Below are 72,089 nucleotides of genomic sequence, written 5' to 3'. Positions count from 1 at the left end.
GTTCCCTTGAATGGCCAAGGCTTACAGGCCATGAATGTCTTATAGGAGCATCCTTTGTCCAAGGCTCCTGATTCGGGTTCTGGGGTCTCATTCTGACGACCCTGACTTGATTCGGCCTTGCTGGCCTCATGTGTCGCAATCGCCTGCGCGATTATTTCCGCGAGTTCCTCGGGTGTCATGGTAATTCCCTTGGCTTTAGTTGGAGGCATTCTCGCTTTAAAAGAGTGAAAATATCAGACTTAGCGCATGTACTCTGAGCACATAATGTTATCATTATTTACTAGACAGTGTGACCCGTGTTCCTAAGTGTGTGTATAGTTTCTTTTGAAAATATTTTCTTTGAAAAATATTTCATGCGATTCCCCAACGGTTATAGTCTAGGTTAAAACTTCTTTTCCTAGTTCGCTATAACCAGTGCTCTGATACCAATCTGTCACACCCGGCCCTGAGCGGCGGAAACAGCCGGGCGCGCGCGAGTGGGAATTGATACTTAAGCACGGGCCATTGCAAACATTCAAAGTAAGATTTTCATTGCGCATGAAAAGTTTAATACAAATACATTACATTGATTAAAAATTATAAAAACATCCAAGTATAAAAATTATTGAAGATTTCCACGCCATATCCCCATGCGCGGCGGGAACAACCACGCGCATCGAAGGGATAGAACTAAAATCTTCCAAAAAGCTAGTTTAGATGTTCAGCGTGAGGTGCTCTAAGTGTGACTCCATGCGCTACCTAGTTATCTCCTGAAAGACACGTAAAAACATTTGAATCAGTATAAACTGAGTGAGTTCACAAGTCTTAGTAACTTGATAAATCGTATTGCATCATAATCTTGATACAAATCATTCTGAAACATAATTCTGATAGCATCATTAAAACACATGCTTGGTAAGACATAGTTATATCAACATATTCTGATAAAATCGTTCCGCGGGTTACGCTGCGAACATTCTGGGAACTGTGCTCGTCTATGCAAAGTGGCGCTGCCACTACGAGCTAAAATAAGTAATACCGTCCCGCGGGTTACGCGCGAACGTTTCAGGAACATGTGCTCGTCCATGCAAAGTGGCGCTGCCACTACGAGCTAAAATAATAATACCGTCCCGCGGGTTACGCGGCGGACGTTGTGCCGGAAAACAAGGCGCTCGTCCATGCAAAGAGGCGCGACCCCTACGAGCAGGTTCAAACCCATAGTACTGCCCCATGACCATACTAGGCACTCGTCCATGCAAAGAGGTGCGACCCCTACGAGTGGGTGGATCAAACCAGCAGTCCCTACCCTTAGAGTTCCAATGGTAAAGTGATCACTTACTCGAGTTCTAGCGCACATACATCGAAAACCTTAGATAACCGTTTGCATTACTCATCATGAAACGTAACTTAAACACATAATCGCTTGCATAGCTTGTAAGTATACCATGATAAAACATTATTTAAGTACGTGTCCCTCGCCCCGAAAACAGTTTAAAAATAGTGAAAACAGTGAAAATAGGGGCTGTGAGACTCACCTGTGGTTCTTGTTAAGGGATTAATCGAGATTCGGGTTTTCTTGGTGTTGGCCTCGGAATCGAAGGTCTAGAATACGATTAAATAACAAGTATATATATTAAGATCAAGAAATAGGAGAATATAAGGGTTGGATAGTAGGTCTCAAGGTTATATTCTCGGCTTACCTAGTAACAGGATCGGAGCTGGAAACAACGGATGCTTGGGAGGGGATTAGTGCAAGTTTGTAGTTCTTTGAAGTGTGTTTTGGGTGATAATTTAGGTTACAAATTTATAGGCAAACTCAAGGGAACACAATCCCTTGCTTTAGGGGATTGAAATCTTTTCATATCTAGGTGTAATGATGATAAAGTATGGAAATTATTATTGTTTATTGTTTACTTAAAAGTGGAGGAGTGGACAAAAGATCTTGATTTGATTTGGACAGGACATGCAGGTCTGGGGTTGGTGAGAATAGGGTGGCTGACAGTTGACTTTTCATGTTACAGTGTGCTTTTTCAGGTACTTTTGTCAGTGTACAGTAAAAAAAAGTGGAAAATCTCTGAAACACGCTACTGTTTCCTTTTGGGCGGGAGTAATCTCCTTATGTCTGGAGAATAGACTAAGTGTTCTGTGCGCATCACTTTGTGCGCATAGCTTTCTGCGTGAAGGACATTTCTTTGCTGCGGGTAGGTGCGTAACCTTCTCGCAGTTGGGGATATTGAGTTTCATTTGTAGATTCTCCAGGTGGTCTTGGTATTTCAACATAGTGATCAGTCATGTTGAAGTCAATTCCATCTTGGAGCTTCAGACAAACTAGCTCTCAATGTTCCCGCCATGCGGGGAGGTTAGTTCCCTTCCGCACGCGCATAAACGATGTAGGATGCACCCGCCTTAGCATCATGCGGGATGGTCAACCCATAGACAACATAACATAAAGCCAAAACATTCACGCATGGCGCATATAACATATGCTCACGCTGGTTCTTAACATGGTGCGCTCGCGCAGGGCGCACATAACAAATGCACGCGCTGACTAACATGGCGCGCTCGCGCAGGGCGCACATAACAAATGCACGCGCTGACTAACATGGCGCGCTCGCGCAGGGCGCACATAACAAATGCACGCGCTGACTGACATGGCGCGCTCGCGCAGGGCGCACATAACAAATGCACGCGCTGACTGACATGGCGCGCATCATATTTACAATCACCTAATTATTAGGTTGATTACTTAGTTTAAGGGATTGGGAATTTACCGGGTGTCACAACAGCCGATTGTCCCGTTGATTCTCAGGAAGAGGTAGATTTTATTGCTAATCAAAACCGTTCCTTCAATTCAGGGTGGCGAAACAATAATTCTAACTCTAATTGGCGGGCAGGGAAACACCGGTTATCAGCAACGCCGGAATCTGTTCCAAGAACCTGCCCCCGAACCTGCTCCTGTATCAAATAGTACTTCTAAGATCGAGGAGATGTTAGCTAACCAATCTCAATTGTTAAATCATCTCTTACAAAATGAGGCCAACACCAAATCCACTGTTATGCAGCATGAGGCGTTTATGAAGGGACAACATGTCGCATTTCAGAATCTCAAGGCTATGTTTGGTGAGTTGTCCGCAAAGATTGATCAACGACCCTCGGGGAGTCTTCCAAGTAACATCGTCCCTAATCCCGGTCCCACCTATTCTAAACCATTTCAAAATGCTCAGGCCAAGGCAGTGACCACCCGAAGTGGGAGAGGTGTAGTTAGAGATATACCAAGTGAGGAGGAAGTTGATGAGGAGTTGGAGATGGAGACACCGCCTGATAAGGTGAACCAAAGGCAAGGCCCAGCAAGTACCTCACGGTCAGGCGGTGCATCAGTTGAGAAGGAGAAGCAGGTTGAGCAGGAACCGGTGCGCATCTATAAGCCAAAACCGCCATATCCCGGTCGTCTGGTGAAGAAGAATGATTCGGAGCAGTACTCTAGGTTTCTCGACATGCTTAAGAAGCTCCATGTGAACATTCCGTTTATCGAAGCTCTCGCGAACATGCCAAAACACGCCAAGTTTCTTAAAGATTTGCTCACTAATAGAAAGAAACTTGAGGAGCTTTCTACTGTTACTCTTAGTGTGGAGTGTTCTGCCGCCATAGAGAACAAGCTTCCTAGGAAGATGATAGATCCGGCAGCTTTACCATTCCTTGCTTGATTGGTAATCTTCATGTTAGCAATGCTTTGGCCGACCTCGGTGCAAGCATTAACCTCATGCCCTATTCAGTGTTTGCCAAACTTAACGTGGGAGAGCTGCTTCTCACCCGAATGAGTATCCAGCTGGCAGACCGATCTGTGAAGTTTTCAAGGGGCATTGTGGAGAACATGTTGGTGCAGGTGGACAAATTCATCTTTCCGGTCGACTTTGTCATTCTCGATATAGATGAGGACTCGAACGTTTCGCTCATCCTCGGTCGTCCTTTCTTAGCCACCGCACGCGCTCTCATTGATGTTGCCAATGGCAAATTGACTCTTCGAGTTCATGATGACACGGTCACATTCGACGTGCAGAAATCCATGAGGCATACTCAGCAGCAGGATGACACTCTCTACTTCATTGACACTTTCATGATGCATGTAGGCGACTATCTTACGAAGGTTTACCAGAGAGACACGTCCGACACCTAGATCATCAATGTGGAAAATCAGTCATTCGAGATGACAGAATTTGATTTTGAGTTGCAGGAGAAGGAGGAGCAGCAGTTACCTGAGGCAAGAGGACACGAGCCGATCATGAGTTCCCAAATCTTTTCTAATGTCCTTGTGGTTGAAGAGCGAGAATTTCCGATCGAAAAACCATCTGTTGAATCTTTAGAGCTAAAAGGCTTACCATCTCACCTCGAGTATGCGTTTTTAGGGGAGGGGTCTCAACTTCCCGTCATCATCTCTTCGAGTTTGGAGACGGAGGAGAAGGAGAAGTTGATGGCTATTCTGAAATCTCATAAGCATGCCATCGCATGGAAGCTTAAGGATATCAAAGGTATAAACCCGTCATTTTGCACGCATAAATTTTTTATGGAGGACGAGTTTAAACCTGTGGTTCAGACACAGAGGAGGCTTAACCTGAACATGCAGGAGGTTGTTAAGAAGGAGGTTATTAAGTTGCTAGATGCTAGTTTGATTTTTTCGATCTCCAGTTCCGCATGGGTTAGCCCAGTCCAGGTGGTCCCTAAAAAGGGCGGTAGGACAGTTATCACGAATGAAAAGAATGAGCTCATACCGACACGGAATTTAACAAGGTGGCGAGTTTGCATCGACTACCGCAGACTTAACGAAGCCACACGAAAGGACCACTTCCCGCTTCCATTCATCGACCAGATGCTTGAGCGTTTGTCAGGACAGCAGTTCTACTGTTTCCTTGATGGATTTTTTGGTTATTTCCAGATCCCCATCGCCCCGGGTGATCAGGAGAAGACCACATTTACATGTCCCTTTGGCACATTCGCGTACCAACGCATGCCATTCGGATTATGTAATGCTCCAGCCACATTTCAGCGGTGCATGGTGGCCATTTTTCATGAGTTAATCGAGGATTCCATGGAAGTCTTTATGGATGATTTTTCTGTCTTTGGAAATTCCTTCGATGATTGTTTGCGTAACTTAGTTCAAGTGCTCACTAGATGTGAAGAGACGAACCTCATGCTTAATTGGGAGAAATGTCATTTTATTGTTCGTGAGGGTATTGTTTTAGGTCATAAGATTTCTAGTGCGGGGATTGAGGTAGATTGAGCTAAGGTCGACACCATTTCCCAACTTCCACCACCCACTTCCGTGAAGTCTATTCGTAGTTTTTTCGGTCATGCGGGATTCTACCGCCGATTTATAAAAGATTTCTCGAAAATTTCCCGTCCGATGACCCAGCTTCTAGAGAAAGATAGGTCGTTTGATTTTAATGAGGAGTGTTTGAGGGCCTTTGAGTTGATTAAGTAGATGTTAGTGAGTGCTCCTATTCTCGTTGCTCCTGATTGGAATCTTCCGTTTGAGATAATGTGTGATGCGAGCGATTTTGCTGTTGGAGCCGTTTTAGGGCAGCGTCGAGAGAAACATTTTCATCCCATCTATTATGCTAGTAAAACCCTTAACGATGCTCAGGAAAATTACACCACGACAGAGAAGGAACTTCTTGCAGTTGTTTTCGCTTGCGATAAATTCCGTTCCTATCTCGTGCTTTCTAAGACTATCATTTTCTATGATCATGCGGCTCTATGTTACTTGTTCGCTAAGAAAAATGCGAAGCCTCGACTCCTTCGTTGGATCCTTTTGCTTCAGGAGTTTGATATAGAAATTAAAGATAAAAGAGGGGCTGAAAATGTCGCCGCCGACCTCTTGTCACGGCTAGAAAATTTTGACATCGACAAGAACCGGGAACAAGGGATTGGTGATGATTTCCAGGGTGAGACTTTATTGCATGTAAAGGCGAGTGATGAGGGGTTTCCATGGTTTGCTGATCTTGCTAATTATCTATCCTCTGGTGAGTTAGTGCCCGGACTGACATATCAGCAAAAGAAGAAGTTCTTTGCAGATATTAAGTTCTACATTTGGGAGGATCCGTACTTATTCCGTATTGGCTCGGATCAGGTGATTCGACGATGTGTTTTTGGTGATGAAGCTCATAGTATTCTTCGACATTGTCATGAGGGCCCGACTGGTGGCCATTTTGGTGCGACTTATACCGCCAAACGCGTGTTTGATGCGGGATTCTATTGGCCGACTATTTTTCGTAATTCGCATGAGTTTGTTCGTTCGTGTGACGCGTGTCAGAGAGTCGGTAACATCTCATCCCGAAATGAGATGCCCCAAAACCCCATCCAGGTGGTTGAGATCTTCGATATATGGGGCATTGATTTTATGGGTATGTTTCCTATGTCTAGAAGGAATAGATACATCCTTGTTGCTGTCTATTACGTGTCCAAATGGGTGGAGGCTCAAGCCTTACCTAGAAATGACGTGCGGGTTGTAGTGGGATTCCTTCGAAAACTCTTTGCTCGATTCGGTACTCCTAAGGCCCTGATCAGTGATCGGGGTACCCACTTTTGTAATGCTCAGATGGATAAGGTTTTGAAACGTTATGGGGTCACCCATCGACTTTCTACGGCCTACCATCCTCAGACTAGCGGTCAAGTGGAAAACACCGATCGTGGCATTAAGAGGATCTTAGAGAAAACAGTTGGGAACAGTCGCGGGGACTGGGCTGAAAAGCTAGATGATGCACTCTGGGTCTTTCGTACTGCATTCAAAACGCCTATCGGGACCACTCCCTTTCGGCTAGTTTATGGAAAGGCGTGTCATCTTCCTGTTGAGTTAGAGCACCGTGCATATTGGGATTTAAGAGCCGTAAATCTTGATTTATCTGCGGCGGGAAAGAGTCGTTTTCTTCAGATTCATGAGGTTGAGGAGCTGCGAAACGAGGCATATGAAAGAAGTTGGTGGTATAAGGAGCGGACAAAGGAACGTCATGACAAACATATTAAGGGGCCCATTCCCGGTTGAAGTTATTTCCGGGTAAATTGAAATTCCGATGGGCTGTTCTATTCGTTGTGAATGAGGCATTTCTGTATGGAGCAGTTAAGATAGAGGCTGATGATGGACATTCTTGGAAAGTGAATGGGCATAGACTGAAGCATTATGTTGGAGGTCCACTTGGTGATCGCGAAGAGGAGGCGATCTACCTTGATCCGCTTGGAGAGTAGAGAGGAGAGCACACTCGGGACGTTTCCCGAGTTGTATAGTTTGTATAAAACTTAGTTCCATTATTTTCTTTTATTTTTATTTTTATTCTTCTTTGTTTTATTTCTCTTTGAGTCTTTTAGTCCTTAGAGTCTGTTTGATGTCTGGTTTGGGTTGTTTTGAGTTTTATTTTGCAGGATTGGATTTTCTCGTTTGTACTCAATCTCCATTCGTACGAGGAGTTTCTGAGCCTATCATATTGTAGAGGACACCCAGAAGCTGCGACCGCGAATGAAATGTTATACGGTCTCCTTGGAACGAGACTTGTGAAGATACCTGCATTATTACCAGGGGAGTCTGTTCCAATTTATTGTTTTATTTGCTTACATGTTTTATATTCAGCTTTATTTTCTGTCTTTTTCTATTCCTACATTGGGGACAATGTAGATTTTAAGTGTGGGGATGGGAACTGACGTTTTCTTTTGGTTAAAAAAAAGTTTAAAAAAAATAAAAATAAAAAAACAGTTTCAAATTTTATTATAAAAAAAAGAGAAAAAAATAAAAAAATATAAAAATAAAAAAAATGGTTAAAAAAAAGTTCAAAAAAAAATGTCCCGAAATTTTAATGAAATTTTTTGCAAATAATGGAAAATTATAGAAAAATTTGAGATTGGTTTTTAAAACTACTATTATATATGAGATTAAATAAAAGATAACATACTAAACATGGGATGTGTCGGTAGGCCCAACTAGCTTAGATAGTCCTCTTTAGCAGATTAATATATCTAATAATTTGAAAAACGGTGAAACCGAATTTCGATACATAGGGAGGATTACCATAATCTAATTAGTACCATCAACGAGTCCTTGGCTTATGGTGATTTGTCAAACCAGCTTGCTTTGACTCTAGTTTTTCTAGCTCCCTTTGTCTGAGATGGGGTAGGTGTAGCTGTGGTCAATTGGGGGCTTGATAGGCTGGTGGCTGGGTTTAAGTGGACAACAATATCGGCAATCGCAGTTTTTGCGTTTATATGTGCTTAAAAGATAACCTATATGTTTTGAAAACTAGTCTTGAATTCTGATTCCATTGCAATATATATATTTTTCGGGGACGAAAAAGGTTTAAGTGTGGGGATATTTGATATGGGCTAAAATATATATAAAATACATAGATATTCCCTACACTTTTGAGTAGTTTTTGGGCTAGTTGTTATTAAATTATATCTAATTGGCTCATAATTGGATTTTAAAGATTAAATTTTTAAATGAGCTAAATTAAAGTATTTATGCTAAACTTGATACCACAATAGCATCAAAGTAATAGCTGGTGGAATAAATGGCCACATATTTTGTGGAGTTTCATGTTCACATGCTTATTAAAATATAAAATTTCACGTTAACCATGCTCTAATTACTTATGAGTTTTATTTCTTTACAAAGTGCAGGGGAGCTCGTTGAACTATCTCAAATGGACTTCAAATTTTACAAGACATATGGGCTGGGCCCACAAGAAGATCAAAAGAAATAAAGGATTTATGACCAGAAAATAAACTCGTGGGCTTTAATATTTGTTAGAGCTAAAAAAAAAATAAAACCCTAATATATATATATATATATATATACATGATTGATTTCTTTTGAGAACCACTTTGAGTTTTAAGAACTCGAAAGAACTCAACGTAACAATTTTTTTTTCGAATTTTTTTACACATGTGTAATACGTAAGTATAAGTGATGTACAAAAAATTACGGTATTTTTTTACACACCGAATCGACTTTTTACACATGTGTAACTAACGTTTAAATTTGTGTAATTTTCAAAAATACTTATTCTCTCTCCTGCTTCATTTTTTAATTAAATTTAATCTCAGCCACATATTTCATATCATTTAATTAAATGTGTGGTTCAAAATTGAGTTCTTAAAGTTCTTAAAACTGACCATGGTTCTCAAAATAACCCTCCCCTATATATATATATATATATATATATATATATATATATATATATATATATATATATATAGGGGTGAGTTATTGTACAATAATGACTTATAGTACATTACGTACGCGACACTGCTGGTCATCGATTTCAATTTCATGCAATGGCAGTTTGGTAAATAACCCAAACAGTAGTTCGCGATCAAATTCATCGATTTAAAGTCGATTCCGATCCAAATTCAGAACTCCTTAATCTATCTTATCCAATTTCTAAACTCTAATCACAACTTACAGTATGAAATCTCAAAAGTCAAAACCCAAAATTGAAAAGAACATCACTGAACATTAAAAATTTTCAAATTGATTAAAAATTGATGATTTAATCAATCGAATTGATGTGTAAGAGGCTTTAGAATCATCAATCGATTATGAAAATACATATTAACACACTTAATTGAGCTCTGATTAGGGCTTCATGTTTAAACGTTCTGGTCAAAGTTTAAACGTTATGACCAAAATAAACACCAAAATGATGATTTAATCAATCGAATTGATGTGTAGAAGCATTTAGATTCATCAATCAATTATGGAATTGCTGAAATAACGCACTCAACCGAGCTCTTATTAGGGTTCAAAATATTATGTTTAAACATTCTGAAACATAACTGAATACCTTTAAACGTCCTGACCAAAAAAGAACATATTTAAACGTTCTAATACATTCAACGAAGCACTGGGTGTTCAAAAAAAATGAACATCTTTAAAAATTCTAATACGTTCTAAGAAAGTTCAGGTTGTTTAATAAAGTTTAGAATTTCTGATAAAGTTTAGAAGTTCTAAGAAGTTCTGGGTGTTCAAAAAATTTTAGAAGTTCTTATAAAAAGTTTAGAAGTTCTTAGAAGTTCTAGCTGTTCAGAACTTCTAAAACTAACAAAAAAAAGAAATTAAGCACATGTAAACATGAAATTGAACACTGAAATCACTTCATATAATCTCATAATCATCAAACAATCATCAATCGACTATTAATTTGATCATTGATTCGACCATATGAACAAATATGAAACGTCTGCAACTGGGTTTCTTCAAAAACTCAAAATTGATTAATTGAAACTTCAAATTGATGATTAATTGGACCAATTTCAAAGTTTAATTGATCAATTAGTTCAACAATTTCAATTTCAATTGGGAAATTTTATCAACTGGCATGTGTGTAACGATCGATGGTTGTGTCGGAAGAAGATGGTGGTCGCGAAGGTGGATAGTGGACGGAATCGTTGAACGGTGATGGTGAAGGTGGACGGAATCGACGGGAGAAGAGGTTGAAGGAGGCCGGCTCGCGTAATTGTGATTTTAGGTTAGGATGGTTATTGAAGATGGACGCTCTAGACACTCGCGTACCTATTGTACGATAAACGAATTTCGTATTCCATCCTTTACCTATATATATATATATATATATATATATATAAAGAGACGAAAGCATAAGAGAAGGATATATTAATTTGGGGTTTGAGTTTTTGGGTGAACGAGAAGTCAACAGTGAAGAAAATAATACACCACAAAATTTGTGGTGGTTGCTTGGTCTTGGGTTTTGTCGAAAAAAGATGTCAAAAAGTAAGGAGACTTGAGGCAGCTACAGTATGACTACTGTGCACACAAAGATAGAAGATTAGACACCTTATTTTATTATTTTTGTGAGTGTTACTGTGCATAAAACATTCTGCATTTTCTTTGTGTTTGTTTGATTTTTACTAAAATTTTAATATGAATTATTTCAATAAACTGTACGTTACTTTTGTTTCTTTCTTTATTTTTATTATGAATCGCTAAAATTTTTACACTACCTAGGTTTTGGTTGATTACTAGTTTAGATTAATGGTTTGACGAACTATTTATTTGACTTTGGTTGATTTAATATTATGGTAAAATTTTTAATTGGTTTGTTCATAATATTGTTGAGTAATTGAATCTAGTTTGTTACTTTAATATTTACTCCACTTGTGTTTAATAATTTTTGGTGATTGTCAGACATATGATTAGGTTGTCTACTTTGTGTTTTCAACTTGTTTGCGGTATATGGTCGAAATTACCGTAGGAGTAATTTATAAAAGTTTATTAGATTTTTATTGTTCTTTCACTAGAGAGACCGGGAGGTGATTTAGTGTTGTGTCATCTTTGTCTTTTACGGGTTTGGGTAATAATTGCACGGGAGTGAGTTATCCTAGATCCCTAAGATTATTGTGATACAATTTGTGTTCAAGTTAATTAAAAATACCCTCTTTATATTAATATATATTGTATTCGAATAGACCGGGAGGTGATTCGGGTTTTGGGGTACCATAATATTATTAGGTAAAGTGAGATCGGGAGGTGATCCAAACCTTTAACATTTGAGCTTAACATGTCATTAGAGTTCTAGGGTGTCGTTGGTGAGGCCGGGAGGCGATCTAGCGTACTTTGGTGGTCTTTAGTGTCATATTTATAAGATATTGTTTTTCAACCAAGTCAAGTTGGTTAACTATTTATTTAACTAGTGGGATTCCATTACCTAGGTAGTCGTTTCTCATATTTTTTTTTTTAAATCCAATTTTTATAAAGTTTTATTTTTAATTTTAGTTAATTTATAATTAGTTAAGTTTTATTAGTTTAATTAATATAAAAAATTATAAAAAATCAAAAGAAAGTCTAGGTTAGTAATCATTAAGTTTAATAATTAGAGTTACCCATAGTGTCCTAGGTTTGATATCCGTTCTTACTTGCTAGCTACATTGCGTTCGGTACACTTGCCGATTGTGTGTGGTTTTTTAGGTGAATTCGGTAAAACTTGGTTTTTAGTATTATATACGATTTTCACACATCACCTAATAATATCTGAGATAGAATAGACAGTAATTATATAGTATGAAAGTAATAAAGTATGAATGTATGTATGAAATTATTTAATGAAAGTAAGTTAGTAAAGTAATTATTATGTATCTTCGGATGCATGATTGAAGGTAAGTGTATGTATTATATGATACGTGATTAACTAGAACTCACTCAGCTTAGCTGACTTTTAGTATGCACGCAGGTGAGTAGCATGAGACAGCTGGCTTGAGCGGGGACACATGACAGAAGAATAAGAGTCTGGCATCTGAAGACTTATGATGTTTTAATTTTAATGCTTTAATGTTGAAAGACTAAGGATGTTTTGAGACAAGTTATGAATTATGTAATGTTTTATGAAAGTTTTATATTCCGTGTAAAGTTTTAATTAACTCTGATATTTAGAACTGTGTTTATGAGTAAATCCAACACCAAATGTAGGGCACCGGTAACGGGGCCTTACACACACACACACACATATATATATATATATATATATATATATATATATATATATATATATATATATATATATATATATGTTTAAGTTCAAGAGAGAAATGAAATTAATGAGAGAAGTGTGAGAAATAGATCCAACCAATCACAAATTATCTCTTCTTTTTTATTTATTTTAATCATAGGGGTAAAGTAGTAAAACAATTATCTGTTTATACTTGGTAACTAATAATTGTTTAGGAAAGCTACACAACTTATTTTTAAATTGTTTTTATAAGAGTTATCTTCTCTTTTTTAATACTTAGTCGATTTCCATATGAAATTCACACTACATCTGAATCATTTTTTTTATGTTTTATCAAATTGAATACAATAATTATCCAAATAATCACACTGGCCCAAATCGATTGTTTGAAATGCAACTTTGTTGATTATCCATACCCTGAAAGATAATCAATATGTTGCAAAATTATTTCCTTTTCAGATATAATTATGTATTCCCTGTTCGATTGATTGAATATCCATATTAATATACAACAAATACGACGGGCTTATCTATGGACATTTCATTCGAATTCTGTTGATTATGCGTATATTAATAAATCTTAGAATATAGTCCTTATTATTGCTTCATGTTAATTTTTATCTAACAACTTACGTAGACCATGCTAATAATTTAGACATATAATTATATTAACTTACACAAACCATACCAAGAACCTACATTTTAGAAATGCCACAGACATATATCGTAATACCATCGCCTACACTGAATATAATAGCATACACAAAATTATTCATATTAAGCGACATAAACCTCACCATACAAAAATACCACATATCATCAAACCCAAACAGATAAATATTATCCCAAATTTCCTACACAGTACCATACGCATCCTACATATATTTCTTTTTTTAATTCTTTATTTGTTAATTAAATTTAAAATATTCTTGTTCTTTTATTAATTCGTAAACATTCGCATCACTTTTTTTTTCCTACACAACAACTTATGGATCCTACACAAATTGTTATATCCCAAACCACGGAAATGTATGCATCCTGCACAAACTCTATATATCACAAACAAAATATTGTCTTTCATTACTATACACCAGTTACACATACTACGAAAACAATATATCAATTGTTTTTAACCTACATTAAAAGTTTTATTTAGTGTAGACATTAACTAAGTTGCGTATGTGAATATAAAATGAACAAATTATACCATACACCATGAACAAATTATATCATACACAACCCATAAGTTCCATACACAACGTAAATACATTAACCTACACCACTAACATATGTCCTACACAATATAATAGTCACACATAAATAAGATATCAATTGTTTTAACCTACACTAAAAGTTTCATTTATTCTTTACGATTAATGAATGGGTACCTACTGTAGTATAGGCATTGAATTTCAATGTAGGGTTATTTACAAACTCTATGTTTCACGATATATATATTTAAACAATGTTAGCCATAAAATAGATTTTTTATCATTCACAAATAGTGTAGAAGTCAACGAAATAAAATTCCAGGTTAAATACAATCTAATTTCGTTAAATAAAATAAAGAAAAAGCTTAAAAAGAGAGGAAATTAATAATTAATTGGGGTTGATATAATTGATCAAAGAAAAGGAAACTTCATTTAACGGGGTTAATTAAGTGTCACGCAAATGACAAATTAACCCTTTTTACTTAAAATGATCATAAAACTATGTCAAAGTAATTACTAAGCTGCCATTTCTATTACAAGCCATTGATTATACACAATCAATGGTTCTGATCGATTTCTCGCACTTCTCGCTATAATTTCATTTCTCTCTTGAACCATCCCATATATATATATATATATATATATATATATATATATATATATATATATATATGGGTGAGTTCATTGGGAAACTAGGGAACTCCCTTCTCAATCCTTAATCTTTTGCCAGCATCCTTATGGTACACCCTCAATCACCTACATCACATCATTTTTGTTAAGTAAAAAAAACCCCTCCAAAAAATAATCAAAAAAATAATTAATAAAAATAAATAAAAAAAGTCCAAAATATTTATCTAGCAACCCCCCCCCCTCCCCCCCCCAAATCTCAATTTAGCCTTTGAAAAATAATTAAAGAAACGAAAAAAAATAAAAAAGTAAAAAAAAATCATAAAGTTTATCTAGCATCCCCATTCCAAAAAAAACTCTTGGTTTAGCCTTCGGCTTTAGTTTAACATTTAAAGATAAGTTTTTGGGGGTTTAGGTTTTCCAGGCTAGGGGCTAGGGTTTTTTTTTAAGGTGGGGGTTGTAACACTCGGCAAAAGTTATCACTAATGTAATCATGATTAGCATCATAATATCATCTGATGAATAAAATCTTGCAAATTCAACAAAAAGTCCAAATTTTGACACGTAACGAGCACTTTGTGAAACAACCTCGGGCAGCGGGCCAGAAAGTAAATAAATCATTAATTTGATTAAATGGCCCCAAAAATTTAAAATATATTTTAAAACATTAGAGATAATGTATAAACATAATTTTAGAAGGCTAGAATCGTAAAAACTGTGAAATATGTAAGTTAAAGCCAATACAAGACCTGGAAAGGACCCGTGATGTTGTCGTGCGTGTGCTTATAAAATATAATGGATTGGATGATTTAGCTTTTGCACAAGATCGTGTTTTAAATTTATAAAGTGATTTCTACTAAGACTAAACACATACAAAATAGGCAAGTGTACCTATCATATATGTAGAATAGTATTGAAAAGAACTAAGTATCGATCCGTGGACACAAATGTTTCTAATAGTGAATCTTCGTTTTAGTTCAATCGGAGAGTTTTAATTATTTTGAGGTTAATTTTTAATTTTTTTATTAAATAGAAATACTTATATTGTAACATTCATCGGTTTTCTGACTTATTTAATCAATCGTTCGTTACTTTATAATAAATATGAATTATTATTATTATTATTATTATTATTACACTAAGCCGATCTGTTTCGATTTTTATTTAAAACCCTGAAATAGTAAATATCAAGTATATGTGTCGGTTTTAAATAGATTTGTTTCATATATATTATGTTACCAACACATAATGGGATGTTTTCATTTTAATTGTTAATCTAGTTATAATTATATTTTTGCTGAACTAAAAGTCCAAGATGTATATCGTTTAAATTATAGGGGCCAAAGTGAAAATAGTGAGTTATTTTGGCATCTTCATCATTTCCAGCACACGTTTCCTTATTTCCGGCGTAAAATCCGGCGCCTATTTTATAACGAGCATTAAACATCTAACGACCAAATTGATTTCACGTTTTGACTCAAAACTGTCGCCCGAACAGTTCACCGCCATTATTAAAATTTATTTTGGGTTATAAAGCCTCGATCTAATTAAGACGTTTACCAAAAGTTAGAAACGTGCCTGTTACCGATGATTTTACTCGTTTACAACCACACCGAGCCTCTTCCCTCTGTTACAGCCGCCGCCGGCGTATTGTTTCCGACGAACTCGCAGGTAAATACTTACAACAATCCACTCGTTTCTATCCGCCAGTCAAAAAAAAAAATCCCTAGCATCTTATGCGCTGATTATTAATAAAGAACTCGAATTTTTGGTTATTAATAAAGAACTCGAAGTTCAGGGGTTATGATTTTACTACTTTTGTGCTTTTGAAGAAGAGTGTGTTTGACTGTTCTCCTAATCTTTTTCCCATTTTCTTTCTTTAAAATTTATCATTAAATATCATGCATCAGTTCGTATAAATCTTCCTAATTTGGGAAAAGGACAAAGTTTTATTTTTATTAATATTAAATAAATAGAGCCCTGTTATTTTGATTCTTGGGTATAATGCATTAATGCTACCACTAGCAATCAAATTTACAAGTCCTAATTATTTTCTTCACAAACGTGTTTATTATATATATCAAACGAAAATGTTATGCAACGTTTTATGATTACAAGTGAGTGTCTTGGTTGTAACATAAATACAATAAGGAATTATAAGTTTGTATTGTTTAATAATTATATGCTTGAAACGATCATATATGAATTACTTTCAACTTATTATTTGAGTTTATAAGTTACAATTATTTCATTTACAAAAATCATATTTCAACTTTTAAATATTAAATGTTTTACACAAACTTTAATTCATTTGTTTAGACTCATTTTTAACCCACAAATAAAAACCCCAAACGATCCCCAAGTTCGCTAGAATTCCTTTGTTACATGTTTCTCCTTTTAATTTTGTTAGGATATTTATTTCGTTTACACATTTAAATTTAGGACAACTTGTCAGAAGCTCCCGCGCGACTAACCAATTCGCTTTTACCGTCCATTTGTTACCTCCCTCTATATTTCATGTAAGTTTACATATCCCCTTTTTTTTTATCTTTTAAATTTTGGGGTGACATGTATACCCTATTTACATTACACATTTTTATTTCCACATCTATTCAAAACTCAATTCAATATATGTTTATGTGTGATTATTGCATGCTCTATGTGCTTAATTGTTTATTTTATGTTTGGTGGTTGGTATCTCATCCTCATCTATCCTCATCTAGTATGATCATACACTTACCCAAGTACTTTGATTTCGTATCAATAAGAATGGGTCCACATCTATTTAGTCTGTTTACATTTTCATAGGAATTGTAATACTCATCATTTACATATGAATTGTGATTTATCTATATATATATATAAAACTAAAACTTATGTAATCTCACCAACATTCGTGTTGACAAACTTTATTTTTATACATGCTACAGGTACAAGTAATTTACCTTGTTTAATATCGAAGAAATTAGTTTTACCTTAAGATATTATTCAAAATACAAAACATGATGTAATGGTTGTTTATTATCGAATTTTTGTACTTGTTTAATGTTAATGATATTAAATAATTATTGTCGCTTTAATTAGTGTCTTTTGAGATACTGTCCAATCAATACGTTACGTCCCGATATGTTCCGCCGCCTTTGGTCAGGGTGTGACATATATATATATATATATAATATAGGTGATAAGAAGAGAAATTCTAAATGAATAATTCAATTATATGAATGTTACCATATAAGATCAAGAATCCACTCCATTCTTTCTTGATGATTATTAAATAAACAAGTGATAAACTTGTCTTAATAATATATGATAGAATAGTCTCTCATTTCTAAGCGAACATATTCTATGACATAAAAGAAAGTAGCATGCGTATTTTCAAGTCCATCATATGCTTAATATCATGCTACCACGGGAATGTCAATTTAAGTTGACAAGTAGTATGGTAAAGTCGAATGATTAGGATTGACTTCTATTTCTCAAGCACCAATTCTAACAACTTCGAGTGGTTGTAGTTAACTCACACAACCTCCCCTTGGTTGATTTGATTAGGTTATAGTTACACATTCCATTAACATGTGATTTCTTTAACTAGCATGATAACCTAAGCAATTGTGTTAACAATGTTATTTTAGAATTATCAAAACTAAAGAAATAGATCATAACTTATATCTCATCATTTCTAAGTTCAACATAAGGATCCATGTTTTATCTTTAATAAGTTATCAAAGTATTCTTTTTTACCATTTCTAGTCTCCAAGAACATGAGTGAACATGAATGATTTTTAGTCATCACCTTGATGTATTAAGTTAAAATTGATAAAACATTTCTCATCAAAGGATAATTACAAAATAACCTTGTACTTTACCAAACTAAATCACATGTTAAACATAACCATCAAGTAAAACAAAGCTTTTTCATAGATTTTAGATGGTGAATGGAGTTTAGCTCATAATTAGCATGGTTATGAACATTAAAATAGATAGAGATAACAAACACATGATCAAACTAGAACAATCTAACCAAATGTGGATTAATCTTCCTTCTTCAGTGGTGATGGATGATGATGATGATAGCCTCCAAGCTTTAAAACTCTTCACAAGATCTTCAATATGAGTGTAATGTGACTGTTTTTATAAGAGAAACCCGTATGAAATTTTTCTTCAAGCATACTTGATCAATGCAACATGCTCCTTTATTTATAGGCAGTCTAGAGAGGTAGGCACGACCCCGTGCTTCTGGAGGCACGCCCCCGTGTCTAGGTGTCCACTTGCATTAAATGCTTCTGGAGGCACGGCCCCGTGCTTTTGGTGACTTGTTATATTTCTTTTGTCTTAATTAAAAGGTGACCATGGCCCCATGCCTTCTGAGGTACGGCCTCGTGCTTCTGTGTCCAGTATTTTATGTTTTCTTGTAGATTTTCGTCTTTTCTTGCATCTAGAGGCATGCGTGTCCAGGGAGGCATGGGGGCGTGTTCAGGTGTTTTCTTAGGTTTTCTTTCAATTTTCTTTGGCTTTTTTCTTGTTTCTTCGTTTAAGGCTTGGGTTTACTTGAATGTACATTTTAATATGATAAGTAGCTATTTGAGCTATATTATTTGATAGAATTTGCAGTTTTTAGAGATTTATGATGGTAAAAAGATGCATATTTTTATATACATCAACTCGGCACAAACTATTTTCAAAAAAATAGTTTTTATAGTCCATATTGTCGGGAATTTTGTAACATCCTACTTTCTTTAAGAATTAATAAAATAATTTTCATTTATTTTATAGTGTGTCGTTTACTGGTTTAAATAAATAAACTGATAGAAGGTGAGCTTGGACCTTAAAAGATGGAATAAGAGGTGGAATGGGGGGCTTTAGGTCCATGGGCTTAAGGGAGTATAAATACCCCTTAAACCCTAAACCTTTCCATTTTTATTCATCTCTACACCATAGCCTACACCATCAAAAACACACACAAACACTATCCTATAACCCGAGTCAAGATCCGAAGGCGAAAACCCGAGATTATTGGTGCTAGAACGTTGAGACGAACCAAGAAAACATCAAGACTAGACCGTGTTCGTAGACCGAACGACTCATTTAATGTACGTTTATTTCGAGAACTTGTTCGTTTAGGTCTGGTTTATATCTAGAAATCTTATATCTATGTTTAAATGGTAAAAACGAGCCCAATGCATAAACCTTACTAGAATTCGATAACATTTGATGCTTTAATTATTGGATAAACGAGCCGTATGTATATATGTTCAAATTGCACCCTTTGAACACAAATGTTTGGCCGATTGGATACCTAGGGTTTGTAGGCGCTATGATTCCGAGTTCATTGATACCTAAATCGTGATATGTCGTTGAGAATCGAAGGTTTAATTGCAGATCTGATATATGTTGACTAATTCGTGTTCTTGGCAATTTTGACTTTGACCCTAAGTTAAAGTCTGGATAAGAACAGGGATGATTCGTTATTATTGATCAATTCGTTACGCGTTAATAACGAATGGGACTCATTCGTGTGACTTGATAACGAATGAGCATTTAATTCGTTATCTACCCATTCGTTATAAAGATAACGAATCAGGTCACGTCAAGATAACGAATTAGACTAGCGAACTAGGATAACGAACCAGACAACGAATCAGGTGATTCGTTACTCGCCAGTTCGTTACGATTAAGATAACGAATCAAGTCAGGTTCAGATGACGAATTGGAATGACGAATTAGATGATGATAAGGGAAGAATCAGGATAACAAATTAAGGAAGATTACATAACGAATCAGAGGCAATTCGCTATAACGAATGAGTTAACGAATTAGAAAATAATTTAAAGTCCTAATGGAAAATGTGTTATGACAGCTTAACCCCAGCCAGGGGCTATGTCCTTTGGACCCCGCTAGGGGCTGCCGTCTCTAAAACCCCGCTGCCAGGGGCGCTGCCCCCGGACCCCCGTTCATTGAGGGTTGCAATTAAACTAGAAATACGATTTGGTTAGTGATTGTAATTAATACGCGTAATTGTTACACAGTTAGCCGTGCACAACTAAAGAAGGGAATAACCATTAACGGTGAACGTAACCGCATTCAGGTGAGTTTCTAGCCCCATTTCCTTGTTATGTTTTCGGGGTTGTGTGCATACTCGACGTGATAGTTAATACGCTTACCTTAAATGGTAAATGTATGCCATGTATGATTTATATGTTAATTACGTATATCTTGAATGTGAACGAAAGCTTGTTGGTACATGAACGATCTTCGGATATTGCACGTGTTGACAAGGAAGGTATGTATATAATCAATGAATGTGTATGATGGATATATGTGCAACATACGAATATGTATGAATGAGTAAAGAATGTATATGCATGTCACGGGTATGTAAAGACAGAATGTACGCAGATGAAAAAGTAAGGGATCAGACCCTAATAATATCTGAGATAGAGAAGAAAGGGATCAGACCCTAATAATATCTGAGATAGAGAAGTAAAGAGGGATCAGACCCTAATAATATCTGAGATAGACAAGAAAGGGATCATACCCTAATAATATTTGATATAGACAAAGGGAAGAGAGATCAGACCCTAATAATATCTAAGATAGAATGGTCAGTAATTATATAGCATGAAGTAATAAAGTATGAACGTATATATGAAATTATGTAATGGAAGTAAATTAAGTAAGTAATTATTATGTATCTTCGGATGCATAATTGAAGGTAAGTATATGTATTGCATGATGTATGATTAACTAGAACTCACTCAGCGTAGCTGACTTTTAGTATGCACGCATGTGAGTAGAATGAGACAGCTGGCTTGAGCGGGGACACATGGCAGAAGAATAAGAGTCTGGCATCTGAAGACTGATGATGTTTTATATTTATGTTTAAATTTGAAAGACAAGAATGTTTTAAGACAAATTATGGTTTATTATTGTTATGTTATTGAAAGTTTTATATTCCGTACAAAGTTTTAATTAACTCTGATATTTAGAATTGTATTTTTGAGTAAATCTAACACTAAATGTAGGGCACCGGTAACGGGGCCTTACAAATTTGATTTCGTTCAAAGTTTGACAAAAATGACTAAAAACGGGATCTGATTGATTATCAAAAACTCGCAATACGTTAAAATGATTAACCAAGTAGTTATATTATAACCCACCCCCTCCCCTGGGCCGGCTCACCTTGCCAACTCACCATCCCCACCTCCTTTTCCTCCAATGGCCATCCTCCACATCAAAACTCCAATCATTACCAACCTAATCTAGCTTGATGTGTTGTAAGTAACATGGATTATACACATAACCTCTATTAGCTTCCTCACTCAACCTATCTCCCTCTTCTTTCTCTCTATATCACGGCGCGTGCACACACATTTCTTACACACAGACAATACAAATTTCAAATCACAAACACACACTCACATTTAAGCCTTGATCAAGAACATTGAAGATTAACAACTAGGAAGAGGATTAGGAGGAAGGATCATCACACTCACAACCATCACACTATCATCTTCATCCTATAATCTTCAAGAACACAAGTAATTTATGTTTATAAGTTGATTTCTAGGGGTAAATATGTTAGATTAGGTGTTCTTGAGTTGAGATTGAGCTTGACGATTTGAAATTATGGGTGTTGATGTGTGTGTATGTGAGCTGTGTATATGTATATATGTGTAAGAGGAAGGATTGAACCCACTTACACATGCATACATTCATCTTGAAGTTCATACTTTGATTGTTAAGAATGATTAGAAGCATTGTTGGAATACTTGTATTTAGGTGTAATCATGGATAAAATTGATGTTTGAGTTTGATTTAAGGATGAATTTTGGTTAGTTATTGATTGATAAGATTGATGATATGAACATGAATCATTGAATTTCTAGTATTAAAGTTGAGTATAGCAAGAACTTGTTCATAGTTTGTAATTTGGGGATTTTTGAATTTGTTGGATTAATTGATGATTTTGGTGAATTAATGAAACTTGAAAGTGATAAGGATGAATGTTAATTGATATTGAATATGGTATATGCTAGTATATTCATAAAACTAAAAGATAATACTTGAAGATTTTTGAAATTGTTAGATTGCCAATTAAGGAAACTTTGTTGAATGAAAAGTTGAATCCTTGATTTTGATATGAATAAATAGCATATATGTATTTGATATATAATTAATTGCTTATTTGAACTAAGATATGATGCATTGTTAAAGTATAGATTGGATTAGCATATTGATCATTTGTCACTTTTTAGAAATAGAAACTTTGAAACTTGATTAATTGAAAGATCAAAAAATTTTATTTTCATTCCAGTTTCATAAATAAAATTAAAAAAAATATCAGTTTACCAAAATTATACACATATAAATAATACTTAATTTGTTAATTTTATACATGCTATTCTTTATGCACATATGTACAATTAAGATAAATGATGATGTACATATGTGTACATTATCTAAATCGAGATTATATACAAATATACATGTGTATAATTAAGTTTTTGTTTTGTTTTTTTTTTATTTTATTTTTTTATAAACCGGGATGAAAAATAAAAGTTATTGGTTTTTTTACTTTCTAAAATTTTTCGTTTTATACATTTTTAATATATATATGTTTAAGAGGTTTTTTTGTGGCTCAAAATGATTCTAAAAGTTCTTAATTTCAAAAAGTCCTCTTAGGATTGATTTATTTTTATAACCACTTTGAGTTTTAAGAACTCGAAAGAACTCAACATAACACATTTTTGTTGAACTTTTTTTACACATATGTAATATGTAAGTGTAGGTAACGTAAAAAAAATTACAGTATTTTTTTACATACCGAATCGACTTATTACACATGTGTAATCATAAAAAATTTTATTCTCTCTTCTGATTAATTTTTTAATCAGATTTATTCTCAGTCACATATTCAATACCCATTTAATTGATTGTGTGGTCCATATTGAGTTATTAAGTTCATACAAGTCATCAAGTTCTCAAAAGATCATATATATATATATATATATATATATATATTGGATTAGGATCATGTGAAAACTATTTTGAAATTAAGAACTTTGAGAACCATTTTACACCACAAAAAACAACCCTCTTAACAAAAAATAGAAAAATTTATAAAATAAAAAAAACTCGATAATAAAAAAAGTAAAAAAAACTAAAATATTTTATTTTTCATCCCGGTTTTATAAAAAAAATTGAAAAAAATATATGTTTAACAAAATTAATATAATACTTTTTTTTTAAATTTTATACACGGTTTCTATACACATGTACAATTTAAAGTTAATGATAATGTACATATGTGTACATTACGTCATCAGAGATTAAATGAAATTATACACATGTGTATAATACGAAGTGTTTTTTTTGTTTTTTTATGAAACCGGAATGAAATATAAGAATTTTGATTTTTTTACTTTTTTAAAATTTTTGTTTTTTTTTTTCGTTTTATGAATTTGTAAATATTTTTTTAAAGACTTTTTTTTTGCTCAAAATGGTTCTCAGAGTTCTCAATTTCCATAGGGTTCTCTTAGGTTCCTTACCATATATATATATATATACAAGTTTTAGACCCCGTGTAACACACGGGATTTTTAAAAAATTAAATAAAAAATATAAAAATAAAGTTAAACAATAAGTAAATGCCATACATCTATACATCTATTTATACTATGTAGAGATTTTGAAATTAAAATTTACAAATTTAAAATAATTTTCTTTATAAAACATTTGAAGTTGTATTCATCAATTTTTTTTTCATTTTTATCTTAAAGTTAGAGACTATGTTTTTAGCTTTCGCCAAAACATAGGAATAGAAAATGTAATTTTACTAATGTTGAAACCTTCAGGTAATTTTAAACAACTTGAGTGACTTTCTACCTTGACGGGCTGTACCAAAACCTTTTCATCTAGTAACTTCTCTTAAGTTAAGCAAGTCGGCAAATCTGATAATACAATTACTACGTGATAACTTATCTTATAAAATAACATGCAATCAAACCATTTTACAAACTTAATAATGCAACTGACCTGTAATAATTTTTCACTTTAAAAAAAACATTTAAAACGCTTTGTCTAACTGTTTGTACTTCACCGGTGGTCTCATTATCCGTAACCTAAAGGACCCATTCAAGAGAAAAAAAAACTTAAGCTGCATCATATATAGGTCATTGCTCCTTGATGCTAACATGGAAAAATATAGCTCTTATTCTTACACTTTTCACAACGGAAACTGCAGATTAAAAAGTATATAACAAATAGCATTAGCAAAAAAAAAATAATGATTTAGGCTAATATTGTCTCTCTATTGGGTCAAATGAAAAAAAAAAGAATGCTTAAACGGGTTTAAACATCTTAAATCATTTTATTTAAACTTTTGGGCAAAAAGTGTTGCGGGTCGATTCAATCAATATTTAGATCAGATTTGAAGAATATTTTGGGGCCAAACATTTTCCAGGTTGACCATCTAAGTACACAATTTATCGCCTTTGATTAATAAGGACTAAGTACCTGCAAAGAATGTGATGCCTACATGAGAGGAGCATTGTGCTTATCGCCTTTAAAGCAAACCTGGCACAATTTTCCCTCACAATGAGTTCAAGAATTACTATAAATCCATCATCCCAAAAATGGTAATAATTCATATAAAACAAAATAAATTAGACCATGAATCAAAATTCATATTAGAATTTTACATTTTGAAGCCTTTTGACACTCCTGTTGATTAAACTTTGTGAATCATGTTTGCTCACCAGGAGCTGCTTGAAGTATCCAATTAAACCTGAACACATAATATATAAAATATGTTAAACCACCATAAAAGGTCACCATATTATAAAAATATATAAGTAAAAAAACTAAAGAAATAAATATAAATTGTATTATGTCCATCTTTTACACTATTTCCAAATGTTGGTGAGAACTACATTTCAAAATCTATTGCATCTTTGACAAATCATAGAGTCAACTCATAAGCAAAGCTAATCAAACTTCCATGAATATTTTAGTTATTTACTGCTTGAGGTGCCATCCAATCACCAGACCACTCATATTTGCTCAAGAAAGATAACCAAATTGTTTGCACCAGGTAGGTTATATCTCGTAAATACTTTTTAACATCCTATATCTTATAATAATAAATAAAGAAAATTTATGTTTGTTAAATGTGTGTTAATATTTAATTAAGATTAAATATAATAAAGAGTATGGACTTGAGTGGGGAAACATGGAATAAGGGATGAGATGGGCCGTAGGTCCATGGGCTTAAGAGAGCCTCCCTAAAACCCTAATTTCTATCTTTCTTATTCCCTATACACTATAAAACACACACATACAATACTCTCTTACGGCCGTGAGCTAGAAGAAAATCCAAGACCCAAAACCAAGCTATATCTTGTTAGATCTTGGATATACAAGCAAGATACAAGATTATTGTTCATAACCAAAGATAGCCGAGACCGAACAAGCAATTAAAGGTATGTTCTTTATCTTTAAAGGTTACATTTTAATAAACGGTTTTCTCTATAACTTAACCCTAGAGTAGATCGGGTCTACACGAGCCATAAAGTTACAAACTTGATGTTTAAAATGGACTTATCGAACTCATGGCTATATACGGTTCATAAAGGAAACCCTATATCTAGCCTAAGAACGTTTTAACCCATAAAGGTTCAAGCTTTATGTATAAACGGGTTAACTCTTGGCCGAAAACGATTATGGAAACATTTATGGGTTGTTACCAAACCATAATAGGGGTTTTAGATGACCAGCATGTATGGATAACGGAGGAAAAGAACATGGCAGCAACAACCATTTCGAATACATTCAAGGTTCGATTACAAAGAGTCACTCGATTACATGCATGGTTCGATTACAATACATACATTCGAATACAAGTGTATGTTCGATTACATTAGGGGTTCGAATACAATCATATACCTGCATACATACATATAATTTGAATACACTTAAAAGACTCGAATACAATATGCACACTCGCATGCAATGACTATACTCGATTACACTAAGCCTATTCGATTACAATGGATGATTCGATTACATGGGAATATTCGAATACATCGTGATACTCGCATACATTGTAAGGACTCGAATACATCATGATACTCGCATACAATGGCGAAATTCGAATACAATATGTAAACTCGCATATAATAGTTGCATTCGAATACATCGATAGACCCCCATACATTTATATGTATTCGAATACATGTATGCATTCGCATACAAGTAGCCACTTGCATACAATGACTTGCATTATGCATTACCATATAAATGTACATATGCTTTCAAATACAAAAAAAATGGGGAAAGAAAGATTAAGCAAGTACGGAGTATATGAATACAAAAGAAAGGAAAAGAAAGAAATACTAAAGTATTTGAATACCTTGCATTCGAATACATTAATATTGAGGGTAAAATTATATTCTAAGTAAATTGTATTCTAAAACAAGACCATTAGAATAGATCAGACTTAGACATATTTGATGAGACCCAAATAATACAATTAGGACAAGTATTGATACATGTAATTATTGTATAGTTAGCCGAGCTCAGTTAACGAAAGGGATAACAATTAACGGAGAGTGTAACATGATCGAGGTGAGTTTCTAGCCCCATTTTCTTGTTATGTTTTCGGGGTTGTGTGCATACTCATTGTGATAGTAAGTGGTAAGTGTATGCCATATATAATTTATATGATAGATATTATGTTATGAATGTGAATGAAAGTTTGTCAGTACGTGAACGATCTTCGGATATTGCACGTATTGCTGATATACGTCTATTTATACATCTTGAATCCCGTGTAAAGTTGTGTTTTCTTAATGTTTTAAGTTCGTTTTATTTCGAGTTTCGTTTATCTTTCTTTTATTTAAGGTTTTGAGTCAAGTTTTATATATTCATCGTGTTTTAACTCTTTTGGTGTCTTGCATGTTTTACTTAATTCTTTCTATCTTTTCATGCGAAGTTTAAGTACGTTTTGTTCGTCAATGACTACATGATTAGTTCACTTAGAGTTTCGATTTGTTTTCATGTAGATGGTGGCTTTGAAGTCAAAGAAAAGAAGTTCTAGAAGTTTCTCATCGTTACTTGGATTTCAAGAAAGAGATCTAACATGAATAAACAAGATATAATAGCAAAAAACTGGAAATCACCCCAAAGAGGCGCCGCCGCGCGCGAAGGTAAGGGGCTTAGACGGCCGCGTGGCGCCTAGGCCTTCCTGGTCACTCGTTTTTGCAAAGCCCAAGCCCAGCTCGTTTATATATTGCATTCCTAGCCGAAGATAAGCTTAATTGCAGCCGATTTTGAGAGGGTTTTCAAGGGTTTGAAGGTTATTTGGAGCTAGGAATCAAGGAGGATCATTAAGCTTTCATCCAAGTGTTCAAGGGTCGATTAAGACGGGTTCTCTCGTTCTTTATCTTTGTTCTTGTTCATTATCTTTCATGATGTTTCCTTTTGTTCTTTGGTTTAGTTATTTGATTATGATTATGCTAGGCTAGACTTCATGTCTACCTAGGTTTGATGAACATGTTTTTGACTTGATTATGGCTTTGGACGATTGTTTGATTATGGTTTCATTTTATTAATAGTAAAGACTTGATTTTGTTTTCATGATGCGTATGAGTATTTGTTATCTTGATTGATTGTTAACTATTGCTTCACATAGATCTTTTATCTTTTGATTGTGTTCTTTAGATTTAGGGTTTATGTTTAATCTTTACTTGGTGTTTTGATTATTATGGTTGAATAGGCCTATTAGATCATAGAAGCTTGTTGATAGTTGGTTAGGGTTTTAAATGCTTTGCTAAATTCCAATAGCTGTAAGGTGAGGAGTTGTTCATGTGTCTTGGTCAATTGCATGCTAGGATAGTTAGTGACAATATTCTTGCTTATTGTGTTGATCCATGTTCAAGATGTCATGTTTAGCTTATCAAGTTAGCTAGGGTTTAGTGTTTCGTAAGATTGCTTGCCTAAGATACTATTAATTAACCCTAATTGATGACTTTGCGGAAATCAATATAACTGATTGCTTAATAATCTAATAACTATCTTTGGGATGTCGTTTGATTCAGTCAAGGGTACTTTAGGGTTTATTAGATGAATACGTTTAGAAATCAGCTTCCATAATCATGTTATTTGTCCATTGCTTGATGATTGTTGATGCATGGGATTCTTACCTAGGTAGATTCCTTCTCTATTTGGTTCCGATCTTGTGTTTGGTTGTTTGTTTCTCGTTTACTTGCTTATTTGTTTTCTTAGTTTAATATTAGTTTAAAAACCCCCTTAAAGCATTAATAATAAATAGTCGTGTCATAAGTTGAGTCTAATTAGTTAATTAACGTAATTTATAGAGTCCTGTGGGTTCGATATTCCGGACTTACTTAGCTTTAGTACAATTGACCGGTTCACTTGCCGGTGTTTTGCTTAGTTGAGTCTTAAGTCTAGATTTTATTACTTGTTTAATTTCGTTAATATTTAATTGACTGTTTTAACCACATCAATTGCCAAGGAAGATATGTGGATGAAGTACGAATATATATGATATATGAATGATATAGAAAGATTGAAGGTATGTATAAATATAAAGAAAGGTATGGTATGGTTGTACGGAATAAAGGACCAGACCCTAATAGTATCTATGAGGATATGGACCAGACCCTAATAATATCTATGAGGATAAGGACCAGACCCTAATAATATCTGTGAGGATAGGGACCAGACACTAATAATATCTGTGAGGGTAGAGATCAGACCCTTACAATATCTGTGATGTTGGGGACCAGACCCTTACAATATTTGTGAGGATATATGGCGGAAGGCTCTTTAAATTGTATGGATAGTTATGTATGTACTATGAAGGTAAAGAAACTATGAAGAATGAATGTACGAACGTATGTAAAAAAGTAATGTGAACAGGTTAAGTATGAATGGTGTACACACCTTCAGGCATGTGTGCAAGTATGTGAACTAATTGTATGATTCTTGATTAACTAGAACTCACTCAGGGTAGCTGACTTTTAGTATGCACGCAGGTGAGTAGAATGAGGCAGTTCGTTTGATGTGGACACATGGCATGGAATTGAAGACACTGGCATCTCAAGGAAATGTTATGGTGTTTTAAAGACTTATGTTTTATTTCAAAAGACCAGGAATGTTTGTTTAAGACAAGATTTCGATGTTATGTAATATATTATGATTGAAGTTTTATTTATTCCGCGAAAGTTTTAATTAACTCTGATATTTAGAACTGTGTTTATGAGTAAATCCAACGCCAACGTAGGCACCGACGACTGGGCCTTACAAGTTGGTTTCAGAGCATAAGTTCGAGAGAATAAAACATCCTACATGCTTAGAATTGAATAGAGAATGAGATTTAAGTAAGAAAAGAAAGAAGATGCCAGTTCAAGAAAGCCAAGTGTCACTCAAGCAATCTAAGTGAAGGTAAAGTTTATGGTTAAATAATGTATGTTAATGTTAGCTTGATTTCTAAAGAAAGGATATGTGAATGATAGGGATAGGATTAATCGATTGTTTGATTGATTAACTGTTTAAAAGTAAAACTTAGCACAAATAGACTCATTGGGGGAAGTGTTAGGAAACGGAAAGTAACGTGATCAGCTAATCACAGATGGTCACTGTTATTACCTGTTAGCCTTACTATCCTTGTACTAAATAGTTCCTTGAATAATGACGTTTGTGTTTCCTTACAGAATACGAATGGCTGGAGCTAGGAAAGTTGCTTGACAAGGAGGTCGTACTGGATGTCGTGGAAGGCCACGTAGGATCCGAGAACCTTCTGTGGAACCAGTCGTTAACTCTCCTGAAGGACCAAGTGAGACTCTGCGAAGGCCAAGCCAGAATGAAGGGTATCAACTCGTCCCTGCTGTTCAAGCCGCTATTGCTCAAGCTGTAGCTGCAGCAGTGAAAAACCTACAACCTGAAAAGTCTGCTGGAAGTCATGCAAGAACTGCTGAAGGGTCATGATAGAATGGTAAGAGAGATTAGGAGAGAGAGGAGGGTGACTCAAGTGAAGTCCGATCTGTAAAGGTTGACGATAGGAAGAGAGGCCGAGGTGGGTGTAACTACAAGTCATTCAAATGATGCAACCCGCCAAAGTTGACTGGTTTAGTTGACGCAATCGCTATTCTCCAATGGATAACCACGATGGATAAGGTTATCCGAATTAGCGAGTTCCGTCCCGACCAAGCCGTGGGTTATGCTACCCAATCATTCAGTGATGAAGCAATATACTGGTGGGAGTCTGTTGAGAAGAGGAAGAGTCGGGAGGAGATTAAGGCCTTGAAATTGGATGACCTGAAGGAGATGGTCATGAAACGGTTATGTGCTGATGCTGAGGTTGAATGGGCCGAGATGAAGTTTTTGAATCTGAAGGCTGGTAAGATGACACACCGTGAGTATACTACCGAATTCAACCGAATGTCTAGGTTGGTGCCTGATATGGTTAACACTGAGGCCAAGAGGATCAAGTGTTATGTGAGAGGACTGCCACAGAATGTCCGCACATTAGTCAGGGCAAATAAACCGGTCACTTTTGACTCTGCTGTCGAACTCGCATAGATGGTTTATGATGACCTGGTAGTGGACAATGTGGTGGTGGAAGAGAAAAAAGATAAGAAGTGGGTCGCTCCTGTCAAACGACCCGGTACTCAATTGTGGAACCCTAGGGACAAGAGGCAGAATGTATGGGAAAAGAAGTCGTGTAAGACTTGTGGTAAAATGCACGGAGGGGAGTGCAAGTGGAGTAGGAGTTCGGATGTCTGCCACAAATGTGGGAAAGCTCATGGTGGGGAATGCAGGCTTGTGTCTAATGTGTGTTATAAGTGCGGGAAGGCAGGACATTATGCCAATGAGTGCAGTGCAAAGCCCGCGTGTTACAAATGTGGCAAGACAGGCCATATGGCAAGAGAGTGAACCAATGGTGAAGCTGGAGGAAGTGGAAAGAAGGATACTGATCAAGCTAGGCCAAATACCAGGGCCTATATGCTGACCCAGGAGCAAGCCAAGCAGGTCCCAGATGTTGTGACAGGTACGTTTCTAGTAAACGATATTTCTGCTTCAGTATTGTTTGATTTGGGGGCTAATAGGAGTTTCGTAGCTACACCATTTAGTAAATTAGCTAAAATAAAATTTTGCTGAGTGCCTGAAACCTTTATAGTATAAACCGCTAGTGACACCTCGCTTAAAATTATGAAAATGGTTAAGGATTGTAAGATAGAGTTAGAGGGACGTGAGTTCCCTGTTACTTTGTATGTGATGACCTTAGGAGGGTTCGATGTGGTTTTGGCAAATGGATTGGTTATATGAGTTTGAAGCTCAGATAGTGTGTATCAAGTCCCGTATCGATAATCAACACACGGATATTAAACGAATAACTCTCGTTTATATTAATCAGAAAATATCACTCTAAAAACTGATTACAATACCTCAAACCCTAACTCGGTTTGACTCTTGATGAACCCTAACTTGGTTACACCAAACTCACCCTCTTCTATGTCTAACCATAACTCGGTTTATATAGACTAACCCTAACTTGTTAGCCAAGACATTACCAAATATAATAAACCTAATTATTGGGTTGGGCCTTACACTTGGGCCAGACAACAATTGACCCAACAATCACCCCCTCAATTGTTGTACCCGAGTCACCCGACTCACCCCCTAATTTCCTACTCGAAATTGGCGGGTCTTCAACTTCACGCTTGTCATCCTTTACTTGATTCTCCCGGGGCTTTTCATGATCTCTTGCAATGTTCTTTCGGCTCCACTTGCTAAAAGACACACTTGCTTCGTTTGATCATTAGACGCATTCCCTTGGGCTTGAATCACTTCCTTGACCATGCGTTTAGTTTCTTGAACTCTTCTTTGGACTTTGAATTTTGGAACTTGGATCTTTGACTGGAATCTGACTCGTAACCGGCTCGTCTTCTTTCAGTCCAATACTTTGAAGATCCCTACCTGCAAAATTCTTTATTCCACTGATAGCTCATTTACCGGGACTTGTTATCTTGAGATTAATCTTGTACAATCGATTCTTGGTCCTTGTCACCTTCATCAAAAGCTTACCTGTATCATCTTTCATGGTTAGCAAATCATGTTTCATGTGAATCTCGCATCCACCTTCCGTTGCTTGACCAAGACTTATGATATTGCACTGTAAGCTCGGAATGTAGTAGACATCGGTCAACAAACGTTGCTCCCCCGTTTTTCCTTCAATTAAGACCGACCCTTTTCCCCGAATATCAATACAAGATTCATCTACGAACTTCACCGCTCCCGCGACTTGTTCATTGAATTTATAAAAATACTCTTTATTACCCATCATGTGATTCGATGCTCCATTGTCGAGATACCAAACATCTTTCTCCATCAGCTTGGTTTCGAAACGCTTTGGAATCACACCATCTTCTTTCAGAAAAACCATTTTCTGATCACCTTTTATCATAAATAAACTTGGATCAAAATCATCAATTTTGTTCAAATTAGACTCTTCCTTTTTCTTCATACGTTCCGGACATGTAGACGCAAAGTGACCGAACTCATCACAACGGAAACACTGAACCTATGACATATCCTTTCTTCTCCATTGACGATCCTTTCTTTGACCCGTATACCTTGACCCACGATGTTGACCATCTCAGTTTTCACAACCATCTTGATCCTCATCCTCTCGGTCTTGACCTCCGGTTTTCCGGCCTTTTCCACGTCCCTGTGAACTCGGCCAACCCTTACCTCGGCTACCGGACTGATCATACGACTTCCCTTTGTAATTACTTTCCGACCGATTGAAAAGTAATTGACCTTGTGAATTTGAAGCGTGTTCTCTCCCTCGTAGACGTTCCTCAGACGCCTTAAGTCTTCCAACAGCATCTTCAAATCTCATACTATCGAGATCAACTGTTTGCTCAATTGAGGTTACCAAGTTGAAGTATTTTTCTGGAACCGCGTCAAGTAACTTTTTCACCAATACATCTTGCTCGAATACGTGACCAAGACCCGTTGCCTTTGAAACCATACCGGTTATTTTTCCCGCAAACTGATCAACAGTCTCGTCTTCCGCCATATTGAGTTTCTCAAATTCACTTTTCAACGTTAGCATTCGAGCCTTTTGGACTCGCTCGGCCCCAACAAACTGTACCTTCAAAGCCGTCCATATTTCTCGAGCATTCTTGTATTGAGAAACCTGAAGAAGAATATTACCTTCCATAACTTGGAACAAAAACGACCTTGCCGTTTTATTTTTCTTTGCATCAATAACCGCACCCTCATTCGGTTAAACAACTTCCCATAACTCATAATCATCTAAGATCGCTTCCACCACAATCGCCCATGTGATGTAGTTAGTTTCATTCATCTTTGGAACCTGCAACGATATCCCCCCACTCGCTTTGGGTTGGATTACCGGCTCTTCTTTGTCACTTGCCATTGACGTTGCCGAACACCCTTGCTCCACTTCGTTGGAACAAATGCGAACAAATCAATTCCGAACAACTTTCAGAACCGAACTCGTTTGCTCGCAAAAACCCGGTTACGGATATCTCTCGAAAAACCGAATCGTATGAAAAACCAACTTGTTTTTTTTCTTTTTAATTATCTTCTTTAATTCCTCGATACAAAGGGAAAATCAATTTTCTCTTAATTATCTTGGGTTCCTCGTAACACCAAATTAAAGGAATTCCTACCTTTGACTTCTTGTTTAGTTATTTGAATAAAAAATACCAAATACAGAGAAATCTTTTGTTCCTTGTTTTTCTATTACGTGAGACCCAACCAAAAAGCAGAACCAACTTGTTTATCTTCCTTGTCCAATCAAAACCAACTGAACACAATAATAATAAACCCACGGAAACTGAGAAACCTTAAACATTCCCTGTTCGATCTATGATTCTCGTATCACCGCTGCGATCACAACCCTTTACGCCAAACACCCCGATGGAAACCAACTTGTTTCCGATTTATCGCCACACAAGCAACCTACTCGCCGCCGCTAACCGATCGCCGACTCGTAACTCCTTAGCCGCGGATACCTCGTTAACTCAATTATAGATTTCTTGAACTTGGCTCTGATACCAATTCAAGTCCCGTATCGATAATCAACACACGGATATTAAACAAATAACTCTCGTTTATATTAATCAGAAAATATCACTCTAAAAACTGATTACAATACCTCAAACCCTAACTCGGTTTGACTCTTGATGAACCCTAACTTGGTTACACCAAACTCACCCTCTTCTAATGTCTAACCATAACTTGGTTTATATAGACTAACCCTAACTTGTTAGCCAAGACATTACCAAATATAATAAACCTAATTATTGGGTTGGGCCTTACACTTGGGCCAGACAACAATTGACCCAACAGTGTAAAAGTAGGATAATAAGGTTAAAGTCATTGGATGGTAGTATGTTGACGGTTTATGGTGATAAGGAAAGTTTTGGGCAAGTTCTGGTGCGGTGCCTACCTGGCGTATGTTGTCAATGCTACGGCCGAGGACCTTCCGGGGTTGCCACATGTAACCTCCCGAAATTTCAAAGAATAAAATTTAATATATATTACTTATTTGTGGCGTAACAGTTTACTCGGGTTGTAGAGAAAGAATAAAATAATAAAGATGGAAGGATAAGTAGTCTATTAGGTGGAATTAATTATGGATCAAAAAGGAAAGATGGGCATTAGGTCCATGGGCTTAAGGGAGTATAAATACCCCTTAAACCCTAATTCTTTCCATTTCTATCCATCTCTACACCATAGCCTCCATACACACTCTAAAACACACACACACCACCCCCATACATAGCCGTGACCAAGGAAAGAGGGATTCAAGACCAAAACCGAGATAGATATTAATAGATCTTGGATAAACAAACAAGTTACAAGATTATTATTGCATAACCAAGCTAACCCGTAGCCTAAAAACGCCTAAAGGTATGTTCTTTATCCTTAAAGGTTATGTTTTTATGAACAGTTTTCCCTAAAACTTAACCCTAGAGCAAATCGGGTTTAGATGTATCATAAAAATACAAACTTGATGTTAAAAATGGACTTAACAACTTATGTGTATAATACGGTTCAAGTTAAAAATCCTAGATCTAGCCTAAACGAGTTCGGGACCAATAAAGGTTCGAGCTTTATGAACATCCGGACTAGATTTTAGGCAAAGGAAGGTACGGGAATGTTTAAGGGACGACATGGAGCCATAATAGGGGTGTGAAGATTATAATACGTAAGGATAGTGAAAATAAAATGTGTTTGAATACAATGTGTATTTGAATACAATATGTATTTGAATACAATGTGCAGTTTAATACAATGTGTATTTGAATACAATGTGCATTTGAATACAATATGTGTTTGAATACAATGTGTATTTGAATACAATGTGTTTGAATACAATGTGTGTTTGAATACAATGTGTATTTGAATACAATGTGCATTTGAATACAATGTGTTTTTGAATACAATGTGTATTTGAATACAATGTGTATTCGAATACAATATGCGTTTTAATACAATGTGTAGTTGAATACAATGTGCATTTGAATACAATGTGTATTTGAATACAATGTGCATTTGAAGACAATGTGTGCTTGAATACAATGTGTATTTGAATACAATGTGCATTTGAATACAATGTGTATTTGAATACAATGTGCATTTGAATACAATGTGTATTTGAATACAATGTGCAGTTGAATACAATGTGTATTTGGATACACTATGCATTTGAATACAATAAGTATTTTAATACAATGTGCGTTTGAATACAATGTGTATTTGAATACAACGTGCATTTGAATACAATGTGTGTTTGAATACTATGTGTATTTGAATACAATGTGCATTTGAATACAAATGTATTCAAATGGGATGGGAACGCTCAATTAGAATAGACCAGACTTAGCCATTTTGCTGAAATCTAAATAATTTGATTAGGACAAGTATTGATAAACATAATTAATGTACAGTTAGCCGAGCCCAGATAAAGAGAAGAATAATTTGTTAACGGCGAACGTAACAGGATCCAGGTGAGTTTCTAGCCCCACTTTCTTGTTATGTTTTCGGGGCTGTGTGCATACTCAAGGTGAAAGTTAATATACTTATCTTAAGTGGTAAGTGTATGTTTTAAGTGGTAAGTGTTTGATATAATGATTAATATGATAGTATGTTTTGAATTTGCCGGTGCATGAACGATCTTCGGATATTGCGCGTACCGCCATTGGGAATGATCTCCAAGTGGTTACTAGTGTGTGTGAATGTTATGATGTGACTTGATTATTATGTAAATGATGTAATGTAGAAAGTGTGTTGTAGACAAGTAGATGTAGAGTTTGTAGAAGCGGAAAGGGGTCTAGTAAGGGTGTTAGTGGCATGACGATAGTACGTGGTAGGGTAAGCCTATACGTGCCTTCGTTATTGAAGTGACATAACATGAGTACGTGGTAGGGCAAGCCTATACGTGCCTCCGTTATTATGTGGCATGACGTGAGTATGTGGAAGGGAAAGCCTCTATGTGCTTCCGTAAACAACGGGCTATGACGTAAGGGGCAGAAAAGAGGTTAAGCGTTAAGGTGAACAGATTAGACAGAGGATTACGTGTCCTCGGACACGAATATAAATGCTTGTAGTGGTTGTATAGTAAGTTTCTTGATTAACTAGAACTCACTCAGCGTAGCTGACTTTTAGTATGCACGCAAGTGAGAAGAATGAGGCAGCTAGCTTGAGCGAGACACATGGCAGGAGAATAAGAGACTGGCATCCGAAGACTCAAGATGTTTTTATGTTATTGACAATTAGAATGTTTGTTAAGACATGTTTATGAAGCAATATGTAACGTTTAATGAAAGTTTTATTTTCGCTGAAAATTTTTAATTAACTATGATTTGTAAGTACTGTGTTTATGAGTAAATCCGACGCTAAAGTGAGGCAGGCACCTGTAACGGGGCCTTACACCACCGGAGCAAGAGATAGAATTTCAGATAGATTTAATACCAGGAGCCCAGCCCATCGCGAAAGTGCCTTACCTTCTAGCGGCGTCCGAGATGAAAGAATTGATGTCCCAACTGCAAGAACTCCTCGACAAAGGTTTCATAAGACGAAGTGTTTCCCCGTGGGGTGCGCCAGTGTTGTTTGTTAAGATGAAGGATGAAAGTATGAGAGTGTGCATGGACTATCGTGAGTTGAATAAGCTTAAGGTGAAGAACATATATCCTTTGCCAAGGATTGATGATCTATTTGACCAACTGCAAGGTTCAAGTTGGTTCTCACGGATAGATCTCAGATCAGGCTATCATCAACTAAAAGTGAAGGAGGTAGACATCTCTAAAACAGCATTCCAGACGCGGTACGGACACTACGAGTTCTTCGTGATGTCATTCGGTCTAACGAATGCTCCCGCAGCATTCATGGACATGATGAATAGGGTTTGTCGGCCGATGTTGGATTAGTTGGCGTTTTCTTGACGATATACTGATTTATTCAAAGAGCGAGTCTGATCATGCTGAGCATCTGAGAGAGGTATTGGAGACTCTAAAGAAAGAAAAGTTGTACGCTAAGTTTTTGAAATGCGCGTTCTGGTTGCGAGAGGTGCAGTTTCTAGGTCACGTGAACAATCCTGAAGGGATTACCGTGGATCCAGCTAAGATTGAGGCGATAACGAATTAGAAGACTTCGTAGAACCTGACTGATATACAAAGCTTCTTAGGGTTGGCTGGCTATTATAGGAGATTCATCGAGGGTTTCTTCAAGATAGTTGCACCGTTGACCGCTATGACCCGAAAATCTGTAGTATTCAGTTGGGGTAAGTTTCAAGAGGAAGCTTTTAAGGAATTAAAGAAAAGACTCACACACGCTCCAATCCTTGCTTTACCCGATGGTGACGAGGATTTGTTTGTTTGTACTGATGCTTCGCATCGTGGGTTAGGTTGCGTGTTAATGCAACGAAGAAAGGTTATAGCTTATGCGTCCAAACAGTTGAAAGTTCACGAGTGTACTTATCCAATGCATGATTTTGAGTTAGCAGCAGTAGTGCATGCTCTCAATATATGGAGACATTATATGTAAGGTACTAAGTGTACCATTTACATGGATCATAAGAGTTTAAAGTACTTTTTCGAGCAGAAAGAATTGAACATGAGGCAAAGAAGATGGTTAAAGTTAATAAAGGACTACAACTGTGATATCAAGTATTATCCTGGTAAAGCTAATGTGGTCGTTGATGCGCTAAGCCGTAAGAATGAAGAAGTCATTGCAATAGTGAAGCTATACCAATTGATTATGAACTCAAGTCTTTTTGAAGAAATCATTAAGGTGCAGATGGAAGTACTGTTAGATGAAGGGCCAGTGAAGATAGAAAGGATTTTTAGTAAGCAAGACGAGTTGATGGAGAACACTCATGGTGTTAAGACTAGGTTTGACCTTATGTGGATTCCACGCCATGGAAATCTGAGAGGTCGAATCCTAGATGAAGCTCATAAATCAAGATATTCAATCCATCCGGGATCCACTAAGATGTATCAAGATTCGAAAAGAGACTACTGGTGGCCAGGAATGTAGAATGATGTAGTAGATTATGTCAGTAGGTGCTTAACTTGTTTACAAGTCAAAGCTGAACATCAAACGCCTTATGGGAAGATGCAACCTTCGGAGATACCTGAGTGGAAATAGGAACACATCACCATGGATTTCATAACTAAGCTACCTCGTACAGCTAAGCATCATGATACCATCTGGTGATAGTGGACTGTTTGACCAAAAGTGCTCACTTTCTGCCTATACGAGAGGCTATCTCGTCAGAAACATTAGCAAGTTTGTTCATAAAGGAAGTTGTGACTAAGCATGGAGTGCCACTATCGATTGTGTCTGATAGACTTCGAGGTTTTGAAAGAAGTTCCATGAAGCTATGGGAACAAGTATGAACATCAGTATAGCGTATCATCCTCAAACAGATGGACAGTCTGCAAGGATGATCCAAACCCTTAAGAATATGCTACGTGCTTGTGTTTTACACTTTGGAGGAAGTTTGGATGATCATCTGCATCTGGAAGAGTTCTCCTATAACAACAGCTACCATCCAAGTATTGGTATGCTACCATTTGAGATGTTGTATGGAAGACGTTGTAGAACTCCTATATGTTGGGGAGAAATTGTTCAGAAAGAACTCGGAAGCTTGGAGTTGTGAAAGAAACTTCTTCAAGGTTCTATCAGATCAAGGCAAGAATGAAAGCTGCTCAAGATCGTCAGAAGTCGTATGTTGATAAGCGGCGACGACCGATTGAGTTTAACGTTGGTGACAACGTGATGCTCAAGGTCTTGCCTTGGAAAGGAATTATTTGTTTTAGAAAGATAGGGAAGTTAAGTCCGAGGTATATTGGACCGTTTAAGATTGTGGATCGTGTAGGTGAAGTGGCTTATAAGCTAGATTTACCCGAAGAGTTAGAAGGAATTCATTCAACCTTCCATGTTTCTTATCTGAAGAAATTTCTAGATGATGACACGTCTCATGTGCCGTGGTAGATATGGAGGTTGATAAACAGTTGAACTACATTAAACAACATGTTGAGATCGTAGACCACAAAGAAAAGAAACTCCGCCATAAGGTTATACCCTTAGTGAAAGTAATATGGAAGCATCACAAAAGATCAGACGCTACATGGGAAGTTGAAGAAGAGATGCGCAAGTTTTACCCAGAATTGTTTTAGTAGGTTAGGTTTTGGGGACGAAACCTTTTTAAGGAGGGACGACTTGTAACATCCTAAATCTTATAATAATAAATAAAGGAAATTTATGTTTGTTAAATGTGTGTTAATATTTAATTAAGATTAAATATAATAAAGAGTATGAACTTGGGTGGGAAAAGATGGAATAAGGGATGGGATGGGCCTCAGGTCCATGGGCTTAAGAGAGTATAAATACTCCCTTAAACCTCCCTAAAACCCTCATTTCTATCTTTCTTATTCTCTACACACTCTAAAACACACACACATACAATACTCTCTTATGGCCGTGAGCTAGAAAAAGAAATCCAAGACCCAAAACCAAGCTATATCTTGTTAGATCTTGGATATACAAGCAAGATACAATATTATTGTTCATAACCAAAGCTAGCCATGACCAAACAAGCAATTAAAGGTATGTTATTTATCTTTAAATGTTACAATTTTATGAACGACCTTCCCTAAAACTTAACCCTAGAGTAGATCGGGTCTATACAAACCATAAAGTTGCAAACTGGATGTTTAAAATGGACTCAACGAAATCATGGCTATATACGGTTCATAAAGGAAACCCTAGATCTAGCCTAAGAACGTTTTAACCCATAAGGTTCACGCTTTATGTATAAGCGGGTTAAGTCTTGGCAGAAAACGATTAGGGAAACGTTTATGGGTTGTTACCAAACCATAATAGAGGTATTAGATGACCAACATGTATGGATAATGGAGGAAAAGAACATGGCAACAACAGCCCATTCGTATACAAGTTCAGCTCGTTCGTATACATGCAAGGTTTGATTACAATGAGTCACTCGATTACATGCATGGTTCGATTACGATACATACATTAGAATACAAGTGTATGTTCGATTACATTAGGGGTTCGAATACAATCATATACCCGCATAAATATAGATCATTCGAATACACTTAAAACAATCGAACACATTATGCACACTCGCATGCAATGACTATACTCGATTACACTAAGCCTATTCGATTACAATGGATGATTCGATTACATAGGCATATTAGAATACATCGTGATACTCGCATACATTGTAAGGACTCGAATACATCATGATACTCGCACACAATGGCGAAATTCGAATACAATATGTAAACTCACATATAATAGCTGCATTCGAATACATTGATAGACCCACATACATTTATATGTATTCGAATACATGTATACATTAGAATACATGTAATATATTCGAATACTTGTATGCATTCGCATACAAGTAGCCACTCGTATACAATGACTTGCATTATACATTACCATATAAATGTACATATGCTTTCAAATACAAAAAAGGGGAAAGAAAGATTAAACAAATATGGAATATATGAATACAAAAGAAAAGAAAGAAAGAAATACTAAAGTATTTGAATACCCTGCATTCGAATACATTAATATTGAGGGTAAAATTATATTATAAGTAAATTGTATTCTAGAACAAGACCATTAGAATAGACCAGACTTAGCCATATTTGATGAGACCCAAATAATACAATTAGGACAAGTATTGATACATGTAATTATTGTATAGTTAGCCGAGCTCAGTTAAAGAAAGGGATAACAATTAACGCAGAGCGTAACAGGATCGAGGTGAGTTTCTAGCCCCATTTCCTGGTGATGTTTTCGGGGCTGTGTGCATACTTAATGTGATAGTTAATACACTTACCCTAAGTGGTAAGTGTATGCCATATATGATTTATATAATAGATATTATGTTATGAATGTGAATGAAAGCTTGTCAGTACGTGAACGATCTTCGGATATTGCATGTAATGCTAAGGAAGATATGTGGATGAAGTACGTATGTATATGATATATGAATGCTATAGAAAGATTGAAGGTATGTATAAATATAAAGAAAGGTATGGTATGGTTGTACGGAATAAAGGACCAGACCCTAACAATATCGATGAGGACAGGGACCAGACCCTAATAATATCTGTGAGGATAGGGACCAGACCCTAATAGTTTCTGTAAGGGTAGGGACCAGACCCTTACCATATCTGTGAGGATATAGGTCGGAAGGATCTTTAAATTGTATGGACAGTTATGTATGTACTATGAAGGTAAATAAAGTATAAAGAATGAATGTACGAACGTATATAAGAAAGTAATATGAACAGGTTAAGTATGAATGGTCTACACACCTTCAGGCATGTGTTCAAGTATGTGAACTAATTGTATGATGCTTGATTAACTAGAACTCACTTAGCATAGCTGACTTTTAGTATGCACGCAGGTGAGTAGAATGAGACAGTTCATTTGATGTGGACATATGACAGGGAATTGAAGACACTGGCATCTCAAGGAAATGTTATGGTGTTTTAGAGACTTATGTTTTATTTCAAAAGACAAAGAATGTTTTTTTAAGACAAGATTTGGATGTTATGTAATATATTATCGTTGAAGTTTTATTTATTCCGCGAAAGTTTTAATTAACTCTGATATTAAGAACTGTGTTTATGAGTAAATCCAACACCAACGTAGGGCACCGGTGGCGGGGCCTTACATACTTTTTGATTATTAAAAGTATACGTATCGAGCATAGACTCGTTGGTGGTTCTTGTAAGTAACTTTCTCTATAAGTGGGGCCCATCCACCAACAACAATAGCTAGTATGGGAAACATGCAATTTAACACAAATACAAATAAACTTATCTTTTAGGCTATGCGTAGTGGATGGGCTATAAATTGGGACGAATTGCGACACGTGGCGCCCAGTTAGCAAGGTGTGGGAATTTGTTTCTGGGGTGTAATGGTGTAGGGGCTACAAACTGGGCTCACAGTATCTTTTTTTTATTATTTTCTTTTTACAATTAAACTAAACAAATAAAAACCAAGAAAATTAAATAATAAAATAAAAATGTATTAAAATTAATACAAAAAAATACATAACTAAACATAAAAAAATACATAACTAAAAATAAAAAACATAAAAAAAACTAATATCCATAATATTCGCACATTTTTTCAACTTGTCGTCGTTGCAACAATGCGGCCTCTTCGTGTAACCCTGCCGCGTTGACTTCCTCGGCAAACTTTTCATGTTTTTTGATGATTTATGTCATAGTAGCGGTAAGTTCCACGGGATTCGGTTGATTCGGGTTGTTTCTAGGATTCATTTTGCTAGGTTTTTCAAAGAATTTGGGTATGAATTATGTATGAAATGGAGAAGGTGTATGTTTATATATATATATATATATATATACTAGCTTTTGAACCCGTGTATTACACGGGATTTGTCAAATGACCAAAATTTAGGTATTTAATCATACGTAATTTAGGGGTTTTCTTTTGAATCTATAGATTAGTTTTAATATTATCACACACTTTCAATCTTATATATTTAAATTATACATTTTTTTAATATTGAAATAATGTTTCAGTATAACATAAAATCAATTATTGATACCTAAATATATTCAAGATGTTTTATATGATCAATAAGACTGTAAATTAAATAGTGTTTTACAAATTGTAAGATTATAATATTGTATTATTCAACGAAATTTGAAATACACACGTAACTAAATATCTATTATATGATAATGGTTAGTAAATCATTATGTAACTAATTTAATATTTCACTGTTTGATTTTAAACTTATTATATATATTCAATGTTTTATGTTTATATGCTTTTTTAAAAATTATGGTAAAATTTTATATATTAAAATTAGATTTAATGGGTTAGTAAAAGTTATCGCGATTTAAATTACATTAAATACAGTTTTTCAAATGGGTTACAACTAATGGGTCATATCAATTAAACACATAACCCATGGATAGCTTGGATTAAGGAGAATGAAGATTAGAAAAGATTGAATGTGGTTAGGACACATCATCATTATTATTTTTGTTTATAGGTAGATAGGTAGATATATTCAATGGTTTATGGTTTATATGCTTTTTTAAAAATTATGGTAAAATTTTATATATCTAGTAGTAAAGTTAGATTTAATGAGGTATTAAAAGTTATTGTGATTTAAATTACATTAAGTACATTTTTTCAAATGGGTTACAACTAATGGGTCATATCAATTAAACACATTACCCATGGATAGCTTGGATTAAGGAGAATGGAGATTAGAAAAGATTGAATGTGGTTAGGACACATCATCATTATTATTTTTGTTTATTAGTATAGGTAGACTAGTAGATGCCCGCGCGATGCGGCGGTGATGACGATTTTAACACGGTACTCGTTTATATTAGTTTATTATTTTTCTCGAGATAGATTTTATAGTAATCATATTAGGTTTTTTTATTCATATAATCTTTTATAACAATCAAACTTAACAAACTATGTCACTTGAATGAACAAAAATATGTAACAATAAAACAACTAAACCAAAACATGGCGCAACAATGCCACTATAGATTTGTTGGCACATAATGATCCTTTCAAGATGTAAACCCATCTTATAGAAACAGAACAATCAAATTTTCTTTGTACGCTTATCTAGTTCATGAACATCTCCACAATAACTCAATAAACAAGTTGTCATTGAACAATATATGAGCATAATAGAGCATCATATCAACAATGAAAGATTAACTAAAGAAATGTTAATCATGTGCAGATTCTTCAAGAGACTTTCTCTTCAGTTTACGCACTCCCTCAATCTAGCAGAATCACAATTTAAATAAATGAAATACCAATTTAGAAAACAATGTTAACGAGTTAGTTTAACCTAATAATAACCAACAAACATACTAGTAACTGGGCTTCACTTGGCACTACTACAAGAGTACTTACTGTCATCGATGTTGTCATATTAGTGGGAGAATCTTCAGCTTAATGACTGCTGATGTCTGACTCTTGCCAACTTCATTGACTTGTGGAAACACCTAACCAACGACTGGGACTCACTTGAACTACCTTTAGTACCTAATGATTCCTGTTGTGGAAGAAAAAATGAAATCAAAATAATTAAAAAATAATATAAGAAATCCAAACTTTTATTAAAAAAGTATATAAAAAACCGAGCTATAAATGACCATATAGCTAACCTAAACTATAAAATTATGGCATTCAACAACGAAACCACTAAACTCTGTAAGTTAACCATCAGTCATCTATTTCAACCAACATGAATTTCATATTTGAAAACCTTTATTGCATACCTTGGTTTATTTGTAGATGTAAATCATGGTATTTTAGACTTAAAGTTGGTAATTCCTTTACTTATAGTAGGTATGTGTGTATGTTTTTTGTGTTCGCTTTTGTTTGGGAACCCACTCGTTAGAGATATTAACGAATGAATATAAACGAACAAGAAAAGAACATTTTCTTAATGAACAAACACTAATAAAAAAAGCTGTTAGAATAAGTGTCTGCGTCCATTCGTTTATTCAATTAACATTAACCGAACGAATACGAACAAGCCCCATTCGTGTTCATTCGGTTCATTTACATAGCCGAATATTAAGGCTCAAGATTCAACAAATTTCCCTTTTAGCCCTCAGCTTTTCAGTAATGGGTTAACGCCATCTCGGCTCAGTTTGGTTTTTAAACGAGCCGAGGCAACCACAACAAATAACATATAATAGTCAACATAAACGCAACCAAGACAATATTGAATTGTTTGTCTATGTTTTTAATGACTAGTTGACAGCGAACGGCTCGTGCCTTTCATGGTAATTATTATAAACCAAATTAAACCTAATGCATAGTTTTAAAATTTTGATGGTTAGTAATTTAATTAATAGTACCTATATATTTTAGTCCTATTTCTTATTTAATAATTTTTCTTCACACAAATTTAAAGCTTAATTTCTAAAACCAAAACTGAACCAACAAAAATAAAATTAAAACTTCAAAAACTAAATACCAAAATTTGGTTTTTTATTTTTCTTGAAACCAACGACTCATGCACACCCTATGATCGCATTGGTTAATTAGAGAGTTTTGGTTTTACACACAATCACCAAATGCACATAGTGATTTGTAGCATAGCTCTAGTGGTTTTAGGAGCTGTATAATTTTTTTAAAATAATTATATACATTATAGATGAATTGACATTAGAGAATAGCCATGTCATGTAGGTACAGATTAAAGGAAGAAAACTGGACTTGACAAGTTAGATAACTGGCTTAACGTCTTAGGCTGAGGGGTGTGGGGCTTTAACGGGGGCGCGAGAGCCCCTCCGCTCGCGCCCCCAGGCGCGAGCACCACACCACCGGGGCGCGAGAGGGGCGCGAGAGGGGCGCGAGCACGAAAAACAAAGCAGGCGCAAGGTGGGTCGCGGCTGCGGAGGGCATAAAAGTGACCTTGGGAAGGGACAAAGAGCCATTGGCTCTTATTTAATTTAGAAAAAAAACGTTTTTTCTTTTTATAATACCCCATTTCATCCCATTTTTATACCACAACTTCAAACCTTCACCCAAAATCAATTCATCATCTCAACTTTTTTTTAAAAAAAAATGTCGTGGTACTCGTCTGATTCCGACTCCTCCGAAGAGGATGATTTGCTTCTTCATGTAGGGGGAGTTTTGACCGCAACCGTGGTCGATCTCTTGCAAAATCAAGCCCATCAACCTCGAGTCCCGAGGGTTAGAGCACCACCTCGTGATCGTGATCGATCGGGTGCTAACGATACTTTGATTAGGCATTATTTTAATAATTTATGAGTTTTTTTAATAATACGTTTTTTGAATATATTTATAAAAAAATAAAAAAAAAATCCGCTGGAGCCCCTGCTGGAGCCCCTCCACACCAGGGCCAGGGGCTCCAGCGGGGGCTCCAACACCCACCTTATCCAGTTTCTCTCTCTGCCACACGTCACAATATTATTGGCTGGAGCCCCCACTCGCGCCCCCGTTGGAGCCCCCCACACCCCTCAGCCTTATTAAAAAAATATATGAGCATAAAAGTTACCAAAACGTCTTATTAGAAAAATAAGATTAATAATGTAATAATGTTGTTTTCTAAATCATCAGAAATTGCATATTTTAATATTTAAAAATACTAACATGTAGCTATGAGGTAACATCTGAGCTAGTTTAGAAAGTTTTCAAACAGGTAAACCTTTTGTCCATTTCTTAAGTTGCTGATTTGAGAAAGTCAAACTTCACTCTGGTTAACTCTTCAACCTCTACAGCATTGCATTCTTATGTGCAATCAGAAAGTGATAACCCTATGTATTATTAATAAAATCGTTGCAGGTACTTACACTCCAAGAAGGATTGACCAAACTTCTACTCTTAAATTAGAATGAACTCTCTACATTCAAATATAGAATCAAATCACATAAGCAGATCAAAAGAGCATATGAAAATCATTGATCATTATAGACAAAGGTACTTTATTTATATCCATAAATATTTGGATCCTTGAAGGGATTGAATGCCGATAGAGCGTCCCCCGCCTTGTTATGTAGATGCAAAACCAACATTATCCAAATTGTAAGTTTAAAAATAACATATAATACAATGTTAAATAAATCCGTACATTAATTACATCACAGTTGATAATAATCTCAAGATTATGAACAAGAGAGGGGTCGTTCAAATAATTGATACTAATAGACTCACCGTTCCATAAAAACAAATAGTGGCTTCTTCACCTTTTATTGATTTTATCATCACTAATTCCCATCAATCATATCCGGACTTATATCATACTCCAAGTTTCTGAATCAAGTTCGTAAACATAAAAAAACTTGTAATAGTCAAATTAACAACCAAAAAACTCATTTTCACAATCAATTTGTTATACATCGTTCCAAAATTACAGCCTCTGACTGTAGATCTAGATAAGGTTAAATTGAGAATCAAACAAACTGACTAAATAATTAGAATAGGAAATATTAGCAATTAACAAATGATAAAGAAAGTTTACAGAAAGAATGGAGAACTAATTCGGCGACGATGACATCGTTCGCACAACATTTTGCTTCTATTATGTGCAACTCTTTTGATTTTACTGTTTTTACTTGAAAATTATAAGCTGAAACAAATTGAAAATAAATAATGAAGTTGGTCTCAACAAAAGGTTAATCTTAATTAAAAAGTTAAAGTTGACAGAAAAAAAGTCAACAATCCCAAAAACAAAATGCTTAGTTAAAATAATAATTTTAAATATGAAAACAATAAATACAAAATTTACATATGGGAAAACCAAAAGTGAAACACTTCCATAAAGAAGATCAATAGAAATCCCACCAAATTTGAAGATCAATAAATGTCAAAACTCAAATTTTCAAACATATTCGTATCTAAGAACCAATTTGGATTTTATTAATTTTACACTGCACATTCAAGCTTGAGTTGTGGCTCGTTTAAGGCTACACGAGCTAAAGCCAAGCTTAGGCTCATTTATAAATTTTCTCAAATATATAATAATAAATAAAAACGTATATTATTTATACGAGCCAAGCTATAAATAATAAACGAGCCAAGCTCGAGCTCGGCTCATTTGCACCGCTATCTACAAATACCCTAACTTGATTTCTGAAAATTCAACTATTAAAAATAACTAACCATATTCCAAAAAGCAAATGAAGATGCTAGTGAATCTGTTGTTGACTTGTTTTAATCAAAGCATCAACCTGTAAGCAACTCCATAAATATAAGTTTCATAATCTTGATATCATATACAGGTTGTTCATAGACAATTATATATAATTAAGTAAATTGGGAAATAGGGATAAGATGTGAAATAGGTGTGTATGTTTTCACTGGTTAGAATTCCACAAGATGTTGTTCCATGCTGCAACAACATATGCTTGTTAAAGTCATAATATAACAAGCGAAAACGAATTAACACCAATAGTTTTTGAGATACTAAACAAAGAAACAAATCAAACCCATATATAAAAAATATCCCCACACTTGAACCTTTTTCGTCCCTGAAAAAGAAATCTACACAGGATCATAACCAAGTGAATAACAACAAACTCCCAGATTATTTATCATTACTAAAACACAAGAAACAGCTCGACATATTGACCGCGATTGCCGATATATTTGTCCACTTTAAACCCAAACCAATCAAGCCCCCCATTGCATTAAGCGTTTTAAGTTTAAAAGCTACGGCTACACCTACCCTATCTCAGACAAAAAGAGCTAGAAGCACTAGAGTCGAAGAAAACTGGTTTGACAAATCACCATAAGCCAAGGACTCGTTGATGGTACTAATTAGATGCACTCGGTGAAATTTGATGGATGAATGGTCCTGTGGAGGTCATACGAGCTATTCCTAAATATTATTGGACTTTGTCCTATAAATTTCTAATTTGATATTTATTGACTAAGAACCTTCGAGCCCCAATAGTGTATCCTCAGAGTCACTATCCCCTTGGTAACACTTAAACTCTAAGTCCCGTATAGTGTGTGCATCTTTGGCCTCTTTTACTAACTTTGAGAATGCTTCTTTGGCATTTTACAATACATAACTTTCTCATCCTTTTGATTTTCGGGCCAACTTTTGGAATACTTATAACTTTCATAACATATTTTTTTTTTCGTTTTTTTCTCTTTTTTTTTCTTTTTTACTTCTTTTTTTTATTTTTTTGTTTTTTTATATCACCCTAAATTATATACCTATTTTCTAAGCTCGTAAAAAGATGGACATGTGATGGTGTGCTGGTTTGAGTGCATCTAAGTCTTACCATCTCAAAGTTTTTAGATTATGGTAATCCTCCATAAGTATCGAAATTCGGTTTCACCATTATTTCAAATTATTATATATATAAAATCTGCTAAAGAGGACTATCAAAGCTAGTTGGGCCTACCGACACATCCCAAATCAGAAATGCAAACCATATCTTCTTTTATTATTATATTATATTTTTCAAAAGTTCCGAGAGTTTGTTAAAACAACGGTAATAATATCATTTCCTGCTTAACGTAGAAGAAAAACAATTTTCAAGGGACATTTTTCTTTAAAACTTTTTTTTTAAATATTAACTCACAAGATTTTCAATATTTTTTTATTTTTCTTAAAAATGAAAACGCCAGTTCCCCATCCCTAAATTTAAATTTCACATTGTCCTCAATGTGAGACAAGGAAAAGACAAAACTAAACCTAAAGAAAAATAAAGTGGAACAGACTCCCTGTGACATCTGCCCCAATCCGACCCGACCCAGGTACCCGTTTCTCTGACCCGATCTCTTTCTTTTATGATTTAATATTTATACTTATATTTTACTTTTAATAATAATATATATATTTTCCTTCCCGCCTCTTTCTCTCTCTTTCTTTCCGCCGTCCCGTCCCTCCTTCTCTCTTTCCGCCCTCTTTTCCCTCTTGTCGCCGTCCCGCCCTTAAGCCTTGTTTCCCTCTTTTTCTTCTCTTTGCTTGTCCTTTGTTCCTTCCCGCCTAAGGTTGTCTGCGCTGCTCCACGCGCCAGACCCCTTACAAGGAATCCTGCGTGAAGACCACCTGTTTCAGCGATACGCGAGACGAACTCTTCTCGCAGCGCGCTAGGAATTGTAATTCTTCTCGCAGCGCGCTAAGAACGGTAGTTCTTCTCGCAGCGCGCTAAGGATTTGTAGTTCTTCTCGCAGCGCGCTAAGAATCGTAGTTCATCCCTCGACGCGCGAAGAATTATAGTTCTTCCCGCGGCGCGCTAGGAATTTTAATTCCTCCCGCGGCGCGCTAAGAAATGTGATTCTTCCCGCGGCGCGCTTAGAAATGTAGTTCTTTCCGCGACGCGTTAAGGTTGGTTCTGTCTGCCTTCGCGCTCGCGCTCTCTTGACCTTCTGTGTCTGCCTTCGCGCTCGAGCTTTCTCGCGCTGAACCCTTTGAGTTTTCTTCTGTTTAATCTAGCCGTTGCTTTTGTGTTGTCTTATCTTTTGTGCTGTTGACCTAATCTGCTTTATGTCTGAAAAGTTACTTTCGGCGCAGCATGCGCACCAACCCCATTGGTTGGCAGATAAAGTGACTGACATTATCTTTTGAGATCTGCTTTTTCCATGCTTGACCAGTACCTTTATCTGATCCGCCCATGCTTTTTACTGTTAACCTGTCAGCTTTATCTTGCCCCCTGCAGCTGCCATATCTTTTGATATCTTTTGCTTTTGGAATCTTTTACTTTTTGAGATCTTTTCCCCTTTTTCTAGGGATTGTGTCCCCTAGGGTTCCTCTATAAATAATAATGTTATTTTCCTAACACTACACACACAAAACACTTAATCTCTCCTGTTCTCTCTTGCTCCTTGCTCTCTCTGCCGTCTTCCTCTCTGCCTCCGTCTTCCTCCCTGTTCTGCCCTGCTTTTCCGGTAATATATATTATATATAATAATTTACTTATTAATTATGCTAACTTATAATCAAGACTTAAAACCAATCATTAAAACAATAATCTTATTTATAGGTTAACTTGTGCTTGTTTAAAGTTGGTTCTTGCTTTATCTTACACCGCATCGTTTATCAAGTGAGTAATCTCGTACCTAATCCCATTTTGCTTTTAATGTTTTGGGATGTTCATGTGTTCATACAAACTTAGAGTCTTAAACTTTTTTATGAACTTTAGTCGCGCAGTATCCCATGTGTTGAGGACGTAGACTTGGCTGTTTATTTGTATGTGTGGATCATTAACCGTCTTGTCGGTCTATTCCGCAGTTCTCATGGTACCATTAGATGAACACGGGAGAACTATCGTTTATGATCTTCTCTTTTGTTTGCACATGCATAGTTTGTCTTGTTTGTGAGCTCAATTGTGAGCACTGGCAGTCTATGAATCTTAGAGTTGATCCCGATCAGATTACACCCTTGTTGAAAACCAGACATACACATGTTGCGCGCAGATTTATTGTTATCTATGTATTGTATTAAACTTGATTTCTCACCAACACGCAAGTGTTTGACGTTTATTTTAACACATGTTCAGGTTTGCAGTAGCTGTTTTGGAGCTTGTGGACACATAGGAAGTTTCTTTATTTTGGACCTAGATTAAAATGTATCAAGACAAGTTTTTGCTGTTCGAATATTATGATTTATAATATATTGATTTATGATGTTTTATGTTATCTTGTTTACCTTGCGCGTGCGCGAATGAATGTATTTATTAAATATTGACACCCAATAGTGTCACGAGTAATGAAACAATATGTGGCGCCCCGATGTATAATCCGCCTTTGGTCGGGGTGTTACAGATTGGTATCAGAGCTCGTTGACTTTAGGATAGGTGGTTAGACGTAACGGCCTAGAATACCTAAGAGTCCCTTCTCGCACATGAGAGAAATCTCATGTTTGCGCGCTTATTGTTAATTACTCGTTATTTATGAATATACTCGCGCTTGCGCAGTATATGATTTTGTTTTATTCCGCGATATTTCGATTTTTGTTGAATTTCGATTTTTATTGATTTTACTTACATATTCGTTTGTTGGATTTGAAAATCCGAAAAGTCATGGTGATACATGAATAGTTGATTTTCAATTTCCATTTACGATTATGTTCTGAGGTTGGAGACTTGAAAAGTCATGGTGATACATGAATTGTCAACTTCCAATACTCATTTTCTTGTGTATTTTATATTGAAGATTGAAAAGTCATGGTGATACATGAATCGTCAATCTCCAATACTCGTTTGCTCGTATATTTTAAATTGGGAATTCGGAAAGTCATGGTGATACATGAATTGTCGATTCTTGATTCGAATTTGTTACCTTTATTAAGTCTGCATTTAGGGTCATTTATTTTACTTTAACTTTTGACAGTAACTGACTCCGCGAAACCAAGCTTTATAAGATTAAAACTTTGCGCTAAAATCAAGATATTAACTAAAATTAAAATTTTTATAGAATGCCTCCGCTATCTCGTCGCCATCTCAAGAAGAAGGAAGCCTCGCGCAGACGCTCGCAGCAACGTTCCCAGGAAATGGCCGCCGCGATAGCCCAAGCTTTGAGCCAAAACAATGCTAACACCTCTGGTTACAACATTAAGTCCTTTAACGCGGGTAACCCTCCAAAGTTCACAGGTCTTGAAGGAGCCACCGTGATGCTCCAGTGGCTTGAGAAAATAGAAAACACTTTCCTCCACACCCAATGCCCCTCAGACAGACGAACCCTGTATGCTTCCAGTGTCCTGGAATCTAGAGCGCTTACATGGTGGAATGGAGTAGCTCATGCGCGTGGCGCAGAAGCTGCTTCTAGCATGACATGGGAGGAATTCAAGGAAATTCTGACGCGAGAATTCTGCCCTCCCAACGAAGTTAAGCGCCTGGAGGAGGAATTTTGGAATCTTAAGCAATACAGCGGTGAAGCGCGCGAGTACGCGACGCGCTTCCACGAGCTAAGCTTACTGGTCCCTCACCTTGTTACCCCTTCCCGCCGAGCCATAGAGAAATTCCTTGGGGGTCTCCCCATGGAAATTCAAGATTCTGTATGGGCCAGAAACCCAGTAACCCTCTCTGACGCCATCGAGTTGGCCGCTGTGCTCAGCGACAACCATGTCAGAGCAGGAACCCTGTTCCTGCGGGGATCTGAAAAGACCAAACTCACCAAAACTGCCCCTGAACCCGCAGAAACCAAACCAGAACCCTCAAACCATAACCAGAAACGTAGGCGCAGACAAGCTTACGCGCTTACCAACCCGCCCATAGTCCAGCAACCCGCCTACCAACCTCTAGTATACGCGCCTAACCCTCTGTCAGCCTATCCAACACCTCCTGTAGTCCACAACTATGCCTTAACCAATCCAGCACTCCCTGCCCCGCCAACTAAGAAACCTTACACAGGAAACCATCCCTTTTGCCCAACCTGTAGATTTCACCACCCAACCCAAACCCCGTGTCGACTTTGTAACCGATGTGGCCGTACTGGTCACACTGCTGAGAACTGTAGAGTCCTTCCCGCCAATCCAATTGCGCCAACACCACCAGTCTACCCGCAGAATCCACAACCAACCTACCAAAACCCACGACCCAGATCGTGCTTTAACTGCGGTGATCCCAGTCATTTCCGGAACGCATGCCCGAGACTACAAGTTCAGATTACGCAAGCGAATCCGGTGAACCAGAATTCGAACCAAGTGACACGCGGACGAGCTTTTAACATAACCGCGCACCAAGCGCAAGCGACTAATGACGTAGTTAATGGTACATTTTTGCTTAACGGATTTTATGCTTCTGTACTTTTTGATACTGGCGCCGATCGAAGTTTTATCTCTCGCGCCTTTGAGCAGAAGCTTGCGCGACCGCGCGATGACTTAAAAGAAGATTTTTCAGTTGAATTGGCTAATGGTGAAACTATTTTAATAAACTCTGTGATCAAGGATTGCACGCTTAACCTTAACGAAAACGATTTTCTAATCGACCTCATCCCCATGCCTCTTGGAAGCTTTGATGTTATCATTGGTATGGACTGGCTCTCGAAGAATCGCGCCGAAGTTATTTGCGCCAAGAAGTTGATTCGCATTCCTCGAGAAAATGGTGATCTTCATATCTACGGCGAAAAACCCTCCAGTGGTCTTAAACTTATGTCTTGCGCCGAAGCCCAAAGACTCATGCGGAAGAAGTGTATTGCATTTCTAGCCCATGTGGTCAAACCTGATGAAGGAAAGAAGAAGCTTCGCGATATCCCTGTTGTGCGTGATTTTCCTGAAGTTTTTCCTGATGATCTTCCTGGTATCCCTCCCGCTCGTGAAGTCGAGTTTCGTATTGATCTTGTCCCTGGTGCTTCCCCCGTAGCTAAATCTCCTTATCGTCTTGCACCCGCTGAGATGCAAGAATTGGCAAGCCAACTTCAAGAGTTGACCGCTAAAGGATTCATCCGCCCTAGCTCTTCGCCCTGGGGTGCTCCGGTGTTGTTCGTTAAAAAGAAAGATGGATCGTTTCGCATGTGTATTGATTACCGCGAGTTGAACAAACTCACCATTAAAAACCGGTATCCCTTACCGCGTATTGACGACCTCTTTGATCAACTCCAAGGTGCCTCTTGTTTTTCCAAGATTGATCTCCGGTCTGGCTATCACCAGTTGCGCATCCGCGATGAAGATGTTCCGAAGACTGCTTTTCGAACTCGTTATGGCCATTTTGAATTCTTGGTCATGTCCTTCGGTTTAACCAACGCACCCGCCGTTTTCATGGATCTAATGAATCGGGTGTGTAGGCCTTTCTTGGATAAATTCGTGATTGTGTTTATCGATGATGTTCTGGTGTATTCTAAGACCAAGGCCGAGCATGAGCAACATCTTCGGTTGGTGTTGCAAAAGCTTAGAGCCGAGCAGCTCTATGCTAAGCTTTCCAAGTGTGAATTCTGGTCTGATGAAGTACAGTTTCTTGGCCATGTTGTGAACAAGATGGGTATTCATGTCGACCCATCCAAAATTGAAGCAATCAAGAACTGGATTACGCCATCCTCTCCTTCCGAGATCCGTTCCTTTCTGGGCTTAGCTGGTTATTACCGGCGCTTCATTTCGAACTTCTCGAAGATCGCTTTGCCTTTAACAGCTCTAACGCACAAAGGTAAACCGTATATTTGGGGCTCGAAGCAAGAAGAAGCCTTTCTAACGCTCAAGCGTTTGTTGTGTGAAGCTCCTGTTCTTGCGCTACCTGAGGGTAATGATGATTTTGTCGTGTATTGCGATGCATCCAACCAAGGTCTCGGTTGTGTTCTTATGCAACGAGGCAAGGTTATCGCTTACGCATCAAGGCAACTCAAGGTTCATGAAAAGAATTATACAACTCACGACCTCGAACTAGGCGCAGTTGTATTTGCCTTGAAGATCTGGAGACACTACCTTTATGGTACTAAGTGTATCCTTTACACTGACCATAAAAGCCTTCAGCATATCTTTGATAAAAAGGAACTCAACATGAGGCAACGCCGATGGAACGAACTCATCAGCGATTACGATTGTGAGATCCGGTATCATCCTGGTAAGGCTAATGTGGTAGCCGACGCGCTCAGCCGAAAACCCTGCCAGCTTAACTGTATCTTGCCGCGCACCCAGCTTCACTTCGCGCCGATTCAAAGCAACCTTGAATCGCGTATTCGTGACGCGCAGCGCGCATCCATCAGTAATGGTAACCTTCGCGCCGAGTTAGCGTGTGGCGCGGAAGCACATTTTGTGCCTAATCTGAGTGGAATTCTCTGCTATCTCAATCGCATCTGGATTCCCTTTGATGAGAATCTTCGCGCTGATATCCTGAGTGAAGCGCACAAATCTCGGTATTCTATTCATCCTGGCGCTGATAAGATGTACAAGGATTTGCGCATTACTTATTGGTGGCCCGGTATGAAAAAGGATATTGCTGTGTTCGTAGCTAGATGCCTGACTTGTTCTAAGGTAAAAGCTGAACACCAACGCCCATCTGGTTTGCTCGAACAACCAGAAATTCCTACGTGGAAATGGGAATGTGTAGCGATGGACTTTATTACCAAGTTACCTTTGACAGCAAGCAAACATGATAGCATTTGGGTAATAGTGGATCGTTTGACTAAGTCTGCTCACTTTCTGCCCATTCGTGAAAGCTACCGTGTTGAGCAACTCGCGCAGCTTTATGTCAAGGAAATTGTCTGCCGCCATGGTACTCCTTTGAGCATCATATCCGATCGCGATGGCCGTTTTATATCTCGCTTTTGGAAATCTCTCCAATCTGCGCTAGGAACTCGCTTGGATATGAGTACGGCATATCATCCCCAGACTGACGGTCAGTCTGAGCGAACTATTCAAACTCTTGAGGATATGCTCCGATCTAGTGTTCTTGATTTTGGAGGTAATTGGGATTCGCACCTGCCTTTGATCGAGTTCTCTTATAATAACAGCTATCATTCCAGTATCGGTATGGCCCCATTTGAACACTTTACGGTCGTAAGTGCCGCTCCCCGATTTGTTGGAGCGAAGTGGGTGAAACTCAAATCACAGGACCCGAACTAGTTCAAGAGACAACTGATAAAATCGCCAAGATCCGTGATCATCTGCTGACTGCCAGAAGCCGACAGAAGAGTTACGCAGATCGCAGGCGAAAGCCTCTCGAATTTCAAGTTGATGATCTTGTTCTCCTCAAAGTGTCGCCCTGGAAGGGTGTTGTCCGCTTTGGGAAGAAAGGTAAGCTTGCTCCTCGTTATGTTGGTCCATTCAAGATTCTCGCGCGTGTGGGAAAAGTTGCCTACAGACTTGACCTGCCGCCCGCGCTCAGTAATGTGCATCCAACGTTCCATGTATCCAATCTCAAGAAGTGTTTAGCTGACGAGAACCTTCACATTCCACTTGATGAAGTTCAAGTTGATGAAACTATGCATTTCGTTGAGAAGCCTGTTGAGATTATGGATCGCGAGGTTAAGCAAACCAAGCGCAGTCGCATCCCTATCGTGAAAGTTCGCTGGGAGTCCAAGCGCGGAGCCGAGTTTACATGGGAAAGGGAAGATCAAATGAAGATCAAGTACCCGCACCTGTTCTCTGCGCAACCTACTTCGAGATAAATTTCGGGACGAAATTTCTTAAAGTAGGGGAGACTGTGACATCTGCCCCAATCCGACCCGACCCAGGTGCCCGTTTCTCTGACCCGATCTCTTTCTTTTATGATTTAATATTTATACTTATATTTTACTTTTAATAATAATATATATATTTTCCTTCCCGCCTCTTTCTCTCTCTTTCTTTCCGCCGTCCCGTCCCTCCTTCTCTCTTTCCGCCCTCTTTTCCCTCTTGTCGCCGTCCCGCCCTTAAGCCTTGTTTCCCTCTTTTTCTTCTCTTTGCTTGTCCTTTGTTCCTTCCCGCCTAAGGTTGTCTGCGCTGCTCCACGCGCCAGACCCCTTACAAGGAATCCTGCGTGAAGACCACCTGTTTCAGCGATACGCGAGACGAACTCTTCTCGCAGCGCGCTAAGAATTGTAATTCTTCTCGCAGCGCGCTAAGAACGGTAGTTCTTCTAGCAGCGCGCTAAGGATTTGTAGTTCTTCTCGCAGCGCGCTAAGAATCGTAGTTCATCCCTCGACGCGCGAAGAATTATAGTTCTTCCCGCGGCGCGCTAGGAATTTTAATTCCTCCCGCGGCGCGCTAAGAAATGTGATTCTTCCCGCGGCGCGCTTAGAAATGTAGTTCTTTCCGCGACGCGTTAAGGTTGGTTCTGTCTGCCTTCGCGCTCGCGCTCTCTTGACCTTCTGTGTCTGCCTTCGCGCTCGAGCTTTCTCGCGCTGAACTCTTTGAGTTTTCTTCTGTTTAATCTAGCCGTTGCTTTTGTGTTGTCTTATCTTTTGTGCTGTTGACCTAATCTGCTTTATGTCTGAAAAGTTACTTTCGGCGCAGCATGCGCACCAACCCCATTGGTTGGCAGATAAAGTGACTGACATTATCTTTTGAGATCTGCTTTTTCCATGCTTGACCAGTACCTTTATCTGATCCGCCCATGCTTTTTACTGTTAACCTGTCAGCTTTATCTTGCCCCCTGCAGCTGCCATATCTTTTGATATCTTTTGCTTTTGGAATCTTTTACTTTTTGAGATCTTTTCCCCTTTTTCTAGGGATTGTGTCCCCTAGGGTTCCTCTATAAATAATAATGTTATTTTCCTAACACTACACACACAAAACACTTAATCTCTCCTGTTCTCTCTTGCTCCTTGCTCTCTCTGCCGTCTTCCTCTCTGCCTCCGTCTTCCTCCCTGTTCTGCCCTGCTTTTCCGGTAATATATATTATATATAATAATTTACTTATTAATTATGCTAACTTATAATCAAGACTTAAAACCAATCATTAAAACAATAATCTTATTTATAGGTTAACTTGTGCTTGTTTAAAGTTGGTTCTTGCTTTATCTTACACCGCATCGTTTATCAAGTGAGTAATCTCGTACCTAATCCCTTTTTGCTTTTAATGTTTTGGGATGTTCATGTGTTCATACAAACTTAGAGTCTTAAACTTGTTTATGAACTTTAGTCGCGCAGTATCCCATGTGTTGAGGACGTAGACTTGGCTGTTTATTTGTATGTGTGGATCATTAACCGTCTTGTCGGTCTATTCCGCAGTTCTCATGGTACCATTAGATGAACACGGGAGAACTATCGTTTATGATTTTCTCTTTTGTTTGCACATGCACAGTTTGTCTTGTTTGTGAGCTCAATTGTGAGCACTGGCAGTCTATGAATCTTAGAGTTGATCCCGATCAGATTACACCCTTGTTGAAAACCAGACATACACATGTTGCGCGCAGATTTATTGTTATCTATGTATTGTATTAAACTTGATTTCTCACCAACACGCAAGTGTTTGACGTTTATTTTAACACATGTTCAGGTTTGCAGTAGCTGTTTTGGAGCTTGTGGACACATAGGAAGTTTCTTTATTTTGGACCTAGATTAAAATGTATCAAGACAAGTTTTTGCTGTTCGAATATTATGATTTATAATATATTGATTTATGATGTTTTATGTTATCTTGTTTACCTTGCGCGTGCGCGAATAAATGTATTTATTAAATATTGACACCCAATAGTGTCACGAGTAATGAAACAATATGTGGCGCCCCGATGTATAATCCGCCTTTGGTCGGGGTGTTACACTCCCCTGGTATATGTGATCATGAAAGTGTGCGGTGAATCATATTCCAGTGCTCTCTATCAAGCTATCACTCACGAACGAAAGCGGCAATCCTCTAAAACAAGTGGCATCCCCACACTTGATTATAATCATCTCATAAACCGTCATCAACCAACCATATAATAACCTGCAAACAAGAAAAGAAGCAACCGGAGTATCGGAGAAACAAAACCAAAACTAAAATAAAATGAAACATATTACCGGTTTGCTCTCGGAAAGCGCTAAGTTTACACAAAAAGTCTTCTGCCAGACTTGCTCCCGAAACCTCAATCAGGAGGCTTTTTCTTTATCCGCTTCCCATCAATACTCCTTAACACTCTCCTCTTACAACTGGTCGGGAAGAAACCAACTGCACCGCTCTCATGGGCCCAAACATACAACGTGAGCTTGGCCCACCAACTCGTAGACCCCCCCCCCCAAAAAAAAATGATTCCTTGAAGTGAAACGGGAGTGACGAACTCTTCTGCACACCATGATCTCTGAGCCTAGAAATCCTCCTTATTCTTTTAACCAACTTTTTAAACCTCGACACGTCCCGAATGGAGATTGAGTACGGTTCATGTTTTGGTTTTTCACAATCATAGTGCAATGGTGGGAAGACTGAATCACCAACCACCTCATGGCTCTCCTCACAAGGCTCCTTCTTGACCCCCACACTTGGCTCGTTAATAGTAAATCTTCGAGCAACTTCAAATCACCATGTGGGTCAAACTCTCCATCATCCATCACTGTAAAATCCACCAACTTGTCACCAAACTCACCCCTAAACTCTTCCTCCCATGAAGGAACATACTCATCTGACTGCTTTTCCATCCCCAAATTCTCAAATTCGATAATCGGCTCACTAAGTTGTGACTGACTCAATAAACCGAGCCGAATTCCATCTAAAGCTTGTTGGGTCGGAAATGGGGCATTTGGATTTGTATCATGGATGATGCGCAACCAATCAAACATTACCTCATCCGGATCTGGTATTTGCGCAATGAATTCACCGGATGAGTTTTTATAACCCAGAAGATTCCCCCTTAAATCAAACATCAAACGTAACCGGGGTTTCACTCGATTTTTCTCTTTGCAATCCAGAATCCTCTTTATCTCCATCTGCCAGATGGTGTAACGTTTTTGTTCTTTGACTCCATTCCCGTAAGTCTCCATAACTACACACTTAAACATAAATGGTTCACGGGCACCAGATAGTAGTAGAAGAAAACTAATTAAAACTAAAATTAAACTATTTAAAAGAAAACTAAAATGGGGATGGATCTTGCGAGAAGTGATATCACAGCGAGAAGTGCGAGAAGTGAATGCATAACTCCATTAATCCCTAATTTCACTCCCTTTCATATGATGTTGCATACATATATGTAGGTTGGTTGTATTTATGTCTTAATTACACATTCAAACCAACCTACAAACGTATAAATGTACCGAGCCACATTTGAACCTATGTACCTACACACATACAAACATACGTACACATATACAAACATACGTACCTACACACATACATGTGCACCTACACAAACGCACCTACACATAAGAAAGGGAGTGAAATTAAGGATTAATGGAGTTACACCTTCACTTCTCGCACTTCTCGCTGTAAAAAAACTTCAGAAATGATCCAATACTAAACTAAAATAAACTATATTAATCTAAATATATCTACAAAACTATAAAAAGCAAGTCCTCAATTCGGGTCGTTCTCCAATCGCCTCAAACCGTGTCCCAGGCAACGGCGCCAAAAACTTGATGTGCGAAAAGCTATATATAAATATTAATAACTAATTCTCGCAATTCAACACTAAGTCTTAAATTTATAAAACCAAACAATCCTAACTAAACTTCACACAAACGGCAAGTGTATCGGACGCGTAGCAGCACAGTCTAATGGAAGTCCGGATATCGAACACAAAGACACGTGAGGTGGCTCAGATTACTAATCCTACTCAAGTCCTGCCTGAATAATATAATTATTTAACTTATATATCTAAACTAACTTAACTTAACTAACGGTGTAACGAAACAAACTGTAAACTTAACGGGATTTAACGATAATAAGAAAACGAATCATCTAGGTAAGATGACTTAACGGGTATAGGATGACTCAGGTTCTAACAAGTGTTTGAAACCGGCTTCTTGAGATGAACTAAGATAAATGGAATCAAGGCAACTAGGTCCCTACGGTCAGTTTTACCAGAATACCCTAACAACGTCTATTTAGCTTTTAATTTACGGTTGTTTATTTACGTACCCTAATGATTTATTACTTGGTCCGTATCAAAATCACAATCCTCACTAAGGCTCGAGCTAATTACAAACCTAGGAAGAGAGGCGTAATTCAATAATAAGGATAAAATAACTCAACTTACAAACTAACCTAGTCGATAGCTAGAAAATTGCACATGGTCTCGCAACGGGTAACCAAATCAACTAAAGCAAAGAGATAAGCTAACCCCTAAGGTTTTGGTCCAACTCAAAGAGGATGATCCTACTGACCTAAATAATTCAAGAAATATAAACCCTAATGGCACGCGTCTACCACAATCAATCAACACACTCAGTATTAACCGAACTAACAATTAACGACTACACGAAACAAATTCATGCAATAATCAACTACTTGGGGCTCATGCAACCTAAAATAATCTAATGGCAGCAAGGTTCATGAAATAATATCACTAATTATGAACATTACAATAACTAAACAATCAAACACGAAATCAACACCCGAAAAGTGATAAATCAACCGTTAAACATCAAACCTAGGTGATTATAACCAATATAGCCAATCATAATCAATGAACGGTAGAAAATATATATATATATATATATATATATATAAAAGTGATTAGCATGTTCATATAAATCTGATTACAAAAGGTTTGAATGATTAAAACTCAAAAACGAACTTAAAATCGTTAAAATACTCAAAACCGACAACCAAAGGATAAAAGATAAAATCGTAAGCTCGTCCTCCTTGGTTTCACCTCTAGAGTAGGTGTGGTGGCTGGAAAGATGATTATTTTCGTTCATAGGGTTTAGGGTTTTTAAAAATATCATTAAACACCCATTCCTAATATAAAACAGTTAAAACAAGCCCACAAGGCCCACTAGAAGACAAAATAGACGTTTTTATGATTCCTCAACATTCTTGGCAGCCTTGGGACATGTTGGAATCCACCACATGCTACTTGAATAGTATGACCTGGTCGCGTAGCGCGGCCATGCCATTTTCTGACGTTTTTCAACTTCCGCTCGTTTATCTTCGTACGCGTATACCTACTTCATTAGATTCCCGTTTAAGCTGATTTCTTCTTCAATTAGACTCGCTTTTTCTCTCTCTTCAACCTTGGAATCTAAAATAATCACAAACATGTAATTTCATGCAAGAATAATAAATAATCGTTAACGGTTTACGCACAAAACAACACAAAAACGGGATAAAACGCTATGTGATTTGCCACACATCAATATATATATGAACCTAAAACACATAATCATTCAATAAAAATTACAGAATATAAATCAAAAACTAAACCGAAGTTCTCACAAGTTATAACCAAAATGTTTATTACCACTTTGTGTGACTTGACTATAAGGAGATTTAAGGGTATAATAGACATTACCCACCATTCAATAAATCCAGCAACACCATTCAACAGGTAAAGTGTGTGGTTCTCCCCAGCTACATCTGGATACCTGCATAATCAAGTAATGTGACTTTAAAACTAATTATTGAATGCATAATTTTGAATATAATTTGTGACTTACATAATTAAACATTAGTTTCAATTTTGCTCTGCCATTTTTGCCAATCTATTTATTGTTTGATTCCAATCTTATTATCATAAACAAACAAATATCAATTCATTTTAAGCACTTGTAGAAGAACTGCCCACAACAAATCGAAGAAATACACAAATTAAGCAAACCAATCACCAAACCCTTGATAAATACAACACAACCCTAAAGTTGTATTTAGAAAATACATAAGTAACATTAACAATCCATGTGCTGTAGTTTGAAAATGAGAGTATTTTTATGAAATCTGCTCATAAGCCCAACCGTACCCGTTATGATATTTGAGAAAATCTCTAAAATAACTCTTAAATGTTGTCTAGCCAAAACAATGGTGGATTGGTGGGTGCTAACACCATAGCCTGCTTACCGAATGAAACCATATAAAATATGGCTCGTTGAGCTACTTCCGTCTTCAAAAACACAAGATCTACACAAATGAATCGATCCATCGGAGTTTTCTTCTCATTTAAATCCTCTTCAACCTCGATAAATGCTAGTAGCAGAATAAAGATGAGATTTAAGGACATATTTTTGAAATAAAAACTTAATTTATGATAAGGAGAAGAAATTAGATGGAGACATGCCTGTTTTGATTAGGAGTATGAGCCAAACGAAAATTGGGGAGCAAATTCAGCCAGGTCGGCCTTCTATTGAAAGAGAGAACGACGAAAGAAAAAGGAGTTTGAAATTTTATATGGCATTAGGGTTTAGAAAGCCCGCGTTTGAAATAAAATGGGACTCAGCATCCTTTTTCACTTGTACCATGTGTTATAAGACTTGTACATTTCTTATTATTAAGAGTTTATGTACACTTCCTATATGTATTATAATATAGTGTATATCTATACTATCTTAAAATGCATATAAGAAGGACATATTGGTAATTTAACACAAAAACTCTTAAATTTAAGAGGTACAACTTATTTAAGCATGACGTACAAGTTATTTTTAGCATCTTTAGCTTTTGAATTGAAAGCACATCAACATTCAAAATTCAAATCTGAACCTCACATTCTCACGCCTACATACAAACGTGAGAGCTCACAGATAACCCTCAAAGTGTGAGAATTTACACTTACATCTGAAATCCACGATGAATGAGAGTAGCAATCCATCAAATGGTTCATGTATTGCACTTGGTTTGGCCTAGGGTTCCGATCAGACTTCCTTCTGAGGTATGTTTTTGGGGTTTTTTTTTTTGTTTTAATTTTAAATTACAATTTCTTGATTATTATTCTTTGAGTGTCAATTGATGGTTAACAACCTCAAATGATTCAAACCCCTGACACAATTTCGTATTTAAATCAAGTAGATGTTGAAGCTATGTCCTATGGGACCAAAATTCACACGAACATGTGAGAAAGGGTTATGGTGAGTAACTGAATTGTCAATGTTATTGTCTTCTGCTTGTCGATAGTTAGTTTGAATAACATTTTCTTTTCTGTGTGGTCTATTTTTAACTTGATTTCGTTATGCGTTTGTCTAATCAATAAATTATATGGTAATAGATTCTTGTTGGATTGGGCTGCTCAAAGTGCAAGGTAAACCTACCATGATTTCTTAAGTAACTGATGATTTTATGGAAGAATATTATTATAAAAAAAGGTTATACTTCTATTTGAGCAGTCTTGCAATGTATGATTCATGAGGACCTTTGAAGGCTCTAGCAGTTGCAAGTGTTATCAATGGCATTGGTGATGTGGTCCTCTTCTTATTTTTAGCGTTATGGTATTGTTGGAGAGCATGGGCCACATTGGCGTCAAAGGTATGCTAAATAAAAATGGTTCATCATGCTTTTGCTAAGTTGTATTTTCGTTTTAATGCTAAATAAAAAATGGTTCATCATGATCAATGTTTTCAGAACCAAACCGGATAGCAAACTGTACGTCTTACTGGTTCATTGGTCAAGCCGGTAGATTGGTCGAACCGGACTTAAGCACCGTATGGTATTAAAATAAATTTTAGTATCTAAAGTATAATAAGTTAAAACATCTATATTCTATAGATAAGGATTTTCCTTATTTTTCTATCATTTGAAATGTTTAGTAGAGTTATATTGAATTTAAGGAAAAAGTTGAGTCATAGGAATTAAACTGTCTTAAGTAATATACAGTATAGTGGAATATGTTCTGTTATCTTCGATTGAATGTACCCTAAATACTTTATGATGAGGCATCTTACAACAACGTCAACCTATTAAAAACAGTTTATTAGTGGTTAACCAATTCTGGGCACTATGATTCGAATTGATGGTGAATCTACCGAGACACATCTGTAAGTCTGGTTAAGTTTTTGTTACACACAAAACTAAACCGAACTAAAAGTTTTTTTGAATCATAAAACCAAACCATTATTTTTTTCTAAGTTTGGTTATTTCGGTTTCTGGTTGGTTTTGGATAAAGGTGCAACATTTAATGTTTGGCAAAGTGTTTAAGGGTTATTGAGTTATCTTCAAGTGGCTTTTTTTTATAAACAGTTGTGTACACCTCTTCTACGCTGCACTACCTTTTAAATATACTGGCTCATTGAATTTTTGGTTTGTTCACAGGGCTGCACGCTTCTCTTGAGCTTTCGGTAGCAGAGTTGGGCATGAGTTTTGCCATAGGCGTGGAGAGGCATTTTATGAGATCGCTTGCCATTGTGGCATCTGTCACCAACTCTAACAACAGCTTTCTTTGCATCACAAGCAAGGTTAGTATTTGAATATTGGATTATTAACTGCCACTAGTTCACTTATTAGCTATATACAAGATTTATATTTATTTTTTATTTTGTTACAAAGTAATCGAGAAATATCCTGGGAAGTTTGTTGATTAAAATAGAGTTGGTTTATATGCATATGTATGTACATACACATTAGTATCAGTATTATGTTATATTCTTTTACAATACACGGCTAGAAAAATATCTAGCATTGGATACAACAATAGGGATGTGTCAGTTGTTTGAATAAAATCATTGGCCAACAACCAAAGGTTAATCAGTTGTGTAAGTTTTTATAGGCAAACTTAGATTTGTTGCACACACATTTTATTTGATCGATTAAAATATCATATTTGAATATATATGGGTGTGTGTATACCTGAAAGGGTGAGTCAAGTGGGATAATAGGTCAGAACCACTTCCTTTTAAAATGGTCATTTGGTTCGGGTTTTGACAAAACTGGATTCCAGTTAAACAGGCGGTTTTACAAATGGTGAATATTGTTGGCATTACGAAAACACGAAAGATACATGAACATGAAAAAACCATACCAAGATAGACCTATTTAACTTGTTATTGTGAGTTGGTCTGCAAGTAAATGTGATTCATCGAATAGTAAATAAGTAACAAACATAAAAACCTGCAATTTCAAAGATTAACTTTATGAACATTAAAAACCTATGGTATTATTTTTACATATTGAAACACACCCTAAAATTGACCCATTAAATTGTTGTTCACTTTGTGCAGACCCTTCTTTGAGACATAAGGAAACATCAACCATTGGATGAATGGATGATGTATGCCAAGTGACACACCTACACATGTATCCATACAAAATATTCACCGGAGCAAAGTAGTGTATGAGTTGTAGATTATTAAGAAATGTTCTTGTAGTCAAGACTGTAGTGAATTTGAGGCATTTTCCATGTTCATAGACTCATTATCATCCACAAACATTGTAAATAATATTTTTTATTTTGTATTATTGATAATTTTTTTCCGAGTTGTCAAAATATCATAATTAATAAGCATAAACAAGTATCGTGTTGTAACTTGTCGTTCCCGCCGCATCGCGCGGGTACCCTGCTAGTATATATATATTGTTTTAAACAATTTTTTATTTATTTATTTTTTGACCGTTGTAGTTGTCAACGGTCATAATAATAAAATAATATTATTTCTTCATTCTTTTTTACTATATAGCTTCAAATTGAATCTACCACAGGCATAAACCTATATTTATTTTAAGATTGGAGCAGATCAAATAAATAAGCTTTAGCTAATTAAGTACAGATTATCACTAATAATGCTTACTAAGAGTATGATGTTTGTCATACATAATTCAAGACATACATTATACATAACTCCATTTGATTAACACTTTCCAACGAATTACTGAATAATAAATAATGCATTTAGTTGAACACGGTTGAATTTAGGTTTCTCATATAAACTAAAAAAATGATATTTCAAAAACACTTGAAACATGAAATCTAGCATTTCCTAAACCTAGTTCAACCAAAATATAAACTTCAAATTTACTCTAATCAGTCTGTATTCTGAAAATTACCCAACCCCAAATCAAAACCTGTAACATCAACATTGAAATCTCAGAGTAAATAAATAGAAATTTGAAAAACAGATACAAAAACTAACATGTGTTGACCAATTCAGTCAGAAAAAAACCATAATATTCACCACCAAAAGAGTACAATAAATTAGATATAACAAAGTATATAGATAGTTATAACAAAATGCAACACAACTGTCGGCACCCACCTACAAATCAATGGAAGAACCGATCACGTTATCATTGAAATAAATGATGGGCAACTTAATGAACCAAATCAAATCCAATCCTATCCAATATATAACCAAGATAACCATAACATACCTCGTCAAATTGAAATATTGCAGATGGCTTGTTTTTTCTAAGAGAGACGGAGACGACTTGAAAAGGAATAGAGATATAATCGATAAGAAAAGCAGAGAATACACCAGATTTTAAAGAATTTGAGCTTGATGATCAATACACAAAGGGCAAGAGATTGATGATCGATATGTAAGGCAGGGTGGGATTAGGGTTTCAATGTAAAAGGAAGTTTTAGAAATCAGGTATGGGGCATTAGGATCCGCAGTTGAGTATTTTCGGGTTAATAAAATTAGCGGGAAAAGAGAGCTGAGAATGAATGTTAGAATGCCAAGTGTATAGATTATTTTCTTTTATTAAAGAAAATAGATGTAGATGTATATATGTATATATATAGGTATTTGATCATTTTAGCAGTTTTTTTACAGCGAGAAGTGAATGTGTAACTCCATTAATCCCTATTTTCACTCCTTTTCTTAATGTATAGGTGCGTATGTACTTGTGTAGGTAGGTATTTTTGTATATGTGTATGTATGTTTGTATGTGTGTAGGTATGTAGGTTTGAATGTTATGTAGGTTTGAATGTGGCTCGGTACGTTTGTATGTGTGTAGGTAGGTTTGAATGTGTGTAACTAAGACATAAATACAATCAACCTACATACATATACGTAACATCATAAGAAAAGGGGTGAAATTAGGGATTAATGGAGTTACACATTCACTTCTCGCACTTCTCCCTGTAATATCACTTCTAGTAAGATCCATCCTCTCTATATATATATATATATAAATGTAAAACACAAAATTTCCAGAACAGAAGAAAAAGACAGATAATCAAGCAAATATTGTCATTTTTTACTGTTTTAAAAAAAATTATAATTAGTTAAATTGAAGCCCTCTCTTTTTTACTATATAGCTTCAAATTGAATCTACCACAAGCATAAACCTATATATATTTTAAGAATGGAGCAGATCAATTAAATAAGCTTTAGCTAATTAAGTACAGATTATCCCTACTAATGCTTACCAAGAATATGATGTTTGTCATACATAAATCAACACATACATTATACATAACTCCATTTGATCAACACTTTCCAATGAATTACTGAATAATGAATAATGCAGAATTACTGAATAATGAATAATGCATTTAGTTGAACATGGTTTAATTTAGGTTTCTCATATAAACTAAAAAATGACATTTCAAAAACAGTTGAAACATGAAATCTAGCATTTCCTAACCCTAGTTCAACCAAAATTTAAACTTCAATTTTACTCTAATCAGTCTGTATTTTGAAAATTACCCAACCCCAAATCAAAACCTATAACATCAACATTGAAATCTCAGAGTAAATAAATAGAATTTTGAAAAACACACACAAAAACTAAAATGTGTTCACCAATTCAGTCAGAAAAAACCATAATATTCACCACGAAAAGAATACTATAAATCGGATATAACAAAGTATATAGATAGTTATAACAAAATGCTACACAACTGTTGGCACCCACCTACAAATCAATGGAAGAGCCGATCAAGTTATCATTGAAATAAATGATGGGCAACTTAATGAAACAAATCAAATCCAATCCAATCAATAACCAAGATAAACATAACATACCTCGTCGAAGTGCAGATGGCTTGTTTTTTCTAAGAGAGACGGGAGACGACTTGAAAAGGAATAGAGATATAATCAATTAGAAAAGCAGATAGTACACCAGGTTTTAAAGAATTTGAGCTTGATGATAATACATAAAGGGCAAGAGATTGATGATCGATATGTAAGGAAGGGTGGGATTAGGGTTTCAATGTAAAAGGAAGTTTTAAAATCAGGTATAGGGCAATATTAGGATCCGCAGTTTTAATAAAATTAGCGGGAAAAGAGAGCTGAGAATAAATGTCAGAATGCCAGGTGTACAGATTATTTCCTTTTATTAAAGGATGTAGATGTAGATGAAAATATATTTATATATATAGGTTTAAATTCATGTGAGAAATAATATTAGTGGGAGAAATGTGGGAAGTTATTTTAACCAATTAAAAAAATCTTTTTGTTTTTCTTTATAAATTTAATCCAATGACATAATAGTAAATATTTTGATTATTAAATTATGGTAACCATTAAATTTTTGAAAGTTTCAATGTATTTTTTTTTAGTAATTTAATTATGAGTTATTAATTTTAAAAACATTACAAGTTTTTTTGTAATGATTCATCATATATGACGTTTTAATCTTTTATGATTTTTTTTTTTCGTTTTATTTCTAAGTAAGTTTCACTATTATATTTCCATCTCATAATATATTTATCTTACACACTCTACACATACAAATTTATCCAGCAAAGTAAACATCTTTATCCAAAAATACCCTACATAACAAACATATTTATCCTACACACCTATAAGTTTTTAAACACATTATAATTACTATACAACATATAACAAATCGAGTTTATAACAATTACTTTTACCTTTTATTTTCTCAATAGGAGATTGATTTGCATATTCACGTTAGAACTCGACAACATATTGTTGAAACCTGTAATATACTTATATACACACCCTACACATGTAAACTTATTTATCCTACACACCCAACATAGGTAGAATCAAAATTTATCCGAAAAATTAAACATAGTTATTCAACTGACCCTACACGATAAACATATTTATCCTACACACACAACTGACATATACAGACCTATACAAATTTAACATATTTATCCTACACACCCTACATATTAAATCGTTAACTATAATATCCTACACACCTTAGACACTAAAGAATATTATTTGACACACCCGGTATAACGAACAAAATTATCCTACACTACCTACACATATTATATTACTTAATATGTTTACACGCAAATGTATCACTTAATACGAAACACATTTACTTACAATTTAAAATGTATATATAAAAGGGAAATTGGTCAACTCTCTTCCTCAACATGAATTTGCTTCTATAAATAAATGTTCCTATAAATAAATGTTTAATAAAGTAACTGATTTGAGCATGGCAATTTAATTTAAACAATTATACATAATGACCAAGCTATCCTTTTCTCCTTAAAAGCCTTGTACATTAGTTCTTATTAATTACCAAATTGCATAATTAATATATACCATTGATTACATCTAATCAATGGTCTGGATTTATTTCTCACACTTGTTACACTAATATGATTTCTTCACTGAACCAACCCCTATATATATATATATATATATATATATATATATATATATATATATATATATATATACTAGGTTAGTTACCCGTGTGTTAAAATAAGTAATTTTTTGTTAAATAATAATATAATGTGAAATACTAAAAAAATGTATCACATATATAAAGATATATTGTATATACAATAAAAAAAATTACACATTACGCAATTTGAAAATAAAAAGTTGTTAGAAAATTTATATATCATAAATTATTTCTTTGTTATTTTCTATACCAAAACTTGGTTGTAAATTGATACTTTTTTAAACCAACTCGTGGATCAAACTCATTCTAATCTTAAACTATTTTTACATGAACAATGTTTGATACTTTAACCGGCTAAAGAAACACACCCGTTTCGTATTGGTTACTTATAAAAATCTAATATTAATAACTAATGCAATATATTTTATATTAAACAAATTAACATATTTATGGTATTAATTCTTTTAAATTAGGATGGAATTATCAAAAATTGAAAATAAAATATTAAGAAGAGAACTGTATTTAATATGAGAGAGAGGAGGGAAAATTTTGTAAGGATTAATATAGTGATGACATGTGGCGTTTATAAAACTTTATTTATTATATATATATGTGTGTGTGTGTGTGTGTGGTGTACAAGCATCATTTTAATGAATTAAGTATAAGGAGCGTAATGTCTCTCGTGTGAGATGTAAATAGAGGCTGCAGACGTTGAAGATATGTAAACGAGTCGATCTTAAGAGTCTATGGCCAGTTGGCTTGCTCGTTTGGCTTGTTTAAGTTAACTTTTTATATTTTGTGGCTCAAAATAAAAACATTTCAATTTTTTAATCTCATTACTTTATCAATGTGGAAATTTGGTTTTTTTTAATAGAATAATAATATCATTGTTTTGGACAAGAATC

Source organism: Bidens hawaiensis, unplaced genomic scaffold (genome assembly GCF_021521415.1).
Source record: "Bidens hawaiensis isolate Kalapana, Puna unplaced genomic scaffold, B.hawaiensis_p1.1 tig00002059_1, whole genome shotgun sequence".
Classification (NCBI taxonomy): domain Eukaryota; kingdom Viridiplantae; phylum Streptophyta; class Magnoliopsida; order Asterales; family Asteraceae; genus Bidens; species Bidens hawaiensis.
Note: the sequence above shows the minus strand (reverse complement) of the source record.